The sequence below is a fragment of the Rhinopithecus roxellana genome, chromosome 2 (genome assembly GCF_007565055.1).
Source record: "Rhinopithecus roxellana isolate Shanxi Qingling chromosome 2, ASM756505v1, whole genome shotgun sequence".
NCBI lineage: Eukaryota > Metazoa > Chordata > Mammalia > Primates > Cercopithecidae > Rhinopithecus > Rhinopithecus roxellana.
Genome location: NC_044550.1, coordinates 40059884 through 40131972, shown reverse-complemented (window position 1 = coordinate 40131972; position 72089 = coordinate 40059884). Strand labels below are relative to the sequence as shown.

The 72089-nt window shown below is 36.0% G+C and overlaps 1 protein-coding gene across 1 annotated transcript; it reads left to right on the top strand.

Moving 5' to 3' along the window:
- Window positions 1-40757: 40757 nt before the first annotated feature.
- On the top strand, window positions 40758-59259 carry ALB (albumin). The gene is made up of 15 exons (XM_010358998.1): window positions 40758-40925; window positions 41627-41684; window positions 42817-42949; window positions 45207-45418; window positions 45969-46101; window positions 46924-47021; window positions 48604-48733; window positions 50028-50242; window positions 51674-51806; window positions 52898-52995; window positions 54185-54323; window positions 55102-55325; window positions 56529-56661; window positions 57275-57342; window positions 59094-59259. The coding sequence occupies exons 1-14, from the start codon at window positions 40847-40849 to the stop codon at window positions 57314-57316; spliced, it is 1827 nt and encodes a 608-aa protein (XP_010357300.1). The 5' UTR covers window positions 40758-40846; the 3' UTR covers window positions 57317-57342; window positions 59094-59259.
- The last annotated feature ends 12830 nt before the right edge of the window (window positions 59260-72089 follow it).

Genomic DNA, 72089 nt, shown 5'->3' with positions numbered 1-72089 from the left:
AAGCTAAAGCAGCAAAGGAGGAAGAGGTTCATCCCTACTCTTCTGCACACCCTCATTATTTTGGAAAAAAAAAAAAAAAAAAAAAAGAATGGCCTGACCCTCCAGATCTTTCTTTTCTGGAGTACACTGGGTGAAAAGTAGTTGCCTCAGTGACTGTTTGAGCAGCACCTTGAGTGACCACTCTCAGTTCTATTCAGGCAGGAATTCAGCAAGCTAGAAGAGAGGGTGATTTAGTGGCTTGGCATTTCCCTGTTAGAATACATCCTGTAGATCAATGGGGAAATACTATAGCTACATTTGAGTCTTTCCCTCTTAAATTACTCAAAGAATTTAAACAAGCTATTAATCAATATGGACCAGGTTCTCCTTTTGTCATGGGACTGCTAAAGAATATTGCTGCTTCCATTTGGATGATTCCTACTGACTGGGACGCTCTTACTCAAGCTTGTCTAACTCCTGCTTAGTTCTTACAATTTAAAACTTGGTGGGCAGATGAAGCTTCCATTCAGGCTTCTCACAATGCCCAGGCCTAACTTCAAATTAATGCAACTGCAGACCAGCTTTTGGGGGTCGGCAGCTGGGCTGGTTTAGATGCACAAGTGGTCACACAGGATGATGCCATAGAACAGCTTAGAGGAATGTGCATTAGAGCTTGGGAAAAAATCACTTCAGGTGGAGAACAATACCCTTTCTTTAGTGCTGTAAAATAGGGGTGAAGAGAACCATACACGGATTTTATAGCTCGGTTACAGGAGTCTCTTAAAAAGGTGATTGCAGATTCAGCTGCTTAGGATATAGTGTTGCAATTATTAGCTTTCAACAATGCTAATCCCGATTGCCAAACTGCTCTGCTACCTATTAGAAGGAAAGCACATTTAGTTGATTATATCAAGGCCTGTGATGGTATCAGAGGTAATCTGCATAAGGCTACTCTGCTAGCCCAAGCAATGGCAGGACTGAGAGTGGATAAAGGAAATGCTCCATTTCCTGGAGCTTGTTATAACTGTGGGAAGCATGGTCATACTTAAAAAGAATACAGAAAAAAACAGCGAGTCTGGCTGCCAAATAGGGCAAAAAAGAAAACTGCTGAGCCTGAAATATGTCCAAAATATAAAAAAGGAAAACACTGGGCTAATCAGTGTCACTCTAAGTTTGATGAAGATGGGAACCTGATTTCAGGAAATGCCAGGAGGGGCCCATCTCAGGCCCTGTTCCAAACCAGGGCATTTCCGGCTGAAGCCATTCCCTCACCCCTGAACAAGGACAGACGTCCCCCGCCACAGCCGGTAGTGCCACAGTAGATTTGTGCTGCACAAAAACTGTGAGCCTTCGGCATGGGGAACCCCCCGCAAAAGGTCCCAACAGGAGTCTGTGGACCCTTGCCAGCGGGGATGATAGGATTACTTCTAGGAAGGTCTAGTTTAAATTTAAAAGGGTGCAAGTACAAACAGGAGTCATTGATTCAGATTATGGGGAAATTCAAATTGTTATATTCACTTCTGTTCCCTGGAAAGGAGAGCCAGTAGAGCGTATAGCACAGCTCCTGATTGTGCCATATGTGGAAATGGGGAAAAGTGAAATTAAATGAACAGGAGGATTTGGAAGCACAAATAAACAAGGCAAAGAAGCTTATTGGGTGAATCAAATTAGTGATAAATGTCCTACCTGTGAAATAACTATTCAGGGAAAGAAATTTAAAGGTTTGGTAGATACAGGAGTGGACATTTCAATCATTTCTCTACAGTACTGGCCGTCCGTGTGGCCAATTCAACCCACTAAATTTAACATAGTTGGAGTTGGTAAAGCCCCTGGAGTATGTCAAAGTAGTTATATTTTGCATTGTGAAGGGCCTGATAGACAACCTGGGACTATTCAACCAATTGTAACTTCTGTACCTATAAATTTATGGGGAAGAGATTTATTTCAACGGGGAGCACAAGTTCTAATTCCAGAACAATTATGTAGCCCTCCAAGTCAACATATATTGCATGAAATGGGTTATGTCCCTGGTATGGGACTGGGAAAAAATTTGCAGGGTTTGAAGGAACCACTTCAAGCAGAAAGACATAGTTCCTGCCAAGATTTAGGATATCATTTTTGATGGCAGCCATTGTTAAGCTTCCAGAACATATACCTTTAAAATGGTTGACAGATAAGCCAATTTGGATAGAACAATGGTAGTTAAGTAAACAGAAACTAGAGGCTTTAGAGGAATTACTTACTGAACAATTAGAAAATGGACACATAGCTCCAACATTTTCACTTTTGGAATTCTCTAGTTTTCGTAATGAAGAAAAAATAAGGTAGATGGAGAATGTTGACAGATCTTAGAGTCATTAATTCAGTTATACAACCTATGGGAGCATTACAGCCAGGATTGCCTTCTCTTGCTGTGATTCCAAGAAATTGGCCTTTTATAGTCATAAATTTAAAAGACTGTTTCTTTACTATCCCCTTAACTGAGCAAGACTGTGAATGGTTTGCATTTACAATTCCTGCAGTAAACAACCTGCAGCCTGCTAAGCGTTTTCATTGAAAAGTGTTGCCACAAGGCATGTTAAACAGTCCAACAATTTGCCAGACTTATGTAGGGCAAGCAATTGAACCTACTTGTAAAAAAATTTCACAGTGTTACATTACTTATTATATGGATGATATAGTTTATGTTGCTCCCATTTGAAAAATATTACTCCAATGTTATGATCACTTGCAAAATTTGATTTCTCATGCTGGTTTAATAATAGTTTCAGACAAAATTCAGAATACTACTCTTTAATCCTACTTTGGGACCTTAGTAAATGACATTACCATTGTGCCACAGAAAGCAACCATACACAGGGATCAATTGAAAACATTAAATGACTTTTAAAAATTACTAGGGGACATTAATTGGATATGACCTGCTCTAGGCATTCCTACCTATGCCATGAGTAATCTATTTTCTATCCTTAGAGGAGATCCCAGTCTCATTAGCCCTTGGCAATTAACAAAAGAAGCTGAGGCAGAGTTACAGCTGATTGAAAAGCAAGTCCATAAAGCTCAAATAAACAGAATAGATACAGAGAAGACTCTAGATTTGCTAATTTTTCCAACTCAGCATTCACCTACTTGTGTTATTGTTCAAGAGCAAGATCTTGTAGAGCAGCTTTATCTTCTACATACTAATTCACAGACTCTAACTCCTTATTTGGATCAAATTGCTACTATGATAGGTAATGGGGTAATGGGATTACTCGGATTGTTAAATTACATGGATATGATCCTGAAAAAATTATTGTCCCTCTCACAAAGGCACAAATACAGCAAGCTTTTATAAATAGTCTTACTTAGCAAACCCATTTAGCTGACTTTGTGGGTATTCTGGATAACCATTTTCCTAAAACAAAACTCTTTGAATTTTTGAAATTAACTAATTAAATTCTCCCTAAAATAATTAACTTTAAACTAATTGAAGGTGCTGAAAATGTTTTCACAGATGGGTCTAGTAATGGTAAAGCTTCTTATTCTGGCTTGAAAGGTACAGTTTTTCAGAGACCCTATACTTCAGCTCAAAAAGTGGAGCTTATAGCTGTAATTGAGGCATTGACTGCTTTTAATATGCCTATTAATGTGATTCCTGATTCTTCATATGTGGTTTATTCCACACAATTAATTGAAAATGCTGTTATTATTTCATACAGATGAACAACTGGTGACTTTATTTATCCAATTGTAAACAGCAGTCAGGAGTAGAATGCACCCTTTTTACGTCACTCACATTAGGGCTCATACACCTCTTCCAGGACCTTTAACTGAAGGGAATCAAATGGCTGATCACCTAGTTGCTACTGCAATATCTAATGCTAGACACTTTCACAATTTAACCCATGTTAATGCCTCTGGTCTCAAACGTAGATACAGCATTACCTGGAAAGAAGCTAAAGCTATTATCCAGTGATACCCAGCTTGCTAAATGGTACATTCCAGATCTTTTACAGGGAGTTAATCCTCGAGGATTGGAACCTAATTCTCTTTAGCAAATGGATGTTATACATGTTCCCTCATTTGGGAGACTAACTTATGTACATGTATGTGTGGAAACCTTTTCTCACTTTGTGTGGGCTACATGCCAATCAGGAGAGTCTTCTGTGTTAAACATCACCTTTTGCAGTGTGTTGCAGTGATGGGCATTCCAGTTTCTATTAAAACAGATAATGTCCCAGGCTATACTAGCCAAGCTGTAGCTACATTTTTCTCTATATGGAATATTCAACACATTACTGGTATCCCATATAATTCTCAAGGACAAGCCATAGTGGAAAGAATGAATCTCTCCCTGAAACAGCAGTTACAAAAACAAAAAAGGGGGAGAATAGAGACAGGGTACCCCATATGCAATTGAATCTAGCATTATTAACTTTAAATTTTTTGAGCCTGCCTAAAGGCCAGATGTTATCAGCAGTTGAACAGCATCTACAGAAACCAGCTGCAAAGACAGAAGTAGAACAACTGGTTTGGTGGAGAGCTCTGATAACAAAAATCGGGAAATAGGTAAAAATAACTTCGGTTAGAGGTTATGCTTGTGTTTCTCCAGGACCAAATCAGCAGCCTATTTGGATACCATCAAGACACCTGAAACCTTATCATAAACCAGATGCTGAGTAAGAGATTCCTGAAGGATCCTGAAGACCCCCCAGTAGCAGCCATGTCGAGACTGACACTGAGGAGTACCCTAGCTGTCACGAGCAATACCCATCAAATACAGCCACCCACTTGGGGACAGATCAAGAAGCTGTCGCAGATGGCGGAAGAAAGCCTGAGGAAAGTGGGACAACCAGTCACAATGAGTAATTTAATGGTAGCTATGATAGCGGTGATCACCATTGCCATGAGTTTTCCTTCAACAAGGGCTGACACAGAGAACAATTATACTTATTGGGCATGTTTGTCAATTTTGGCTGGCAATAATGCCTGGATATACTCACTCTATGACACAGTTACACATGCTTTCTGGTCTCAGTATTTACCACAATAAATCTGCTCCTGTAATTGAGGCATACCACCCTCGAAAACCTATTTGAAAACAAAATTGAACCTGGTCAGAAAAAATGAACGTCCTTGTTTAGGAAGATTGCATTGCAGAACAGGCAGAGGTGCTGCGCAGTGATTCCTATGGAATCATTATTGATTGGTCCCCTAAGGGGATGTTTAGCTTGAATTACACCTCTCAGTCTGTGTGCCACGGCCACACTATGTTCAGCTGGTCTGCACAAAGTGGTCAGATAGTAGAAATGATAAGAAATATGGCAAGAGTTCCTATTATCTGGAACCATGGCAGTATAGTGGCACCTCAATCTCAAGTCATATGGCCCGCTGTAGGAGCTAAACATAAGGATTTGTGGAAACTATTGATAGGTCTTAATAAGTTCATTTGGGAAAGAATGAAAAAGCCTCTAGAGGGACACTCTACAAACTTGTCTTTGGATAGTGCAAAATTAAAAGAACAAATATTTAAAGCATCCCAGGCACACCTGACCTTAATGCTAGGAACTGGAGTACTTGAAGGAGTTGCAGACAGATTAGCAGCTAGTAACCCATTAAAATGGATAAGAACAGTTGGAAGCTCTGTGATTTCAGTAATTATTGTGCTTTTCATCTATGTTGTTTGTCTTTGTAAAGAGTGTAGATGCAGATCCCAACTCCTGGGAGAAGTAGCTCACCATGACAAAGCTGCCTTTGCTTTTATCACCTTGCAAAACAAAGAAGGGGGATATGTTGGAAACAGGCCCCCAAATCTGGCTGTAAACAGGCCCCAAAACTGGCCATAAACAAAATCTCTGCAGCACTGTGACATGTTCATGATGGCCATGATGCCCACACTGAAGGTGGTGGTTTTACCGGAATGAGGGCAAGGAACACCTGGCCCACCCAGGGTGGAAAACCGCTTAAAGGCATTCCTGAACCACAAACAATAGCATGAGTGATCTGCACCTTAAGGACATGCTCCTGCTGCAGATAACTAGCCAGAGCCCATCCATTTGGGCCCATCCCTTTGTTTCCTGTAAGAGATACTTTTAGTTAATCTACAATCTACAGAAACAATGCTTATCACTGGCTTGCTGTCAAAAATATGTGGGTAAATCTCTGTTTGAGGCTCTCAGCTCTGAAGGCTTTGAGACCCCTGATTTCCCACTCCACATGCTATATTTCTGTGTGTGTGTCTTTAATTCCCTAGTGCTGCTGGGTTAGAGTCTTCATGACTAAGCTGATCTCAGCACTATTACATAATAGTATTTATTATGCAGTAGTATTGAGTTTGCTACATTTTCTACTCATGACCCTACCTTGGCTTTCTGTCTGCCTAAAGGCTTTCTGTCTGTCTCACCTGTGGAAAAAATCGAGATTCTGTCAGTCATCCATAGGACGTGATATGGTCTGGTCTCCTTACCTCTGACTTTGTTTCCTACTATACTCCCCCTTGGTCACCCTGTTTCAGACATACTGACTTCCTCAATGTTGTTCCAACCCATTTGGCATGCTCCTTTCGCAGAGCCTTTGCACTCATTCCCTTTGCCTTGAATACTCTTTCCCTACTATATATGTGGCATCTACCTTGTCTCTTTCAAGTCTGCTCAAATACTGCATTCTCATTGAAATCTGTGGCTTACTTAAAATTTCAACGTCTCTGTTGCCTGTGCTCCTAATCTCCTTTAACCTGCTCTAACTTTTTTCCATAGTACTATTCACCTTCTAAAATATTGTATAATTGACTTAACTGTTTACATTAATGTTGTCTGTCTACCATGCTAGAATGTAAATTCCATGAAGGTAGGAGCTTGTGTCTTTTCTTAATAGGCAGTCAGTGCTGGTTGTGCATCCCTAATCAGAAAAGCCAAAATCTTATGTGCTCCAAAAGTTTTGAGTGCCACCAACATGATGCTACAAGTGGAAAATTCCATGCCTGACCTCATGTGATTTGTCACAGTCAAAACTTTGTGTAATCACACAATTATTTTTTAAAATTGCATAAAATTACCTTCAAGCTATGTGTATAAGGTGTATTTGAAACATAAATGAGTTTCATGTTTAGACTTGGATCCTATTCTCAAGATTTCTCGTTATACATATGCATATATTCCAAAATCTGAAAAAAATCTGAAGTTTCAAATACTTCTGGTCCCAAGTATTAATATTTCAGATAAGGGATACTCAACTGGTATTATTTGTTGAATGAATGAATAAATAAATAAAGTTGTGAAGCAACTTGAGAAAGTTATTTCATTTATGTAGTATTGAGAATTTATGGTACTCAGCTTATTAAGACTACATGTGAATACTTGCTCATTTATAGATAAGTAACATATACTTTAAAATGATAAAATATGTTTATGAAGTTTGGAATAACATTAAAGGTTACTAAAAATAAATAGGACTATTATTGTGACTTGATTATCACAGTTAGCTCTTACATTATAAGAAAGTCCTTACTGTCCATACATGATTATTACAACCAAGTTTTTGAAATCTGTTTTTTTTTTTTTTTACAAGGACTCTCTTCTTTAGTTTACCTCCTTATAGCAAGATAGAAGTGGCTTGATGTTTTCAGGGCTATTTTGCACACCATAACTTTCTCAAACTCTGTTTTGTTTGAGAACCTACATGGTTCTGTGAATTTCATTAAAGCTAAAGTGGTCATTACTTAGAAAAGGAAATTTTAAACTTATTTTGAACCTGTTCTTTGGTTATTGATCTAAGGTGTTATTTTAAAAACATTTCTAACATCAATATGTAAACATATCATATTTTACAGATTTAGACCTTAATAGAGACACAGATAAAAGCAGTTTTCTATTGGTATACATTTATTTTATAGATTCAAATTAAAATATTTAATAATGTGGTTAATCATGAAGACCAATAAAGCCATTTGATTGAAATTCATGAATGATAGCTGCAGTGCTTTTCTCAGCCTGCTTCTCAATTTATGTCTGCAAGGGCTTTGGTTGAAAGACAACAAGAAAAATAGTTGGAATGGTTCTATTAAAAATGACAATAGTTAAAAACAAAACAAAACGAAAGCAGCCTGACTTGCAATCTGAGAATAACATGATTAATAGGAATAGTGGGATAATTTTATTTCATAACTACCTCACCAACAATATCTAACAACCATTTATATTATTATTATTATTTTCGAGACAGGGTCTTGCTCTATCACCCAGGCTGGAGTGCAGTGGCACGATCACTGCTTCTGCAGCCTCAGTCTCACAGGCTCAAGTCATCCTCCCTCCTTAACCCCCCAAGTAGCTGGGACTACAGATGTGCACCACAATGCCCAGATAATTTCTAATTTTTTTGTAGAGATGGGGTCTCCCCATGTTGCCCAGGCTGGTCTCAAACTCTTGGACTCAAAATCCTCCCACCTCGGCCTCCCAAAGTGCTGGGATTACAGGCATGAGCCACCACACCCAGCCCATTTATATCATTTATCGTAAATACGTCAGACAAGGAACAACTCAAATATATAGTAAGTGATAAACCTATAATGGTTTCATGTGCTACTTGTTGGAAGTTCATTTGTCTTTGCACATATGGTTATTATCATTTGATAAAACCATGTCCTAGGCAGATATGCTTAAAACTTGATTGACATTTACTAGAGTATGGCACATGCATTTTTCTGAGTACCAATTTATATCTTCCCTTTCCCCAAATCCCTCAACTAGGACTCACAAAATTCTTAAACTTGTAACTTGAGGATATTTTTTTTCCCACCCAGTATACTACTACTGGAAAGGGTGAGGGTGAGAGGGTGGTGTGGAAATATGATTTGGATCCATAATTGAGGAGCAAATTTCCCCACCTCTAAGAGGTGAACTACTCATGTCTGGAGAAGAGGGAAGAGTAGGAATGACACAAATCACCACCTGCCCTTTCCTCACAACCAACCAAAGCAATGACTTCCATCCCCTGATGCAACACTAAGAAGCTGCATGGGACCTGAGTGAGTTTCACATTTTTTTTTTTTTTATTGCTGTCCCACAGTTAGGGCAAGTCACCAGAACTCAGTCTGTTCTCCATCATTTGTTCAGTTTGGAAGTGATATCCTCTGTACCTTGAGGCTCTGCCAAGTTCTTCATAAAATAATCTTTGGTTTGAAGTGGCCCAGGACTCCTGTAATGCACACAATCTCAAAAGGGTGAAGAATTGAGCCACTGTAAAGGGCGATGGTGACTTGAAGCCACATTTTTCCCCTGACTCAGGAGGAAATAGCTGGATGAAATCAGTTTGAAATTGTCTACCCACCTGGGACAGCAGAAGAATATAACAAACATTTTATTCAATTTTTTAATTTTTTTATTAGGAAAAGTGTACATATTTGGAGAGATTAAGGTAATGAACCCCTATGTACCTAGAACAAATATTTTAAATATAATTGTACATAGTTGGATATGCTCAGTTCAAAATTTTAGAAAAACACATGTTATAACGTTCAACTTTCCTAAGCACCGACATTTTCAAGAAATTCAAATGTATGTATAGATATTTTTCCTAGATTTATTAAAAACTGAGCTTCCCTGGCCATGTTTTCATTATCTCTGAAGTCTCCAACTTGGGTATGTATACACACACATGTTTATTATATGTGTATTATAATACATATAATTGATATGGAACATCTATATGTATGTATACATGTGTATATATATGTATGCATACATGGAGTTTAAGAGATATATACTTTTAAACAAGTAGAGCAAATCAAATATTTGTAGATATCTGAAGCACCCCAAGGTTCCACAGAACATAACTTGAACAACACTATTCTAGGTGCTGGGTGCTACAGGGATGAATAAGATATGATGTAGCCTCAGAGAACCACATGATCTCAGAGCCACTGTTCAATAAAATGTATATCAATGTAGCTCATTGGCTAGTTTCCAACTAGAATAAAAATTGTTGCTTGTGCAAGCAGTAAATTTTCTTTTGTTTTTCCTCAATTTGTTTAACATCATTTCTATCACTCTTCAGTGCTTATAGAATGAAAAATATCATGTGCAATGATTGAGATTTAATGTTGAATTTTAAAAGTGCAAAGATAGAAGTAATTTGTGAAGGATGATGCTGAAGTTTCTTATTCTATTCAGTCATTGTAACCAGTGTGATTCAAGATTGGTTGATGTATGGACCATCGCCAGCAGCAGCTTTTTTCAGAAGTAGGAGAGCAGAAATTTTCTTCCCTGTCAATTATATAAGAAGGAATCTAAAGTATGTGATTTTGGACACCATCTTTCCTAACATGAGACATACTTTCCTAGGACTCATACAATGGTAAAATAAAACTTGCCAGTTCTTAGAGTCACAAAAACTACTTTATGTCTTAAATATTTGTTCAGTTTTAATTTCAATTATATTTGAATGAATAATACATTAACATGATTTGTATTATTCAATGAAAGGTATATATTCCATAGTCATCTATCTCTCCTTCCAGGAGTTAACCAGTATTATATTTTCTTGGGCATACTTCCAGATACCTTTTTTAAAAAAATTGGGAGCCAGTCAATATTTATATGTCCTTCGCAACATGCCTTCTTTTTTCTTTTTTACCTAAGTGGTAGCGTACTATGTACTCTGTTCTGTACTTTGCTTTTTTTTTTTTTTTCTTTTTTTCCTGAACAATATATCTTAGAGACTATTTCACATGAATTTATAAGGAGTATTCTCTTTTTTTTTTTTTCCTACAGGGCATAGTATTACATTGAATTGATATATTGTGAATGACATTTAGATGATTGAAAGATCATTTTAAAATCAGGAGTAGGTAATTCTTAGTGTGGAATGTAGTAAGAATACAAAAAAATATATATATACTAAGAGATGTCTCATTATCCCGCTGATGATTTTAGGCATAGGAAAGATTGAAATCTACTCCCCTAGAACAACAGGGGGATCAAATATGTGATCACATTCATCTGGTGGGTACAAAATGGCAAATAAATACTGGTTATTTTCCATCGGTACTCCCTGCCTGCCTGGCTAGATATTTTAAAATCCCACTGAATATCAAACTTAGAATTAAATAGGTCAGTGAGAGGAACTTCTCTTCATGCAAGTGAGGAAAACACGCATATTAAAAAAGGGAAAGTTAGTAACTTTTGTAGTTTGTCCGGAAGTAAATGCCAGAGGTCTGTTTGAAATAAAGGAAATGTGGCAACTTTGTTGAGAGTACATGAAAATATTGGAACCAAGAGGGGAAAAGGCCGAAGGAAGGCGTGTCTGTTCCAGATGAGTTCTTTTTTTTTTTTTTTTTAGTGAAGGGGAGCCGCTGGCATGAGCCCTTAAACTTGGTTATATGTGACCTCTACTCCCTGTGGTTGGAATTTCATGGCCAGAGTCAACAAGCTGTGGATGAGATTGTTAAAGTTTTGTAGTAGAGCAGAGTAGACAAACATGCCTGGGTGAGTTCTCTGGGATAAGACACGTTGTGACGATTCTAGATGATTTTTCCATGTGACATTGGACTTAGTGATTAAACTGTTGCCAAAGAGACTGTTACCTCCTCATAGGTTGGGCTGCTGTGCCTGAGACCTGTCCAGAACACTATGTTCTTGTCACAAGGCAGTCCAAGAAGGACAGTATGATGACCAAAATGAGAGTGACTGTGTAGGACTTCTTTTATTTTTTGATTTGGAGCTTACCTAGAGAGAAGTGATTAGCATTTAGCTTCTCCGAACTGCCAAGTATATAAAGTTCTAAGTTTTACTGCTGTGGAGTACTTTGTCTTTTTTCCAGTATTCTTGAATTTAATTTTCTTATTCCATAGGATTCTATAGTGTACTATCCATACAGCATACTATCCTGTGTGGATATCTCAAATCTTGTGTGGTTAAACATGCAAAAATTCAACCTTCTGTATCTAATATAAAGTTCTATGAGGACCATACTTGGCTATACTCAGATATAATAGCAGATGAATTTACCAAATAGGGTTATCCTACCCCCACTTCAGACCCATAAGCTAGCATATGAGTTTAGTGCACAGGCCTCTCGTTCATTCAGTAAGATGTGATCATAACTTTTCAAGACATGATGCTATAGATCCTAAAAGAACTCTCTCATTACCATGCAATTGTTTGTTTCTGCTCCACAGGGGCCTCTGCATAATACTGCTGATGGGTACTTTGTGAGGGAGTCTTCCTAAGAGTTTCAAATGGGGAGCAGTACAAAACTGTTTTTGGTTTTCTCCTCAACCTATCTGATTTTCCATCTTACATCTTATTTCTCTGTTTGGGGATAATAGATCTCAGATTGACATTAGCAATGTATTCATCCTATTTTCATTCCTTTTGATTTTCTCTTTTGCTTCTTCTATTCTTCCTCAGGAAAGGCTCTCCCATTTTATTCCTGGAAAGAATTGAATGGCCTCATTCTCATTCAGAGTTCTATCTGATTTATAAGGTCTGTAAAATAAAAAAAAAAAAGACACTTTAGGTTGAGACCATTTAAGTTATACTTTGATATGTAGAAGAACAAGATTAAGGAGTAAAACCTTTCAGCAAAAATTTATCAAGATTATTGTGTCAGTTGAAAATAACATTTCTTTCTCTTTGCCTTTCTGCTATACCAATTTTATTCCTCCTCAAAGGATTGAATAGGGAGAAGATCATATATGAGGAATATACAAGATCAGATACAAGGAATCAAAACAGAAAAAAAATTCTAATTATTCTTGTTAATTATGTATATGTTTTAATGTTCATGTCTATTTATCTGCCTTTGCCTTCCTGCCTTCAGTAAATTGGCTTTCTTTCCTATCATTTAGTTCTTTTGTATCATACTACTCTTCACCTAGTCTTTTTTTTTTTTTTTTTTTTTTTTTTTTTTTGAGACGAAGTCTTGCTCTGTCGCCGGGGCTGGAGTGCAGTGGCCAGATCTCAGGTCACTGCAAACTCCGCCTCCCGGGTTCACGCCATTCTCCTGCCTCAGCCTCCCGAGTAGCTGGGACTATAGGCGCCCGCCACCTCGCCCGGCTAGTTTTTTGTATTTTTTAGTAGAGACGGGGTTTCACAGTGTTAGCCAGGATGGTCTCGATCTCCTGACCTCGTGATCCGCCCGTCTCGGCCTCCCAAAGTGCTGGGATTACAGGTTGAGCCACCGCGCCCGGCTCACCTAGTCTTTATGGATATTACTTCTTTTATCTTATCTAACTCATGCCATCTCTACATTCCCCATGTCATCGTATCTATTCCCTTTTCCCATTAGCATGGTTGAATCCTCACTCTTTTCATCCCAAGCCTGTTTCTTATCTATTTTATATGTCTCCTTGCTGTAAGCAAAACCTGACTCTTCTGTTCATTGCTGAGCACTTATTAAACATCAATTATGTACAATCGTCTCCTTTTGGAACCTTGTATTCCACCAATCTGCTGACTTTTCACTTCCTTAAAAGAGCCTGTCATGCAAGTTGATCGAGTGATTCAGATTACGAAAGACTCTCATTTCTAGGCTGCTTCTCTTTCTGTATTGAGCACAGGGTCCAGAACTTTATTAGAGTTTGGATTTTATTTTATATGCAATGGAGAACCACTATGAATTTTTGAGGGGAATGAGGGTGATGAATGCATATAATATTCTAGGAAGATATTTCTGGGAGTAACGTACAGAATTGCTTGTTTGAATTACATGTATCCATTAATACATTACCACAGTAAAACAGAAATGAGAAAAAGAGGAGAGAAAATAGACCAAAAGAAAAAAACTAAATGACTTTTTAAAAATATGGGTATAGTTAACTTTATTTGCCTATTGATGTTGTATATTGACTGATAGTAATCATTAAAGACAAACTGACATCAAGCTCAATAAATTTAAACTTTTGGCAATTTTCTTCATTTAAACAGTACTACTATATCAACCATATCAACACCAATTCAACCAACTAAATGATTTCTTGACTGAATCAACAGAAGACAAAGCAGCCTTTGGGTAGAAGATAAAAATAAGAGTTGTCAGCAAACAAGAAAGTGAACGGGCCGGGCGCGGTGGCACAAGCCTGTAATCCCAGCACTTTGGGAGGCCGAGATGGGCGGATCACGAGGTCAGGAGATCGAGACCATCCTGGCTAACATGGTGAAACCCCGTCTCTACTAAAAAAAATACAAAAAACTAGCGGGCGACGTGGCGGGCACCTGTAGTCCCAGCTACTTGGGAGGCTGAGGCAGGAGAATGGCCTAAGCCCGGGAGGCGGAGCTTGCAGTGAGCTGAAATCTGGCCACTGCACTCCAGCCTGGGCTATAGAGCCAGACTCCATCTCAAAAAAAAAAAAAAAAAAAAGAAAAGAAAAGAAAAAAGAAAGTTCCCTATCAAGAAGATAGGGAACTAGAATAATGGAATTTTTTTCAGATCAACATAAAAGAGGCTAATCAAATACCATCAAATGTGTCCTTTCATATGCATGGAACATGTAGCAAATTCAATCCCCTATTGGGATTGAATACAGTGACTTGAAAAGTTTCAGTTTCAGAGTAGTGATGGGGATAGTAATAATGTGGAATGAATTGAAAAAGAAATAAGTAGTTGTCAAATGGATGTCAGCATCAGATAACTGTGTGTACCATACCTGTGGATAAGACAGATTCTTTGTTTAAACCCTCATTAAAGGAAAAAAAGATAACTAAATGCTGTTAGAGTTTAACGTGCTATTTATTTTCTCTTTAGCATTTCTTTTTTAAAGTTTTTTTTTTTTTTTTTTTCTTTAGAGATGGTGTCTCACTCTGTCACCAGGCTGGAATGCAGTGGCATAATCATAACTCACTGCAGCCTCAGGTTCCTGGGCTCAAGTGATTCTCCTGCCTCAACTTCCTGAGTAGCTGGGACCACAGGTGTGTACCATCATACCCAGCTAATTTTCAAAATTATTATTTTCTGTAGAGACGGGGTCTTGCTATGATGTCTAGGCTTGTCTCAAACTGCTGAGGGCAAGTGATCCTCCCACCTTGGCCTCTCAAAATGCTAAGATTATAGGTGGGAGCCACTGCATCTGGCCTCTCTCTAGGATTTTTATTCCAAGGTAAATAGTAGTGATCATAGCTCAATAATATTATTAATATTCTGAACATTATCAATGTTTATAGGAAATTAATTCTATTTAATTAACTGATTTAAACTTTCTTTGCCTTAGTTTATTAAGGAGTTACATTTTCCTTATAAAATATGCCTTTGATATTTTAATGAAATTTAACAGAAAAACAGAATTACACCACCAGAAATTTGTTTAGGTACTTCTCTGCATTTCAATCAAGGATATCATGAAGCAAAAATGAAGTTTTATTATATTTATGATATTATAATAAGATATTTTAACATTAATTTCAAATAGGTGTGACTCAAGGTCATATAGGACCATTATTTTTAAGAATAAAATGGAAAGATACAAAATGTCTTTTATATATAAGGTAGCTGAGAAGAAAGATAGAAAATATGAGGTTTTTTAGTCCAGAGATTATTTGGTTTGGTCTGTACTATTCCATTCAATTTTTTACCAGTCAAATTTTCCATTCATGGGACAACACCTATTAAACAGCATTTGTGTATGTCCAAGGGTTTGTTTAACTTAAAGAGATACAAAATATACACGTTTTTCAAACAAAAATGGCTGGTTCAAAGTTCTATGACCAGTGACATGTAAACTGAAGCAATCAGTGCACGTCTGGATGCTCTGTTAAAATTTCAAAGGTTACCATGCGTGGGCTTTAGAATTTGTTTAGAGAAGCAGTGATAACCTTGACTCTCTTTCAGCACAAGCACAAGTTTATTAATGTAAGACTCAGTACTACTATTCACAGTTTAATCATTTATGTTTTTACCTTAAGGTTCAGGTAGTTATATATTTCCACTATAGGTTACTTGATTCTTAAAACTAGGTGACTATATTTTATGTTTGCTTTTACCCTATGCTCCATTATTTTAAATTGTTCTTTTTGGAGTTTAATTTTAATTAAGCTTATTCAACTCAATGTGAGATGGTCAAATGCAGCTAATAGAATGTTGAACAGTCTCTGTAGAAAGAGGATTGGGCTTGTGACTTGATTGCCAAACTCAAGTTTAGGGTTTTTCTTGTTTAATTTCTTAATTGTTGAAGGAGAAATAGACCTTAATTTTTTAAATAAACCAGATATTTCACTTTGAATTGAAGAAATCTCTTGTGCATTGGTTAAAGAAGTTTAATCTTTCAATGAAAACACATCAAAGATAATTGGTTGAAGTCGAATCTCATCAAAATTCATGTAACAGGTGCTTAATATGCAAGAACATTTACTCAGTGATCACCTCCTACTGCTTATTCAGATTTCCTCTTTCCCATTTTTAGTGTGATACGTTCTCAGTTTTCTTTTAAGGTTTCTAAAAGATAGATCTGCATTTCTACTTTATAATATATATAACCAAACCACAATTGTTACTATCTCTTGATTTAATCATCCTTTTACATGCCATAAAAATAATTTTTTTTTGTAGATGTTGCTCTGAAAATATTTTGTTTGACATCTATATTTAACATATATATTTACCGGTTATTTTGGCAGAAGTTGGTAAATCTTCCTACTCTTCCACAGGTTATCTATTTTAGATATTTTAAATGAAGACTAGGATAATAGACAGCTAGTAGATCCCAACTTAGAAGAATTAGGTTTTTGTACTGACTCTGCCACTCACTAGCGTTTTAATCTAGGACAAGTTTGTTCTTGTCTCTGGACTTTCCTCATTGCCTTCCAGTGCTGTTAGAAGTATTATATTTGACATTATACAAGTAATATTGTTGCATTAACATATAGCAATACTATAATCATTGTAAGGTCCTGAAATAAAATACTTGTGCCTGTTTAATTAAATTATGTGGATCCTATTTTGAGCTAAAAATACTCGTGATCTAACAAATGATTTATTTTTTGTTTGTGAGTTTAAATAGCAAGACTTAAAATGTAAAAAAAGAAATAATCAGTCACGTTTGTAACTAAAGATAATATTGAACAAAATAAAATTAAATAAAATATCAGTTTGTTTCAGATAATTCAGGTAGTGATTTGTCATGTAGAGGATCTAATAATTTGATTCTGAAGGCAGCAAGATGACCAATAAAATAATAGGGGTAACATTTCTCCTTATTAAGTATATTTATTTTGATTTAGGAAGACAAAGCAGAAGAAAATTGACTACTTGTCTAAAAATGAATTTTATATATTTTATATTATCATTATTATTATTGCTTGAGACAGGGTCTTGCTCTGTCACCCAGACTGGAGTATAGTGGCATGATCATGACTCATGGCAGCCTTGATCTCCTGGGTTCAAGTGATCCTCCTGCCTTAAACTCTTGAGTAGCTGGCACTACAGACACACACCACCATGCTCGGCTAATTTTGTAATTTTTTATTGAGACTGGCTCTTGCCATGTTACCCCAGCTGGTCGTGAACTCCTGGGTTTAAGTTATCCTCCTGCCTCAGCCTCCCAAAGTGCTGGGATTACACCACACCTGGCCATTTTTTTTTTGTATTATTAATTCAGCAAACACTTGTTGAATATCTACTCACTCATTTAAAAAATACTTATTGTATGCTCAGTATTCTACCCATTTGGGATAGAGTGACAATCAAGACAGGCAAAGTCCCAAACCACAAGAAGCCTACAGTCTAGAGTGAGAGGTGTTTTATAATTAAGGGCGGGGAGCTGGATCCATTGAAGGCCTTCAAAAGGCAGGATGAAAATTTAAATAAAATTCAGACTCTAGTAAGAAGATGGGCCAAGAAGTCTGAATTCTTCATTGGACCTCCATTTTCAAGATATAAAAGCAAATATTATAATGTTGAATGGAATTTCAGGATTACAATGTTATTTTTTTCCAAAAATAGGTTACTTTTGATGACATTATCAATTAAATTAGCAATGCCAGGAGTCTTGAGTCACATTTGTTTATAGAGCTCTGACAACAACATGTTTGTTCAGCCCTGCCCCATGCTCTTGTTTAATGTGTAGGGAAGCTGGAAGAGTTCTATGAGTCTAACATAATTAGTTGTCCATAATGAATAAACTACATGGACTTTGTGAATCTTATGCATGCAGCAGAGTAGAGTGGTTAAGAGCATGAATTTTAAAGCCAAACTGCCTGGGTTTGCTTCCTGACCCTATTCATTACTTACTAGGTGTGCACCCTTGAACAAATTAAACTACTTAGCCTGATCCTTCAGGCTCCTCATCTGCTAAATAAGCATAATAATAGTTCCTACCTCAGTTGTGACGATTAAATACATGCATATGTGTAAAGTGCTAGAAGAGGGCCTGTTCCATCCTAAGTGCTATTTAGGTGTTTCTTTCAGGGACTAAGGCTCATTTTCCTTGCCTTATGTTACCCAGTTTGGACTCTTAGGAACTGGTTAAGTTTTATAGATGGAGGGAAAAATCCGTACTTTACAATAGTTTCAGAGGAATCAAAATTGTGGAAAGCACCTTATAAATCATGTGGTCTAGTCCCTTCATTTTATACATGAGAAAATTGAGATCCAAGAAGTTGAGTTACATGTCTAACATGACTTTAAATAGTCTCCCATTAGGCAGGTAAATTCAATGTAGCTTAACAGTGTTGGTCACCGTAATTCAGCTGCGATCATGAAATATCCAGATTATTTGAGCCACCTTGGATTATAAAGACCCACTAAATTAAATTGAGATCTACGATCTTCAGTGTACTCAAGGCTACAAATGGGATAAGAAAACTCAAGTAAAATTCAAGCTTCCTGATTTTAATTTATGATCATAATGTACTGTACTGAGGGAAGCACATATAAAAGATACATGGTAACAGTTGTGTTGTATTAAGGGAGAGCATGTCTATAAAAGTATTTTTTCCTAAGGTTTTATTATCTGTTAGCTCTATGTTGGTGTCAACTGAATTTCTTTTTGATCTCAGACAATGAATTTACTCTTATGTCACTCTCTTATGTTCAATGACATATCTGTGATGACAGATAAAGATCTATCTTTAAAGATGCATGCACAAGTGTGACTGTATGTTTTGTAAGTAAAGCAGTTATGCAAGAATGTAACTTTTCTTTTCTTTTTTTTTATTTTTTGAGACAGGTTCTCACTCTGTTGCCTAGGCCGGAGTGTAGTGGTGCAATCTTGGTTCTCTGCAACCTCTGCCTCCTAGGTTCAAGTGAATCTCGTGCCTCAGCCTCCTGAGTATCTGGGATTACAGGCGTATGCTATCACACCCGGTTAATTTTTGTATTTTAATAGAGATGGGTTTCACCATGTTGGCCAGGCTGGTCTTGAACTTCTGATGTCATGTGATCTGCCTGCCTCTGCCTCCCAAAGTGCTGGAATTACAGGCATGAGCCATTATAGGTTAACAGCAAAATTAAGAGGCAGATACAGGGGTTTCCCATATTCCCTAGCCCCTACACATACATAGCCTCCTCCATTATCAACTCTCCCCACCAGAGTGATACATTTGTTACAATTGATGAACCTGCATTGACACATCCTAATCACCCAGAGTCCGTAGTTTACTTTAATTAGGGTTCCCTCTTGGTATTGTGCATTTTATGTTTTGGACAAATTTATGACATGCATCACCATTACAGTATCATGCAGAGTAGGTTCACTACCCTAAAAATCCTCTGTGCTCTGCCTCTTTATCCCTCCCTCCCTCCTAACATCTGGCAACTACTGATTTTTTTTTGCTGTCTCCATTTTCTAGAATGTCACAGAGTTGGAATTATACAGCACGTATGTAGCCTTTTCAAACTAGCTCATTACGTTTAGTACTATGCATTAAATTTCTTCCATGTCTTTTTATGATTTGATAACTTGTTTCTTTATTATTATTAATAATTTTTCATTGTTTAGATGAACTATAGTTTATCCATTCACCTACATAAGGACAATCTTGCCTCCAGGATTTGGCAATTATGAATAAAGCTGCTATAAATACACATGTGTAGATTTTGGTGTGAACATAGCTTTCAACTCCTTTGGGTAAATAACAAAAAGCATGATTGCTGGTTCATATGGCAAAAGTATGCTTAGTTTTGGAACAAACTGCCAAACTGTCTTTCGAACAGACTGTACCTGTACATTTTGCAGTCCACCAGCAAAGAATGAGAGTTCCTGTTGCTCCACATCTTTGGCAACATTTGGTGTCAGTGTTTTGGATTCTGGCCATTCCAGTAGGTGTGTAGTGGTAACTCCTTGTTATTTCAATATCTATTTCCATGATGACATATTATGCGGAGTGTCTTTTCATATTCTTGTTTGCTATCTGTGTGTCTTGTTTGGTGAAGTATCTGTTAAATCTTTGGTCCATATTTTAATCAGGTTGTTTGCTTTCTTATTGTTGAGTTTTAAGAGTGTTGTATGTTTTGGATAACAGTCCTTTATCAATTGTTTTTTGGAAATATTTTCTCTTAGCCTATGGCTTTTTCATTTCATTCTCTTGATAGTGTCTTTTGCAGAACAGAAAAATTTAATTTTAATGAAGTCCAGCTTATCATCTCTTAATTTATATTACACCTTTGTTGTCATATCTAAGAAGTTATTGCCAAAGCCAAGGTCATCTAGAATTTCTCCTATGTTATATTATAGGAGGCTTATAGTTTTGTGTTTACATTTAAGTCTGCAAAGTGTTTTGAGTTACTTTTTATGAAGGGTGTAAGGCATGTACCTAGTCATTTTTTCTATGTGAATGTCTACTTGTTCCAGCACCATTTGTTGAAAATATCTTTTACTCATTGCATTACTTTTGCTCCTTTGTCAAATATCAGCTGATCATAATTCTATTTATGTGTATTTGCATGTATGTGACTCTTTTTGGGCTTTCTATTCTGTTCCGCTGATCTATTTGCTTAGTCTTTTGTCATTACCACGTTGTCTTGATTACTGTCAATTATATTTAAGTCTTGAAGTTAGGTAGTGTCAGATCTCTGATTTTGTTCAGCCAACCCAGAGTTGGCTATTGTTGGTCTTTTGTCTGTCCATTTAAACTTTAGAATAAGTTTGTCAACATCAACAAAATAATTTGCTGGGATTTTGATTGTGATTCCTAACTTGATTCTATAAATCAAGTTTTGATTGTGATTCCTAACTTGATTCTATCAATCAAGTTAGGAAGAACTGACATCTTTACAATATTGAGTTTTCTTATCTATTAACATGGAATATCTTTTCATTTATTTAGTCATTCTTTAATTTCTTCAATCAGAGTTTTGTGGTTGTTCTCATATAAATCTTGTACGTGTTTTGTTAGATTTATATCTAAGTATTTCATTTTTTGAAGTGCTACTGTAAACAGTACTGTGTTTTTAATTTTAAATTCCACTTATTCATTGCTGATATATATGAAAACAATTGATTTTTGCATATTAACCTCGTATCCTCCAACCTTGCTATAATTGCTTTTGTTTTCCTACTTCTTTTGGATTTTCTACACAGATGATTATGTCATCTGCAAACAAAGACAGACATTTGTAACAATGTTGAAAAACATTGTTGAGGTGACATTCTTTCTTTGTTCCTGAAAACTTTCCTTAAACTTTTGTAAGTCAAATTCATTTCCATTTTGAACCTGTGTAAAGTGGAGAAATATTCACCGTCAACAGTTTGGTGTCCCCTTGCTTTCCTTGAGTTGATTCATCTAATGCCAAGACATTGGGTGAGGGCTCATTGGTCCCTTGGTTATTTGTCTGTACAGTTCTCTGCTGAGATGTGAGTCATTGCCCATCTGGTTCTCTATTCTCTGTCTATGCAGTTCACCTCTGAGGTATCCCTCCATCTTTTTGGGCAGTCGCTTTACTGCTGTTCAAACTTTCTATTCCTTCTATACCTAGCTTAAGGATGTTGAATCATTTGGTTACTTCTCCTGATTTTTGTCAATTTGCCTAAGGTTGGGACAGTTTAAGACATGACACGTGGTCATTTTCTTTGTGGGGTCTTGTCTTGCCTTTTTCCTGAGGGCTTTCCTAGAAAGGACTCTCTTTTTCTCTCAGAGGATACTATTGTTTTTCCTTGCCTTTCCTATGCTATTCCAGAAAAAAGAGTCTTTCAGACAAGCCCCTTCTCTTCAACCACCATTATTGTTTTTAAAATAATTTCAACTTTTAGTTTAGATTCATGGGGTGTATGTGCAGGTTTGTTACATGGGTACATTGCCTGAGGTGTGGGATATGAATGATCTTGTCACTTAGGTTGTGAGCATAGTACCCAGTAGTTAGTTTTCACCACTTTCCCTTCTTTTCCTCCCCTCTTTCTTTATCCCCAGTGTCTATTGCTGCCATTTTTATATTCACAAGTACCCAATGTACTTCTAAATGAGAATGTATGGTATTTGATTTTCTGTTTCTGCATTAATTCTCTTAGGATAATGGCCTCCAGCTGTGTTCATGTTGCTTCAAAGGACATGCATAATTTTATCCTTTTTTATCGCTGTGTAGTTTTCTATAGTGTGTAAGTATCACATTTTCTATTTCTTTTTCAAAAAATATTTTTTTCTTTTTATTTAACTTTTATTTTGGTATATGTACAGGTTTTTTATATAGGTAAACTTGTGTCATGGGGATTTGTCATACAGATTATTTTATCACACAGGTAGTAAGCCTAGTACACATTAGTTATTTTTCCTTATCCTCTTGTTGCTTCCAACCTCCACCCTCCAATAGCTCCCAATGTGTATTATTCTCCTCTATGTGTTCATGTGTTTTTATCATTTAGCTCCCTCTTATAAGTGAGAACATGCACTATTGATTTTTTGTTCCTGCATAAGTTTGCTAAGGATAATAGCCTCTGGCCTCCAGCTCCATCCATGTTTTTGCAAAGGATGTGATCTCATTTTTTACGGCTGCAGAGTATTTCATGGTGTTCTACATTTTCTGTATCCAACCTACCATTAATAGGCACCTAGGTTGCTTCCATGTCTTTGCTATTGTGAACAGAGCTCCAATGAACATACAAGTGCATGTGTCTTCTTGGTAGAATGATTTATTTTCCTTTGGATATATATCCAGTAATGAGATTTCTGGGTTGACTGGTGGTTCTACTGTTAGTTCTCTGAGGAATCTCCAATCGCTTTCCAAAGTGGTTGAATTAATGTACATTCGCACCAACAGTGTAGGTGTTCCATTTACTCTGCAGCCTCGCCAGCATCTGTAATTTTCTGACATTTTCTTAGTAGCCATTTTGACAGGTGTGAGATGGTGTCTTATTGTGGTTTTGAGTTACATTTTTCTGATGATTAGTGATGTTGAACAGTTTTTCATATGTTTGTTGCTGCTTGTTTGTTTTCTTTTGAGAAGTGTCTGTTCATATGTTTTGCCTGCTTTTTAAAAGGGTTATTTTTTTTTGCTGGATTTATTTATTTATTTATTTATTTATTTATTTATTTAGAGATGGAGTCTCACTCTGTTGCCCAGGCTGGAGTGCAGTGGCATGATTTTGGCTCACTGCAAACCTCCGCCTCCCGGGTTCAAGCAATTCTCCTGCCTCAGCCTCCCGAGCAGCTGGGATTACAGGCGCCCACCACCACGCCTAGCTAATTTTTGTATTTTTAGTAGAGATGGGGTTTCTCCATGTTGGTCAGGCTGATCTCGAACTCCTGACCTCAGGTGATCCTCATACCTCAGCCTCCCAAAGTGCTGTGATTACAGCCTGGCTTTTTTTGCTTGTTAAATTAAGTTCCTTCTTGATTTTGGATATTAGACTTTTGTTGGATGCATAGTTTGCAAGTATTTTGTCCCATTCTGTACATTGTGTTACTCTGTTGACAGTTTATTTTCCTGAGCAGAAGCTCTTTAGTTTAATTAGGTCCTATTTGTCAATTTTTATTTTTGTTGCAATTGCTTTTGAGGACTTTGTCACAAATTCTTTCCTAAGGCTGATGTCCTGAATGGTGTTTCCTAAGTTTTCTTCTAGGATTCTAATAGTTAGAGGTCTTACATTTCAATCTTTAATCTATCTTGAGTTAGTTTTTCAGAGATCATATTCTTACTACTTTCCTCCACATCTGTTTTTTCTCCCCATCCTGATAGATTATTTCTAGCATCTTCTCAGATCCTTTTGTCTTTCTCAAATATTTCTCCCAAACATTCTGCTTATGTCAAGAATGCTTTCAGTTTCTCTAGGAGCTTAGGTTTTAAAAACTAACATTAAAAAAAAAAAAACCCTTTGTTCATGCTTTTCATGCTTTACCTCCCTTCTCCAAAGCGTGTAGCACACACTGTCAACAGGTTGATGACAAAAATTAACATTTTCTGAAGAAAAAAAGAGAATGTATTAGATCAAGAAATGTTACCCCATCACATAGTTATTAATATTTATTTTACTTTGTGAGGTTGGGTTGACTTCAGTTTGTGTGTTTTTGTAACTATCCAGATGACAGTGATGGCAGTGTCAACCCCAAAGATTTTGGGAATCCTATAAAATAAGGCAATCCTGAGGGTTTTTATTGACATTTTTTTCATTAATATGTCTTAGTTGTCCATATTTTTCAGGTACATGTAATATTTTAATATGTGTGTACAATGTATAATCATCATATCAGGATAATTGGGATATCTAACACCTCAAACATTTATCTTTTCTTTGTGTTGGCAATATTACAATTTTTCTCTTCTAGGTGTTTTGAAATATAAATTATTCACTTTAACTTCTTACTGTAGTATCAAATACTAGAACTTGTTCTTCTACTTAATCGTATTTTTTTATTCATCAAAGGCATTTTTATGTTATATTAAAATAGAAGTTAAGGATCTTTAGAGAAATGCTCTCTACTATGATGCCATTTTTTGAATGGTAAATGAGGATTATTTAACAACGAGCCCTAATTCATTTTGAAAAACAATTAGTGCTAAATATCAGAAAAACTTATGAATTATACATAGTAAATATTATCTTCTGCATTTGTGGTGTAAACTGAGACACTGAAAAGTAACTCATCCCAAGTTTAGTGGCTGACCCAGTGGCTGACCTGTTTTAACATTTATATGCAGGTTTCTGTTATGAACCTAGCACTATTCTAAGCACTGTCCCTGAAATCGTTTTCGAGTTTGTGTGTAATATGACACTGATTGCAATTTTTAAGGGACTTTTTCACATTGGAAGAGGTAAAGTAATTTTCCCAAGTACTGTAGAAAACTAACATTATAACCCCTAGTTTTATTTCACCATATTGTTTCTTACAAATGTCTCTCCACTGATATGTTATAAATGGGCTCAGCAGAATATATAGGATATAACAATAAAATATATTTTTAGTATTTCCCAAAATTAGATCACTGTCATATTTAAGTGAATGATTCTTATATTAATCATTGCAGCTTTTAGAGCTGTAAACTGTCGCTTGCATTACAGAATGATGAGACTCATTTGTTGATTCTCTGCCCATGAAATCTCCAGTTGATACACAAATGACAGACTCAGCATTTCTCCTTCTCCCAGAGATAGGCTAGTTCTTGAAGGTCATTTTTTTTTGTGTGTGTAGACTTTCTGTAATTCATTTGCTCAGAGTATACTTTTCAATGGACATAGTTCACTCCTTGTTGATTAGAGTTGTAGAGTATTTGCTGTCTGCCTGAGTTTTGCAAATTATCAGTGGTAAAGGATTAAAGTGTAAACATAAGGTCATTGGCCTTTGAAGTGGTGGATGGGCTGATATTACAGTTTAAAAATATTTAAATGAATTTATTCTTTAATATATTGAAGGATTTCTATAAGGCATATTTTTTAGGCAAAAGAAATGAACTATGATCAGAGGTGATTCTAAAGTGTAAGGTGTTGGATCTTCTATATATTAAATTTTGAAAGTACTATGAATGAATGGAAATATATCTTGCTTGTTATTCTATTAAGCTCTCACAGTCTCCTATCTTGTATTAGAGATTTTTGTGGTGTGTCTTTGCTTTTAATCTGCAAATCTGTGTAAGGAATTAATGTGCATATTAATAGTTTTGTGTTTCACAAAGGCTTAAAATTGTTTTTTTCTTTTTTAAAATTATACTTTAAGTTCTGGAGTACATGTGCAGAACATGAGATTTGTTACACAGGTTTACATGTGCTGTGGTGGTTTGCTGAACCCATCAACCCATCACCTACCTTATGTATTTCGCCTAATGCTTTCCTCCCCCTAGCCACAAACTCCTCGACAGGTCCCGGTGTGTGATGTTCCCTTCCCTGTGTCCATGTGTTCTCATTGTTCAACTCCCACTTATGAGTGAGAACATGCAGTGCCTGGTTTTCTATTCTTGTGGTAGTTTGCTGACAATGATGGTTTCCAGCTTCATCCATGTCCTTGCAAAGGACGTGAAGTCATCCTTTTTTATGGCTGTATAGTATTTAATGGTCTATATATGCCACATTTTCTTTATCCAGTCTATTATTGATGGACATTTGGGTTGACTCCAAGCCTTTGCTATAGTGAATAGTGCCACAATAAACATACATGCACATGTGTCTTTGTAGTAGAATGATTTATAATCCTTTGGGTATATACCCAGTAATGGGATTGCTGGGTCAAATGGTATTTCTAGTTCGAGATCCTTGAGGAATTGCCACACTGTCTTCCACAATCGTTGAACTAATTTACACTCCCACCAACAGTGTAAAAGCATTCCTATTTCTCCACATCCTCTCCAGCATCTGGAGAGTCAGTTAAAAAGTCAGTTTCCTGACTTTTTAATGATGGCTATTCTAACTGACATGAGATGGTATCTCATTGTGGTTTTGATTTGCGTTTATCTAATGACCACTGATAATGAGCTTTTCAATATGTTTGTTGGCTGCATAATGTCTTCTTTTGAGAAGTGTCTGTTCATATTCTTTCCCACTTTTTGATGGGGTTGTTTATTTTTTCTTGTAAATTTGTTTAAGTTCTTTATAGATTCTGGATATTGCCCTTCATTAGATAGATAGATTGCAAAAATTTTCTCCCACCCATTCTGTAGGTTGCCTGTTCATTCTGATGATAGTTTGTTTTGCTGTGCAGAAGCTCTTTAGTTTAATTAGATCCCATTTGTCAATTTTGGCTTCTGTTGTCATTGCTTTTGGTGTTTTAAACAGGAAGTCTTTGCCCATGCCTATGTCACGAATGGTATTGCCTAGGCTTTCTTCTAGAAATTTTATGGTTTTAGGTCTTATGTTTAAGTCTTTAATCCATCTTGAGTTAATTTTTGTATAAGATGTAAGGAGTGTCTGCATATGCCTAGCCAGTAAAACTGTTTTAAAAACAATGTAAAATCTCAGGATTTGACAAACTCTTTGTCCAAATCAAACACAACTGGAAATCTATCTTGTTCTCTGCGCAGATTATTTAAATCTTAGTGTCAAGATACATAGGCACCAATATATATATCACCAAGATAGGTATTATGTCTCTAAATCAGAGTGTGATGTGATTATCCAATAATGGTTCTTGGGGATAACCAAGTGATATTAGAAAAAAAATATTAATTTGGAACTCAGTAGGACTGCAAATAAGTGAAAATGGAAGCCTGGAAACTGAAAACAAATTCAAATTAAGTTTTCCTATCAAGGTCAACTTAGCTTTTATTTTGTTTCATATATGTATAACCAATTAATAATAACGTAGTGAGTTTGCCCCATATGTTTCACCATATATTTAGCTCTCTTAAGTACTGTTGGTGACAAAGAAATAAAATAACTGGGAATTTATAGCCTCTGCTGTCTTTAAAGTGCTTATAAGTTAGTTATAGAATGATAATAACAGTCCTAACTCTGCTACTAACCAGCAACCTTACATTGCATAAGTGTCTGAGTCTACTTTTCTAGACTTGTACATCACGGATGCTCTTGATTTTCCTCTTACTTTTCACCTTCTCCATTTTACTGGCTTCCTCTGGCCCCTCCTCCACCCTCAGACCCCTAAATGTAGTATGGAAATTTCTGCCCTCAACATTCATCTTTTTCCTGTCTACATTTTCCTCCTGGGTGATCAGATGATCTCTTTGAACACTATCTATGTATATTATTTTCAAATTTTTATCCGTTGCCAGAAGTCCTCCCTTGAATTCTAGATTCATATATTATGCAATATCACATTTCTACCAGGATGTCTAACAAGTATTTCAAACTTAACAAGGCCAAACAGAACTAGTAACTACCTTCCTTAAGCCTAGTATATATCCTCCCATTTCCCCCTTTCCATGTACCCCCCATTCCCCGGCCTTTTCTGTTTCTGTAAATAGTGACAACATTTTCTCAGTTGTTTAGGTCAAACCTGAGTCATTATTGAATCTTTTTTCTTTCTTACACCTCACACCTAATTTTTCAGTGATTACTGACAGTGCTGCTCACAAAATATATTCACAATGAAAACATTTTCAGAATAGTCAGACCACTGCTGACCACTTTGTTTGCTATTACCATTATTCAGATCTCAATGAGAATGTTACTTCCTCAGACAGCCCTTCTCTGACACCTTCAGGAAATTTGTAGCCCTTCACTATCACACTCACTCTCAGTACCTGCTTTTATTATCATCTTCAACTTATCAGTACATGGAAGGTTTATTTATTACTTGTTAATTTGCTATCTTCTGCACTGGAATGTAAACTCCTTCAGGTCAAAGAATATGTACAGTCTATTCAATGTTGAATCCCCAGCACTTAGAATAGAGACTGGCACATGGTAAGTAATCAAAAAAATTTGCTGATGGTTTGGTTAACTGGCCTTTGTATTTTAATCTGTAAAACAAAGGGAATGAAACCAATGATCTCTAAAGACTTTTCTAGGCCTAAGATTCTTTTCTATTCTCTTAATACTGGATTGGTTTGAATAATGAGGATAGCAAAATGTCCAAGTTGTACCCATTTTCTAAGACTTAGTTAAGTCACATCTCTAACCACTTGAACCCATAGAACTTTCTTCCTTCCTGTGTGAACAACCGTAGAGTCTCTATGTTAGTTTGTGGCTAGTCAAATACCTTTGCCTTATTAGTTAAGTGCCCTTGCATGCATATTTATAATTGCAATTTCACTTGAACACTTTTGAAGTAAGACCCTATGCTGGTCCCCCATGCTTTTTCTTATGGCATTAATGATAACACTAGTTAAAATTCGTTGAGTGTCAATACGAGGAAGGCAATGTTTATACTGATAAGCATTAACTAATTTAATTCTTACAGCTACCCCATAAATTAAGATTATTATTTATTCTCAAGAGAGAAAATCAAGGCACAGCGTGTTGAAGTACCTTGCCCACACAGCTAGTAAGAAGTGGAGCTGGTATTCAAACTTGAGAAGTCTAATTCCAAACTAATGCTCTTAATCAATGCACAATAATATTTCATGTGGTACCTAGCTCAGACACTAGAAATATGTGGGAAGTAGAACAGACACTAGATATTCATTTGAGTGTGCTCAGTGAATAAATAAGAAATAAACAAAAATGTGCAGCAGTAGTTCTATGAAGTGACTGTATATCTCACCCAGAAAATCTCTAAGTAGTTATTACTGGAAGGACTCTCATTCTCATGAATACCTTGTTTTATTCTGATTGCTGCCTTCACATGACTTGCATTTGTATTTATCATTCCACTTCACTCTGCTTCTGCTTAATCCAGCAGTTTTGCATCTGAGCAACCATCTGTCTTTAAACAAATTCCATAAGTGTAATCATCAGTACAGCTAAACCAAAAACAAATTCAAACCTAATCTTCCCAGAAGATCAGAACTTGGTGTAGGTTAAAAAGACTTTAAGAGTTTTCAAGAGTATTCTTTTTACATGTTTTCTAGCAGTGACAAAGTAATAAGTAAAAAGAATATGAGTTAAAATATAAAATAAAGCTTTGTGTGGCTATTTAAAAGATTGTAGAATAGGCCAGGTGTGGTGGCTCATGCCTGTAATCCCAATACTTTGGGAGGCTGAGGCGTGTGAACCACCTGAGGTCAGGAGTTCAAGACCAGCCTGGCCAACATGGTGAAACCCCCATCTCTACTAAAAACCCAAAAATTAGCGGGGCCTGTAATCCCAGCTGCTCAGGAGGCTGTGGCAGGAGAATCGCTTGAACCCGGGAGGCAGAGGTTGCAGGGAGCTGAGATTGTGCCATTGCACTCCAGACTGGGTGACAAGAGCAAGACTCAGTCTCAAGAAAAAAGAAATGGTAGGATAAAGCAATATGAAACAGTAGATTTCATCTTGGATTTATTGTGAGACCCTGAAATTAGAAATAGTCATGGATGTTTCTCATTCCCAACATGGTTGCCAGCATCTGTTTTCTTCTTCGGCATGTACTGCCCCATGGACTAATATCTGTTTTACTGCTGTGGGTTACAGGAAAGGTACAAAGCAAGGCCTTTATGACACTTAGAAAGCCTATTTAAGATAAACAAATAATAAAGCACAAGACGAAAAGGGTACACCCTCATCTCAGTTCGCAATTCAATCTCCCTCATCCCCCAAATTTTCTATTGCCAATAACAATGAATGTAGCTTTGTCAACATAATAATAGTTTTGAGGGACTATCAGAGAATAGTTGTCCTAATTTTTTGAAAGGCATCGTAGCATATATGTATCTTGAACGCCTCTTTGCTGTTTTGTTCACTAGCTATTGACCTTGGGCAACTTACTTAATCTTAGCTACTTTATGTTAACCTCAGTTTCCTCAATGGTAAAATGCAATAATGATAATGCTATTCTAGTAAGATTTCCAGAAGAGCAAATATGCCACTGCTGGTAAAGCACTGCTGAGAACAGGGACTGGCATGTTTGAAGGCATTTTATAAGTGCTTGTTAAACAAACAGAGCGTCCCCTGCTGTCCTCTTTCCCCTCACACACTCAGTGGTTCAGTGGAGTTAATATAGTTCTAATCCAAAATAAATACACTTGAGATTTTAGTGTTTTCAGCTTTATAATGAATAAATGCAAAATTTCTATTATTGTTATTTTCAATTACTATTGGCAATAAACTCTTGGAATTTTATTATACTTTCATGGATATTAAGGAGTTGATAGACATCAGACTGGAAATGGCTTATTTGTTCATTTATTCATTCATTCATTCATTCAATCAACAAATATTTATAGAGCACTTGCTACATGCTAGGAATGTATGTGATTACTTATGTGAATCTTAAATTTGCTAGAGATGGAGATATAGCAATCTTTCTTTGTTTCTTCATAATACAATCACTTGGAAAGTTTTTACTCACTGAATTTAATTCATAGGTTTAATTACTATCTACTGTCTAGTACTGAACTGAGATTTTGTGAAGAATACAGTGAACAGGGCAAATGTTTACTCTTATAAAATGATTACAATTTAATAAAATCTTATAAATTAAGAGATATAACTAAGAATGAAAACAAAGTAATAGAGATCATCAGAAGACAGTGAGAAGAATGTAAGCCTGGGAAAAGAGAAGGTTTGGTGGTGTGCTCTGGAGATGGGAAGATTTAGATAGATACAAAGCAGGGGAAATCATCATGGTGGGATAAAGTCCGATAAGCAGAGATTTGCATCTGAAAATGAACATGAACCCCTGGGTAAAAGGAAGATGACCTAATAGCACCTTGCACATCTTCTCATCTACTATGGCATTTAATACCTTGTAGGCTTGTAAAATATGTTACAGGGAATATTACTGAGTCAATGGAAAAATTTATTCATGAAAGAGAATAACAGATTATATTATGGAGATCATTTCTTCACATATTTGTTCATTTGTCTCCTCATCTATTTTTTTTTTTTTTTTTTTTGAGACGGAGTTTCGCTCTGTCGCCCAGGCTGGAGTGCGGTGGCCGGATCTCAGCTCACTGCAAGCTCCGCCTCCCGGGTTCACGCCATTCTCCTGCCTCAGCCTCCTGAGTAGCTGGGACTACAGGCGCCCGCCACCTCGCCCGGCTAGTTTTTTTGTAGTTTTTAGTAGAGACGGGGTTTCACCGTGTTAGCCAGGATGGTCTCGATCTCCTGACCTCGCGATCCGCCCGTCTCGGCCTCCCAAAGTGCTAGGATTACAGGCTTGAGCCACCGCGCCCGGCCGTCTCCTCATCTATTTAACAGACATTGAACACACACATGCCAGTCATCTGCTAGCCACTGGGGATATTGCTGTGATAGAGAAAGAGAGAGCTTCTGCTTTCAGGGACATTATAAACTAGTGGAATCAGATTACAGAGTATGTTGCATTTTTTTTTTTTTTTTTTTTTTTTTTTAATTTGGAGACAGGGCCTTGCTTTGTTGCCCAGGCTGGAGTGCAGTGGCATGATTATAGCTCACCACAGACTTGAACTCCTGGCTCAAGCAATCTCCCACCTCAGTCTTCTGAGCAGCTGAGACTACAGGTGTGCACCACCACACCTGAGCAATTTAATTTGTGTGTGTGTGTACAGATAGGATCTCACTTTGTTGTCCAGGCTAGTATCAATCTCCTGGGCTCAAGCAGTCCTCCCAGTTTGGCCTTCCACAGTGTTGGGATTACAGGTCTGAGCCACCTTGTCCAGCTAGATTACAGAACATTTTGAATACCAAAGCAAGAAGCTTGGCATTTATTTAAAATGTTATGGGGAACAAATAAAACATTGCAAAGAGAGGAAAGTTTTAGTATTCATCAGAGTAGATAGGGAGTAGAAATATGATCATTAATTCAGAGTTTATTGTAATAACTCAGGTGTGATTTGGTGAGAGCCCGAACCAAACTGGTATCGGTGCCCTGGTGAATAAGAATAAATGTGAAAATGGATCAAAACAATTTAACTAACAGATAGATCAAAACTGTTTAGGGATATATTGGATACTTTAAGTTAAGGAGAAGAAACTATTAAAGGTACTCCAAAGCTATCAAATGGTGTGACGTGAAAACTTACGGTATCATAAGCCAAATGGGTAAATTTTTGAAAAACATTAGATGGGGGTTGTGGAGGGAAAATGGCCAATTGACTAAGAGCACACTGACATACCGAGGTGATGTCAAGTGGGTTTCATGAGGAGGAATGGATTTCCAAGTTTTTTTGACAGTGACCTGAGTAAAACGCAGATTTTACATGATGACCTGATATACACCTGTATAAGAAAACTTTCACAAGTTGGTACTTATCCCACTATAGGCAATTTATCCTGATCAATTCTATTCTATTAATTTTATTTTACTAAACAATACTGGTCATGACATCCTAAATTTATTTCATGATCCTGTTTGAAAGTTGCTCTAAAGATAGTTGAAAATTAGGAACTTTCTATAGTAGGTGTGTTGTAGAAATTTTGGCAATGAGGCCCTTATAGAAGAAAGGTCAAGGCTAATCCAGATTTTGGAGTTGTGCCATATGGCATTAGGAAATAAGCTTGAGTTCACAGGGTATAGAGGTTTTTCCTAGATGATCATGACTACAAACAGAACAGTTTCTAATGCATGGATAAATTAGTTATATATACCCCAGGATGTAGATGACAAAGAATATTAGGAATAGCATGAAATATTATCACTGACTATTTTTTTTTTACTATAAAATGTATGTTTTAGTTTAAAAATAAAGGTACCTGTGTTAATATTTAACTACACTGGATTTTTCCTAGTGAGTAAAGCAATGTCCCCAATATCCTCCCCCCGCCCCATGCTTGTAGGTACATTTCATATTTGATGTTTTCTAAGATTATGAACAGTTTTAAGGTACAGTGAGATTGAACAAAATAATAACCCTTGAATGGACAGACTTGTGACTGTTATTTTAATTTGGCCGATCAAGAAGTAACTGCACCAATGTAGTAAGTGGCCATGAGCAAGTTTCTCTACAACAAAAAACATTGCTTCACAGAGTGGTTGAGTCACTGGAAAGATTTTCATATCTAAACTCCTTTAGCATCCCCTTTATCTACTCACCTAAACCAAATACAAAATAATATCAATGGGAATTAGTACTGGGTTGGGACTTGGATTTGAGTGGTGAGGCCAAAGAAGAGCCAGCCATAACAGCACATTGTAAGTATTGAGTAACATTCTGGGCAACGAATGTGGTGTGGCTGCTGGGCCAATAGGGTATATCTTTGGGCTATTTAAATAGACCCTGTTTTGGCTAGTGACTAGAATATTTTTAACCTCTTTGGTTGGTCAGGATTGATGTAAGGCAGCTTCTGCTAGCCTGTTTACCTTCATGGTATCCCTTTACACTAATTTCTGGATTGCATTCTAATGAGAAAAGACAAATGTAGAGGATGGATGGTATCAAGTTGCTCATGGCCATTTACCATATGGGCACAGTTGACTCTTGATCTGACAAATTAAATTGACAGTCAATGAAAGTTTCGAATGGCTTCTGTATCCAAGGCATGAGCTGGATCTAGTGTTAGATATAGTGAGGATAAGCCATAGTTAGTGCTTTCAAGAAACTTATTATGTTGGGGATGTAGGATATAAATTATAGCATTTATTTTGTATGCAAACATTAATCTAAAAACCTCAGTGATCCAAACAGAAAAGGAAAAAAGCTTTTTGAACAGCCAAACAGAGATTCCAAAGTTCAAGCACCAAAGTTCGGACTCTAACAGTTATTTACAAGGGTCAGTTAACCTTTTGTTCTAGTGGGATAGGACTCCCATGGTGAGATTCAAAGAACTGTGGAACCACTGTTTCAGGTTCTTTTTCCACTTTGTCACCCGTTTGAAATTCCATCCATTAGGAATTAACTGGCATGACGGCAGTCCCTTCTACAATAAAATGCCTCCATTCTAGAAAGGTTAGGTACAGGGGAGGAAATGGAGTGTTGATGAGATTAGGAGCATGGGGTTGAGATGAGAAGTTTTGTGAGATTTTGTGAAATTAGCTTAGTAAGATTTTTAATCTTTAAGACCTACCCGAGTTTGCCAACAGGTTAAGAAAGGGAAGTTTTGGTATGGGATTTATGTTAGAAAGGAGGCACATGGAACTTAGAGGCTGGGTAGTAGTTGGAAAGGTGGGACCCCTAAGAGATAGATGTTTGAGGTATACAGAAGGCAGTGGAATGAGGGAGAGAAATGATCATTTTCATGCTTAGTTTTGCCTGGAAACCCAGATAATTGTGAACTCTGCTTTTTTTTTTTTTTTTTTTTTTTTTTTTTTTTTTTTTTTTTCCTGCCTGCCAACCTGCGTTTCTTTTCTTTCTTAAAGTTCTGTAGGAAGTTTCATTGTCTTTGAAGCTGGGATCTAATTCTTTGCTTTGATCTTTTATCAAACATTTAGAAATTACACATCATCATATCCTCCTTACTTGCTTCAGTCCTCTGCCGACTCATTCCATTTCTCCAGGAAAAAGTGTCTTCACAAGCAAAAATAAACACAGTGAATACAAATTTGAAATTTGAAGTCTGTTGGATTATATAGATAGCTAAGGAAGTTAGAGCCCACACAGCTTATTTACACATGAGGTTGTCCTTGGATTTAGAGCTTCTCCTCCACTGCTTCTTTATTATCCCAGGAGTACCTTGTATTCTACATGCATAGTAATTTATAATGTTTCACTATAATTATCTTATTTTCCTGTCTCCCCTGTTACATTGTGAGCTCCTTGAAATCAGCTCCTTAAAATAAGTATGAAACATTGTCTTATGGATTGTGCCCTGTCAACAAGAATGCTGTTGTTAAATAATTAGCATGTTTGTTGATGCTGGCCAATATTTGCTTTTAGATGTCATCACTCCTGATGTGCATTTTTTGTCAATTTTCCATGTAACTGCAGATATAACTTTGGACTCATCAACACAGCCATTTGCTTTCAAGACATTAAATGCTTTAAACACAGCCATTTGTTCTAATACATCAATAACTGAAAAAATAAACAGTATAAATTTAAAAATTAAAATTGAATCAAATTAATACTTAACTGTATTTTATCTAGTAACTTAATTTATTGCTGTTAAATACACAGGATATGTCACTACTGTAAATCAGAAGCATTTTGGAAAAAGAGTGCCATTGTCAACATCATATGTTACTAAAATTAGTTCTTTATTTTATTTAAATGCAATTTTTTGTTGCAATATATTTGTTAAGTGAATGATTTTAGGAAACCAAATTTGAAAAGTATTATTCTAACAAAACATTTTTATTTTTTTCAATATCTACATAATGAAAAACAAATACTGAACAATTCAATGCTTATATACCCCAAAATATTTTACAATTATTTTGAAAGCATTTACATCATGTAGTTTATTATAATTAGGCTAGAGATGAATTTCTCTCTAGAGAAAAAGTGAACATCTGCCAATTATTTATGTGATATATTTCTTAAAACTTGCACTTTTTTTGGATCAAGTCATTCATTTATCGATGTCGGCGCACACATAGCTACTTGGAAAACTCATGAGAATTTCAAGGCTTAAATTCCAAGCTTCAGCTGGGTTATGGGTTGAGAAAGTTTTAGCTAAGAACTGGCACTAAAAGATTACAAAACCTCTCACAAAGTCTGAAGCTATAGAAGACATCAAGGAGAAAAAATGCCTTTTAATAAAAACATTCTAAACTCTATCCACTAAAATTTCAACATGAGACTTTTAGCTATACAATCTTAGTTGTTTTACAGAAGATTTATAAAGTTCAATTTTGTAACTTTAAATTAAACTTCTTTTAAGTAACAAGTTTCTTGAATTTCATGTTTAAAATATAGAATATGAATAGATTCAAAGTGCACTCATTTCTGTTTGATTTCCATCTGTGGCTATCCTTATGAGACAGGATTATATTAATTTCAATTTATATGTTTATAGATTCTATTAGTTGTTAATTTATTAAGAATGGATAAACATGGATTGCAGACATTAGCTATATTTTTCTTGCGTTTGAAAAACTTGATAAAAAGATAAGAGAAAATCTCATTAATATAGTTTAAATAAGTTTAAATGAACCTTTTATTCTTTAAAAATATTAAGCTGAACTAGCTAGAGCATAATACTTGAGGGGTAATTGTGAGGCTTAGGAATGAACAGGCTCTCAAACTTGAATCCTAATTGCCTAACTTGATATATTCTTTCCTACCACTCAGGTCCTTTTCTCATGTGATAAGGCTGTCACATTGAAAACATGGAATTGCAGAATGTTCAAAGTGGAAGGATCCTTAAAGATGATTTAGTCCAACTTGACCCATATGGCATAGAGATATATGCAGATGTGCATGTCCAATTCTGCAGCTAGAAACGAACACTGAGCTGAATTAAACCACACAGAGAAGAACTGAGGAATGTAAAGTAAAAGGTTAGGAAATTCTAATGTATATAAATTCAAGAGGCCCAGTGTAACATGAGGAAAGTCAAGGAGAGGGATTCTTTCATCATGTGAGATTTGGGGGCAGAGGGACTTAAAAGGTTGGACAAGCCAAAGATGGTGACCTGGGGTGGTTTTTATGATGTTAACCTTTTTTTCTCCTCATTCCCTATGAAATCTTCAGCCAATTCCATATTTCTCACTAATTCAAGTGAATATCTGGGGGGGATGGGTTATGGAGGGAAATGAGGGAGCAATTGCTTGGATTACATTCCAATTTTTTATTTGCATTAGAATAGCTACATAAGTGTATACACTTTTATTAGCATTATAAATACCTATATAAGTTTATACACTTTTGTTCTAACTTTTTTGGGGGAAAATGTATCTCCATAAGCGAATAAGAAGTTAAATTACTGGTTATGTTTCAATTGGTTAGTTTGATGCTTAACAGTCTTTCACTTTTCCACTCCTCCGTATTTTGTAGAAAGCAATGCAAGCTCTTCATGATAGGAAAGATGTGCACATGTTTATTTTATAGTAGAAAAATGGTAAGATTTTCCTGTCCCCAATTTTCTCTCCAAATGAATCCAAATTTCCTGTATTTTGGAATGACTTTGGGTAAAGTGGTTGTTTATATAAAGTCTCTGATAAAATATTGAGGATATTATTAGATATTGTTACATTTCCATGAATATGTTTCCCTTTATCTTTAAGAGAAGGAGACTCAGAAGTATAACCTATCAGAGTGGGAGACGGCATAAAAGCTGGACTAAACGAATTGCTAGATGGAGGGCAAACCTGGTGTGAATGACTCAGTGAGAAGCTTCGGGAGTCCTGAGGGTAGCAGAAGGGTGAAGATTTAAAGTGACAGAGTGGCCAGAAAATGGGAGACTGGTTCAGAGATATTTCATCTACCTAAAACCTGTGCCTTTTCCATCCTATCAAAGTGAATGCAAAACAAAGAACAAAAGGGTTAAAGGCTTAGGTTTAAATCCCAGGTATATGTACATTTCAATTGAGGTATTTTTTTTTTTCTTTTCTGAATGATCAGTGCACTATTTTTCTTTCTAAAGAAAATACTTTTCTTAACTACTCTTTATTTTTAAACTTCTCCCACAAAGATGAGAAAACATTTAAAAATCGTTGGGGCTATTTTTCTGTTTACCGAGTAAAGAGAATCTCTAAACCATATTTATAACTCTTACTCTAAATATTTGCATTTACCCTCATGCCAGAGCCCATTGATGACTGACTAAACAGAGTTTCAAAGTTTGAAGAACAGGAAATTTAGAAATAACTAACAATTATGTAGGTTTATTTCTCTCAGTATAGAATGTTCATACAGAATTAATGCCAGAGGTTTTTCAGAGAAAAATGCAGAATTTTTACTTTGCAAATCCAGAAGGTGCAACTGTTCAAGTATTTCTTAGTAAGAAACATTGATGTTAAGTATGCAGATATGCAGATATCATTGAGAATTAAATATTTTAATTTCTATACTATCTATTAATCTTTTAGTAGGATGCACATATGCCTTATTCGTACTGTAAGAAAAGATTCTTTTAGTTTTCATCAATTTTGTTTTAAAGCTGGGGCTCTTCATTAGATATAGGAAAATCAATTCAAAGCTTCTATTCAGTCATGATGAATTTGAGATTTTTTTAGGTTTCTTTGTATGTAACAATATATTACAATATAATATTGCAGTGAAAACTAGATGGACTAATATTATTCTTTTCATTTGTTAAATGAAAAAGTATGCACAGAGTATATGCGTGAGTGACAAAGGCCTGAATTTGTCAATTAGTAGCAATTATATTCAACAGTAAGGATTTTATGTTTGGGTAGGCCTTTCCCAGTGACTTCTACAAGGAAAAACCTAGGACTGGTTACTGACTTCTAATAAATAATGCCTACAATTTCTAGGAAGTTAAAGTTGACATAATTTATCCAAGAAATAATTATTTTCTTAATTTAGAAAGGCAGAATAGTTTCTTTTTTCTTTTCAGATGTAGGTTTTTCTGGCTTTAGAAAAAAATGCTTGTTTTTCTTCAATGGAAATAATTCCACAGGCACACTTGTTTTATGTCTGTTCATCTGTAGTCAGAAAGACAAGTCTGGTATTTCCTTTCAGGAGTCCCTTGAGTCATTAAAAAAAAATCTTCCTATCTATCTATGTATCTATCTATCATCCATCTAGCTTTGATTTTTTCCTCTTCCGTGCTTTATTATTTAATTAGTACCTATTTCTGAAGAAGAAATAAAATGACATAAGATTATAGAAAATAATTTCTTTCATTGTAAGACTGAATAGAAACAATTTTCTTTCATTATAAGACTGAGTAGAATAAATAATGCTTTGTTAGTCTCTGTGCCTCTATGTGCCATGGAGAAATTTGACTGCTGGTTTTGACTGACTTGGTTATTTAAGTAAAATAACTGGCTTAGTACTAATTATTATTATGTAGTGTCAGAGAAGGTTGTTTTTCCTACTTGTTGAGCTCAGTAGTTCTTCATATTTTGAACGAAAGGGCAGAGGTAGGATAGCTTTTCCAAGGTAGAGATAAGAACCTTGGGTAGGGAAAGAAGATTTATGAAACATTGAAAAAATTATTCTTCCCTTGCTTTGTTTTTAGACATAATATTAAATTTATTTTGAAATGTAAAACAACATAAAAGAACATGTGATTTTCTACTTATTGAAAGAGAGAATTAAATATGAAACAGGGACAGAAAGAATCCTATGCCTGGTGAAGGTCAAGGATTCCCATAACCTACAGGGAATTTGGGGTCAGCCTGTCCCATTGTATATTATGGCAAAGATAATCGTCATCTCATTTGGGTCCATTTTCCTCTCCATCTCTCCTTAACTGAAAATCCCATGTGATATACCCACACTGAATCTAAATAGCCTATCTCAGGGCCTGAATCACATGTGGGCCACAGCAGGAATGGGAACATGGAATTTCTAAGTCCTATCTTACTTGTTATTGTTGCTATGTCTTTTTCTTAGTTTGTATCTGAGGCAACATCAGCTTTTTCAGACAGTATGGCTTCAGAATTGTAAAAAAGACACAGAAGCCCTAAAATATGTATGTATGTATAGGTATGTGTGCATGCATGAGCACTCATGTGTAAATTTTTCATTATAGATAAAAGCACACTTGGAATTAGCAATAGATGCAATTTGGGACTTAACTCTTTCAGTATGTCTTATTTCTAAGCAAAGTATTTAGTTTGGTTACGAATTACTAAACACTGAGAACTAAATTGCAAACACCGAGAACTAAAACGTTCAAATGGGAAATTACAGGTAAAGCCCATGGTAATGATGAAAAGATACAAATCATTTAAACTCTTATGTAAAATTTGATAAGATGTTTTACACAACTTTAATACATTGACAAGGTCTTGTGGAGAAAACAGTTCCAGATGGTAAATATACACAAGGGATTTAGTCAAACAATTTTTTGGCAAGAATATTATGAATTTTGTAATCTGTTGGGAGCCAATGAAATACAAAGATGAGTCTAGTTAATAATCTACAATTATTGGTTGAAGAAGTATATTAGTGCTAATTTCCCTCCGTTTGTCCTAGCTTTTCTCTTCTGTCAATCCCACAAGCCTTTGGCACAATGAAGTGGGTAACCTTTATTTCCCTTCTCTTTCTCTTTAGCTCGGCTTATTCCAGGGGTGTATTTCGTCGAGATGCACGTAAGAAATCCATTTTTCTATTGTTCAACTTTTATTCTATTTTCCTAGTAAAATAAAGTTTTAGTAAACTCTGCATCTTTAAATAATTATTTTGTCATTTATTTCTAAAATGGGATGGTATTTTGTATTTGTGAAATCTTACAAGGTTATCTTATTAATAAAATTAAACATCCTAGTTAAAATAAAAGGTCAGAATTGTTTAGTGGCTGTAATTTTCTTTTGCACACTAAGGAAAGTGCAAAGTAACTTAGAGTGACTTAAACTTCGCAGAACAGAGTTGAAGATTGAATGCGTAACTATCCCAAAGACCTATCCATTGCACTATGCTTTATTTAAAAATCACAAAACCTGTGCTGTTGATCTCATAAATAGAACTTGTATTTATATTTACTTTCATTTTAATCTGTCTTCTCAGTTGCTGTTCATATACACTAAAAGAGTATTAGATATTACCTAAGTTTGAATATAAAGCTATAAATATCTAATAATTTTAAAGATAGTATTCTTGGTCATTGAATTATTCTTCTGTTTAAAGGCAGAAGAAATAATTCACCATTATCCTGACTTTTTCTGTAGGAATCAGAGCCCAATATTTTGAAACAAATGCATAATCTAAGTCAAATGGAAAGAAATATAAAAAGTAACATTATTACTTCTTGTTTTCTTCAGTATTTAACAATTTTTTTTCTCCCCTTGCCCAGACAAGAGTGAGGTTGCCCATCGGTTTAAAGATTTGGGAGAAGAACATTTCAGAGGCTTGTAAGTTAAAATACCGATGAATCAAATTTAATGTTTCTAACAGTGTTGTTTATTATTCTAAAATGCTTCTATTTCCTTGTCATCAGGGTTCAGATTCTAAAACAGTGCTGTCTAGTAGAGTTTTCTGCATTGAGGAAGATATTCTATATCTGGACAATCCAATAAGGTAGTCACTGGTCACACGGCTATTGAGTACTTCAAATATGACAAGTGCAACTGAGAAACAAAAACTTAAATTGTATTTAATTGTAGTTAATTTGAATGTATATAGTGACATGTGGCTAATGGCTACTGTATTGGACAGTACAGCTCTGGAACTTGCTTGGTGGAAAGGACTTTAATATAGGTTTCCTTTGGTGGCTTACCCACTAAATCTTCTTTACATAGCAAACACTCCTGTGCTGAGTTGGGAATATTTAAATACTTTTTAATCTAGTAAAAAATGAGAAAATAGTTTGTTTTTAAAAAGTCTACCTAATCCTACAGGCTAATTAAAGAGATGTGTGGGGATCAGGTGCGGTGGTTCACACCTGTAATCCCAGCACTTTGGAAGGCTGATGCAGGAGGATTGTTTGAGCCCAGGAGTTCAAGACCAGCCCGGGCAAGTCTCTGAAAAAAAAAAAATTAGCCAGGCATGGTGGCACATGCCTGTAATCCTAGCTACCTAGGAGGCTGAGGTAGAAGGATCGCTTGGACCTGAGGGGTCAAGGCTACAGTGAGCCACGATTGTGCCACTGCACTCCAGCCTGGGTGACAGAGTGAGACCTTGTCTCAAAAAAGGAAAAGTGTGGGATTTGTTTTAGTTTTAAGTAATTCTAAGGATTTTAAAATGCCTAGTCTTGACAATTAGATCTATTTGGCATACAATTTGCTTGCTTGATCTGTGTGTGTGCATCTACTGACACACGCATGCATATAAACATCAGGGAACTACTATCCTCTTTGCCTAGGAAGCCACACATGCCTATCTAGGCCTCAGATCATACCTGATGTGAATAGGTTTTCTGGGTAATGGTGAAGAAGATGTATAAAATATAGAATGTATACCCATACATGATTTGTTCTCTAGCATAGCAATCTGTTACATATTAAAGTTTTATTATACTACATTTTTCTACATCCTTTGTTTCAGGGTGCTGGTTGCTTTTTCTCAGTATCTTCAGCAGTGTCCATTTGAAGAGCATGTAAAATTAGTGAATGAAGTAACTGAATTTGCAAAAACATGTGTTGCTGATGAGTCAGCTGAAAATTGTGACAAATCACTTGTAAGTACATTCTAATTTTGGAGATTCTTCCTGCTGTTTGAAGTAATCCCAAGCATTTCAAAGGAATTTTTTTTTTTTTTTTTAGTTTTCTCAATGATTATTAAATGTCCCGATTTGTAAGAAACACTCAAAAGTTGCTCATAGACTGAAAAGCCGTTGTTTCTTTTGGGATAGAGATGCTTTAGCTCTGCCCACAGTTTTAAAATCATTTCTTTATTGAGACCAAACACAACAGTCATGGTGTATTTAAATGGCAATTTGTCATTTGTAAACACCTCTTTTTTTTTTTTTAATTATTTATTTATTTATTTATTTATTTATTTATTTATTTTTATTATACTTTAAGTTCTAGGGTACATGTGCATAACGTGCAGGTTTGTTACATATGTGTACTTATGCCATGTTGGTGTGCTGCACCCATCAACTCGTCAGCACCCATCAATTCATCATTTATATCATGTATAACTCCCCAATGCAGTCCCTCCCTCCTCCCCCCTCCCCATAATAGGCCCCAGTGCGTGATGTTCCCCTTCCCGAGTCCAAGCGATCTCATTGTTCAGTTCCCACCTATGAGTGAGAACATGCGGTGTTTGGTTTTCTGTTCTTGTGATAGTTTGCTAAGAATGACGGTTTCCAGCTGCATCCATGTCCCTACAAAGGACGCAAACTCATCCTTTTTTATGGTTGCATAAACACCTCTTTTTAAAATTTGAGGTTTGGTTTCCTTTTGTAGAGGCTAATAGGGATATGATAGCATGTATTATTTATTTATTTATCTTATTTTATTATGGTAAGAACCCTTAATGTGAGATCTACCCCCTTATATTTTTAAGTGTACCATCCGTTATTGTTAACTATGGGTACACTGTTGTACAGCTTCCTCATCTTACTTTATTAAAACTTTGTGTCCATTGATTAGTAACCCCTCATTTCCTCCTCCCCCAGCCACTGGAAACCATCATTATATTCTTTGATTCTATAGATTTGACTATTTTAGCTACCTCATATAAGTGATATCATGTACTGTTTATCTTTTTGTGACTGACTTATTTCCCTTAGCATAATGCATTCAAAGTCCAACCATGTTGTTGCCTATTGCAGAATTTCCTTCTTTTCAAGACTGAATAATATTCCAGTGCATTTGTGTACCACATTTTCTTTATCTAGTAATGTGTAGATGGACATTTATGTTGGTTTTCTACATCTTGACTATTATGAATAGTGTGGCAATGAACACAGGAGAGCTACTATCTGTTAGAGATGATAGCATAGTTTTTATCATCAGAAAACACCAACTGATTTCTATGCTAATTTTGTTACCTGGGTGGAATCATAATACAGCTATATATTCCTCATTTTAGATATCTCTGTATTTTTACATATAATAAAAAAGCAGAATACTTAGTCATGTTGAAGAACTTTAAATTTTTAGTATTTCCAGATCAATCTTCAAAACAAGAACAGGTTTATCTTTCTCTTACCACTCAGTCTATATATACTTATTGTGGGCAAGGTGAGTTTTTATCACTGGAGCCTTTCCCCTTCTTATTATGTACCTCTCCCTCATAGCAGAGTCAGGACTTTAACTTTACACAATACTATGGCGCTACATAAGAATTCTTAAAAATACATAAAAAAATTGATAAATTCTGTCTAGAGTAGTATATTTTCCCTGGGGTTACAGTTACTTTCATAATAAAAATTAGAGATAAGGAAAGGACTCATTTATTGGAAAGTGATTTTAGATAGCATTTCTAGAAGAAAAATGTCTACATCTTAATAGTCACTTAATATATGATAGATTGTGTTACTCCTCAGTTTTCAACAGCATATACTAAAAAATGGCCCTCTAGAAAGGGGGCAGATGAGATGAGAAACTATCTGAATGTTTTTCTGCCCTAGGTGAATTCACATGCTGCTTAGAAGCTTATTTTCCCTTGATTTCTGTTACAATGATTGCTCTTACCCTTTAGCTTTAGGTTTTGAAATAGGAGTCATATAACTTTCCTTAAAGCTATTGACTGTCTTTTTGCCCTGTTTTATTCACCATAGTTATAGTGTGACAGTTAATTCTTATGAAAATTATATAGAGATGGTTAAATCATCGGAAACTCTAAACCTGGTTTGGGAGGAGAAGTGGATTTTTAAATAATTTCATCACCAAGCTTAGCCAGTATATTAAATTCTTCCTACTGTTCTTTGGCTATAAAGAAAAAAGATATTGCCCAGCAACTGAAACCTGCTTTCTTCCATTTAGCATACTCTGTTTGGAGACAAATTATGCACAGTCGCAACTCTTCGTGAAACCTATGGTGAAATGGCTGACTGCTGTGCAAAACAAGAACCTGAGAGAAATGAATGCTTCCTGCAACACAAAGATGACAATCCAAACCTCCCCCCATTGGTGAGACCAGAGGCTGATGTGATGTGCACTGCCTTTCATGACAATGAAGCGACATTTTTGAAAAAGTAAGTAATCGGATGTTTATACTTCAAAATTAAAAAGCATGGAGCAACTCCATAGGCCAACACTCTATAAAAATTACCATAACAAAAATATTTTCAACATTAAGACTTGGAAGTTTTGTTATGATGATTTTTTAGAGAAGTAGTATTTGATACCCCAAAATTCTACACAGCAAAAAATATGATCAAATATATTTTGAAGTTTATCAAAACAGGATACAATCTTTCTGAAAAATTTAAGATAGACATATTTAATGTATTATGAAGATATGTATATATAGTTGTCATAATTGATTTCGTTTTAGTCAGCAACATTATATTGCCAAAATTTAACCATTTAGGCGCACACACACACACACGCACACATAAACTTAACCCTTTTTTCCACAGACTTAAAGAATGTCAAAGACAAGACCATCATGTGCAAATTGAGCTTAACTGGTTAATTAGATATATTTGGATTTTGGAGGTTCTGTGGAGAATGTCAATCACAATTATTTCTGTAATACTGTCTGCAATATAAAAGTGACTGTTTTTCTTTTTCAAAATTTAGATACTTATATGAAGTTGCCAGAAGACATCCTTACTTTTATGCCCCAGAACTCCTTTTCTTTGCTGCAAGGTATAAAGCTGCTTTAACAGAATGTTGCCAAGCTGCTGATAAAGCTGCCTGCCTCTTTCCAAAGGTATTGTGCGAAAGAAGAGAAAAAAGGAGTTCATAATCCAACCTGATTTTGTCCATTTTGTGGCTAGATTTTGGGAAACTGAGTGTCTGATATAAACTTCCCGACATGGCCAAAAAAGCCTTCCTCTTATCTCTCTTGAAAATCTTTCATCTTTGAAGGCCTACACTCTCATTTCGTCTTTTAAGATTTGCCAATGATGATCTGACAGAAGTAGTCACTGTGCATATGTTTAAACATTTCACCACTTTTTATGGCAGTGATCACTATAGTGAAATACTGAAACTTATTTGTCAAATTGCACAGCAAGGGGCCACAGTTCTTGTTTGTCTTTTCATGATCATTTTTATTAGGGAGGGAATTCAAAGTAGAGAATTTTAGTGCATCTAGAGCCCTGAGTTCATGCATTCATTCCATAAATATATATAATGGAATGCTTTATTTTCTTTTCTGAGGAGTTTACTGATGTTGGTGGAGGAGAGACTGAAATGAATTATACACAAAATTTAAAAATTAGCAAAATTGCAGTCCCTGGGATATTAGTGTACTCTTTCTCTGACTTTTCTCCCACTTTTAAGACTCTTTTCCCCGGCAATGTTTCCAGTTGGTTTCTAACTGCGTAGGGAATTCCGCTGTGACCAGAATGATCCAATGATCTTTCCTTTTCTTACAGAGCAAAATCGTTATTCACCGAAAGGAGTACTTGGGAATTTAGGAATAAATTATGTCTTCAAAATTTAATTTGACAGTTTCATCTGAGCTTATGGAGGGGTGTTTTATGTAGAATTTTTCTTCTAATTTTCACCAAATTATTCCTTTTTGTAGCTTGATGAACTTCGGGAAGAAGGGAAGGCTTCGTCTGCCAAACAGAGACTCAAGTGTGCCAGTCTCCAAAAATTCGGAGACAGAGCTTTCAAAGCATGGTAAATATTTTTGAACATAGTTAGCATCTTTATAATGATGTAAATGATAATGCTTCAGTGACAAAATTGTACATTTTTATGCATTTTGCAAAGTGCTGTCAAATACATTTCTTTGGTTGTCTAAAAGGTAAAACTCTAATAGAGGTAAAAATCAAATATCGATGACAATTTGACATTATTTTTAATCTTTTCTAAATAGTCAAATAATTTAGAGGATACTGTCCTTTTTGTCCTAAAAAAAGGGGACAGATATTTAAATTCTATTTATTTATGAAAACTTGGACTCTTATTCTAATGGTTCATTATTTTTATAGAGCTGTAGGCATGGTTCTTTATTTCATTTTTTAAAGTTATTTTTAATTTTTGTGGATACATAGTAGGTATACATATTTATGGGGTATATGAGATATTTTGATACAAGTATACAACATATATAATCCCTTTATTTAATTTTATCTTCCCCCCAATGATCTAAAACTATTTGCTTGTCCTTTTATGTCTTATAGTTAAATTCAGTCACCAACTAAGCTGAAGTTACTTCTTATTTTTGCATAACTCCAGCTCTGATCTTCATCTCATGTTTTTGCCTGAGCCTCTGTTTTCATATCACTTAGTTGGTTCTGGGAGCATACTTTAATAGCCATGTCAAGAAAAATACTAGCTGCCCCCTCACCCTCACTCCTTACCTGTTAGTCAACAGCAAATCAACACAACAGGAGATAAAATGAAAATAACAGACGTTATGCATGCTGTCTAGAAACTGTCAATTGAACTGTATTTGCTCTTCATTCCTACCATCTACACCACCAAAATCAAACAAATTTATAAACAAAACAACCCCAACATAAAATTATACACAGATAAACAGGCTATGATTGATTTTTGGGAAAGAAGTCTTCTTTACCCGATTTTGGCAACTGTGAAATGACTAGAGAATGAAGAAAATTAGACGTTTACATCTTGTCATAGAGTTTGAAGATAGTGCTGGATCTTTCTTTTTATAAGTATGATCAATAAAAACTCCCTCATTCTGTAGAAGTTATAGGATTTCTTTTCTAAGAGACCTTTAGAAGTCAGAAAGAATGTATTTCAATTGAGAAAAAAGATAATTGTAGTTTGTGTAGTACTTCCTAGATTATAAAATGCTTTTGTATGTATTATCTAATTTAATCCTCAAAAGAATTCTTCAATTTAGCATGTTGTCATGGCACTGCAGAGGCTAAAGCTCAGAGAGGCTGAGCCCTCTGCTAACAAGTCCTGCTGCTAACAAGTGATAAAGCCAGAGCTGGAAGTCACATCTGGACACCAAACCTGATGCTTCTCAGCCTGTTACCCCTTTTAGAGTTCCTTTTTTATTTCTGCTTTTATGACTTACTAGATTTCTACCCACCACACACACTCTTAAATGGATGATTCTGCCCTAAGTAAAAATGATTACCGTTTGGTTCAGAACTAGAACTAATGAATTTTAAAAATTATTTCTGTATGTTCATTTTGAATTTTCGTTTGAGAAATAGTATTTGCAATATTCATATAAAATATTGCATGATAATACCATTTTGATTGGCGATTTTCTTTTTAGGGCAGTAGCTCGCCTGAGCCAGAGATTTCCCAAAGCTGAGTTTGCAGAAGTTTCCAAGTTAGTGACAGATCTTACCAAAGTCCACAAGGAATGCTGCCATGGAGATCTGCTTGAATGTGCTGATGACAGGGTAAAGAGTCATCGATATGCTCTTTGGTGGCTTGCAAGCTCAAGTTGGTAGAATGGATGTGTTTGGTATCATTAGTGACAGCTGACAGTGGGTTGAGATTGTCTTCTGTGCTTTTGTCTGCCCTATCTTCAATCTTTCCCTGCCTATGGTGGTGATACCTTTCTGTTTTTAACCTGGCTATCAATTACCTGATAAACCCATTCACTGATTTGTAACTCCTTTCACTCATGCTCTAATTGTAAATAAAGGCTTAAACTGAAGTAGAACAGTTACAAGGTTCTACTTGGTAGAACATCTGCAAGGTAGATGTCTAAGAAGATTTTTTTTTTTCTTTTCTTGAGACAGAGTTTCACTCTTGTTGCCCAGGCTGGAGTGCAATGGTGTGATCGTGGCTCAGCACAACCTCTGCCTCCCGGGTTCAAGTGATTCTCATGCCTCAGCCTCCCAAGTAACTGGGATTACATGCATGCGCCACCATGCCTGGCTAATTTTATATTTTAGTAGAAGCAGGGTTTCACCATGTTGTCCAGGCTGATCTCGAACTCCTGACCTCAGGTGATCCACCGCCTCGGCCTCCCAAAGTGCTGGGATTACAGGCATGAGCCATCGTACTCGGCCTAAGAAGATTTTTTGAGGGAGGTAGGTGGACTTGGAGAAGGTCACTACTTGAAGAGATTTTTGGAAACGGCGTATTTTTCTTCTCTATATTCCTTCCCTTAATTAACTGTCTTTGTTAGACATGCAAATATTTGGAATGATATCTCTTTTTTCCAAACTTATAATATTTTCTTTCTCCCTTTCTTCAAGATTAAACTTGTGGGCAAATACTAGAATCCTAATCTCTCGTGGCACTTTCTGAAAAATTTAAGGCAGCTATTTTATGTATGTAAGCAGGGACTATGACTATGATCTTGACTCATTTTTAAAAAATCTTCCATATTTTATTTGGTTATTTGGTTTCAAAAGGCCTGCACTTAATTTTGGGGGGATTATTTGGAAAAACAGCATTGAGTTTTAATGAAAAAAACTTAAAAGCCCTAACAGTCGAAACATAAAATTAATAAATAACTGAGCTGAACACCTGCTACTGATCAGTCTATTTTAATCAAGTGAGAATGTTTTTGTAGTCCTATCTACATCTCCAGGTTTAGGAGCAAACAGAGTATGTTCATAGAAGGCACATGTGTATGGTCTTAGAATACAATGAATATGTTCTGCCAATTTAATAAAGGTCTGAGGAGAAAGTATAGCAATGTCAATTCGTGTTGAACAATTTCCACCAACTTACTTATAGGCGAACCTTGCCAAGTATCTGTGTGAAAATCAAGATTCAGTCTCCAGTAAACTGAAGGAATGCTGTGAAAAACCTCTGTTGGAAAAATCTCACTGCCTTGCCGAAGTGGAAAATGATGAGATGCCTGCTGACTTGCCTTCATTAGCTGCTGATTTTGTTGAGAGTAAGGATGTTTGCAAAAACTATGCTGAGGCAAAGGATGTCTTCCTGGGCATGTAAGTAGATAAGAAATTATTCTTTTATAGCTTTGGTATGACCTCACAACTTAGGAAGTAGTCTAGGCTTTTCTGTGGAATTGCTACAATTTCCCTGCTGCCCAAAATGTTTCTTCATCCTTCCCTTTCCCAGCCTTTAACAATTTTTGAAATAGTTAATTAGTCAAATACATTATTGTAAAATAATATATGCTCATGGCAAAAGCTCAACATTCCTTACTCCTTAGGGATATTTCTGAAAATACCTCTAGAAACATTTTGGGTATATATAAATTATGTATGCTTCATTCATTCATTCCAGGTGTATTTCTTGAACATCTATAATATGTGTGTGACTACGTATTGCCTGTCTATCTAACTAATCTAATCTAATCCAGTCTATCTATCTAATCTATACAATGGTAGCAAAGAAGTATAAAAAGAAATATAGAGTCTGACACCAGGTGCTTTATATTTGGTGAAAAGACCAGAAGTTCACTATAATGGCAATATGGTATACAACTCAATTACAAAATAAACGTTTATATATTGTCACAAAGTGTGGTGATAAAGTTTGCATTTTTGTTGTTGGATTATGATAACATCCTATGCACTAAATAATATTTCATAAAATTATGTACCTTACAAGATTTTACTCATACAGAGAAGAAACAGAGTATTTTAAGAACATATCTCTACCCATCTATCAAAATCCTTTTGAGATGTAGTTTAAATCAAACAAAATATTAATAAAAATAACAGGTATCATTCATCAAAGACTTCATACGTGCCAAGCAGTGTGTGCTTTGTGTAGATTATGTCATGTAGTTCTCATAATCCACCTTCTGGGACAGATAACATTTTTTTTTTTTTTTTTTTTTGAGACAGAGTTTTCCTCTTGTTGCCCAGGCTGGAGTGCAATGGTGCCATCTTGGCTCACCGCAACCTCCACCTCCCAGGCTCAAGTGATTCTCCTGCCTTAGCCTCCCGAGTAGCTAGGATTACAGGCGCACACCACCATGCCTAGCTAATTTTGTATTTTTAGTAGAGACAGGGTTTCACCATGCTGGTCAGGCTGGTCTAAAACTCCTGACATCAGGTGATTTGCCTGCCTCAGCCTCCTGAAGTGCTGGGACTACAAGTGTGAACCACGGCGCCCAGCCGACAAATACTATTGTTATCTTGTTATCTCCATTCTACCAAGAAGGAGACGAAGGCTCTGATCATTTAAATAAGTTGCCTAAGGTGATGCAGTAATATAAATGGCAAAGCTAGGAATTGAGCCCTGGTAACTTTAACTCTGGACCACAAGTCCTTAGCTACTAAGCTTTACTGCATGGGGTTTAGTCAAATTAAGACTTTTGGAATATGAGTTACTTTTGAGGTTAGCTTTGTGATTTTTTTTGGTGCTCATTTGTCCAACAAAGTCTATTTTATTTTCATCTTAATTAGGTTTTTGTATGAATATTCAAGAAGGCATCCTGATTACTCTGTCGTGCTGCTGCTGAGACTTGCCAAGGCATACGAAGCCACTCTAGAGAAGTGCTGTGCCACTGCAGATCCTCATGAATGCTATGCCAAAGTGGTAGGTTTATTGTTGGGAAAAAAGTTGCTCTTTGACTGATGATTCCAATAATGAGAAAGAAAAATAATGCAAGAATGTAAAATGATATACAGTGCAATTTAGATCTTTTCTTGAGATGGTTTCAATTCTGCAATCTTAAACATGATAGAAAAAGTAGCCTTAGAATGATTAACAGAATTTAGACTAGTCTAGAATAGAAAGATCTGAGTAGAGCAATCTCTGTGAAATTTTGATCTTTTTTTCTCTTTTTCACAATCCTGAGAACAAAATAACTTAAAGTAAATTTAACTGTTAATTGGAAGATATTTAACTTAGATGTAAAGTGAGTTAACCCGATCCCAGGACTAATCAAGTACTATAATTAGTATTTTCAGGCAAATTATAGAACCTGTCCCTTCAGAAGATTTTCAAATCTTTTTGAGAATGTTTAGGAGTAGTTCTACAGGAAATTAAGTTAGGAGAGGAAATCTGTTCTGGAGGACTTTTAGGGTTCCCACTAGCATATGTACCGGTTTCCAAACTATTCAGAATCAGAGGAAACTCATTTTTTCCTCTATCAAGAAGCTACTATATGCCAGGCACCATGCATGACCAATAACCAAAGTAAAATCTCTCATTTTGGAGAGCCCAGAATCTAACTAGAAAGGCGAATTAATAATAATGATATGTATAATCATAGCCATAACTTATTAAACTTTTATTACACGCAAGGCACTATTTAATTTTATCAGCTTAACTGGTTTACAGAGCAGGTCTATGAGATGAGTACCATCTTTGCCCTCTTTTAGGGATAAGGATTCTGAAATGTGGAGATGCTAAGTAAAATTGCACAACTGAAGAATGAGTTAGATAACTTGGCTCAAATACTGGTCATTGAACTCCAGAGCCTGAATATTCTTAGCCACTTACATGATGCAAGCTCACCAAATAAATCGTTTGAATGTAATGTGACAGAGTGGCATTGATATTCATCTGTTTGTGTGGCTTTGAGTAGAAAGGAGAAAGGATATCATTCTGACCGGAAGGGTGAAAAACAACCTGCATCTGATCCTCAGGCATAATACTATCAACACAATTCTTCTATGTTTCAGCTTGATGAATTTCAACCTCTTGTGGAAGAGCCTCAGAATTTAGTCAAACAAAATTGTGAACTTTTTGAGCAACTTGGAGAATACAAATTCCAGAATGCGTAAGTAATTTTTATTGACTGATTTTTGATCAATTTGTAATTATTTAAGACTTAATATATGAGCCACCTAGCATAAAACTTCTAAGAATGAAAATACTTTACATATTTCTGATCACTCTGTCTCAGGAAAGATAGGAGAGGAGAGATAAAATAGTTGATGGGGTAGAGAGGCCTATATTTGAATGTAGTCTAAAAATTGTTCTCTTAAGACTGGAAGTATGTAGACTGGGAGGGTAAATACGAAATCTTGGTATATCGAACTGAGGATGTCCCTTGAAGGTTAAGAACTAGTTAATGGGCAACTAGAACATGGCAATATTTTGTAGAGCAGGAAGTAGTAGGCCTTGAATAGCAGTCGCTCAAAAAGTAATATGTAAGCTGAACACAAAATGTAATGAATGAATTTAGATTCATATTTGAATATTAAATTCAGGTTGTTTGGGAGATGCACCTAGTCTTTGATGGTTAAACCTTGTGTTTCTGTGGAATTTCCCTCCATGGAAGAGACAGAGACAGAATGGCTTGTGGACTAATGTCCCAATTCAATAGAACCTTATCTATGAAGGTTCAAAACAAGAAGAGATATATTGTACAGTAGATATTTATTGTGTGGCTCATACACATAGTGCTCTTCTGATTATTGGTTTTAGGGATAATAACAGTGAACAAGACATAGTTTCTTTCCTCAAGTAGATTACAGTCATACATTGACTTTTAATGGTGACTGGCATTCTTAATACATGATTATTATATATTAGGTACCATGTCAGATTAATTATAATACTTTACTACTTTTAATTTAACCCTTGAACTATCCTTATTGAGTCAGATATATTTCCTTCCATTTTCTACTTGTATCTTTCAAGTTTAGCACATGCTGATATATATGAAGCTCTCTCCAGGTTTTATTGACAGAAGAAATTATTAAATTTATTAATGTCACTGAAGTAGGTAACTCACTTTCCCAAGATTATACAAGTAGTACAGGTGGAACTCAAAGCCAGGTTTGACTAGTTGTTCAGGAGTCAGTTTTCTCCCCTCCACTAACCCACTACTCTGCAGATGGAGATAATATAATGAATGGAATATAGGAACATCTTAGTTGATTCCGGCCAAGTGTTCTCTGTTTTATCTACTATGCTAGACAGTTTCTTGCCTTGCTGAAAACACATGGACTTCTTTTTTTCAGGCTATTAGTTCGTTACACCCAGAAAGTACCCCAAGTGTCAACTCCAACTCTTGTAGAGGTCGCAAGAAACCTAGGAAAAGTGGGCAGCAAATGTTGTAAACTTCCTGAAGCAAAAAGAATGCCCTGTGCAGAAGACTATGTGAGTCTTTTAAAAATATAATAAATTAATAATGAAAAAATTTTACCTTTAGATATTGATAATGCTAGCTTTCAAAAGCAGAAGGGAGTAATGTGTGTGTGCATATTTGTGTGCGTGTGTGTGCATGTATGCATGTGTATTTGTGATATTGGCAGCCAGGGTCCCAAAGATTATATATATATAGATATATATTTTAGATTATATATATTTTATATATAATAATATACAAAGTATATATGTATATAGATTTATTACATATAATAATATATAATGTATATATTATTATATATTACCAAGACATTATATATATTAATTAGTTATTAATAATATATAATATTGCATACTATTATATATTATTTTTAATATAATTAATAATATATTAATATATTATTATTATATAGTAAGTATATAATTAATTATATATTAATTAATATGTTAAGGCAATACATTGTTATATAAACTAATTAATAATATTATGTATTAATAATATATAAATAATATATATTATATAATAAATATGTATATTTGTTATATATATACATATATATATATTTTTTGAGACGGAGTCTGGCTCTGTTGCCCAGGCTGGAGTTCAGTGGTGCCATCTCCGCTCACTGCAACTTCTGCCTCCTGGGTTCAAGCAATTCTCCTGCCTCACTCTCCCGAGTAGCTGGGACTACAGGCACGTGTCACCATACCCAGCTAATTTTTTTTATTTTTAGTAGAAAATTTTCAGCTTCGCCTCTTTTGAATTTCTGCTCTCCTGCCTGTTCTTTAGCTGTCCGTGGTCCTGAACCGGTTATGTGTGTTGCATGAGAAAACGCCAGTAAGTGAGAAAGTCACCAAATGCTGCACGGAATCCTTGGTGAACAGGCGACCATGCTTTTCTGCTCTGGAACTCGATGAAGCATATGTTCCCAAAGCGTTTAATGCTGAAACATTCACCTTCCATGCAGATATGTGCACACTTTCTGAGAAGGAGAAACAAGTCAAGAAACAAACGTGAGGAGTATTTCATTACTGCACGTGTTTATAGTCTTCATAGCAAGAACTGTCAGTTCAAATTAGCAACATTTTCCTGAAGTAGTGATTATATTTCTTAGAGGAAAGTATTGGAGTGTTGCCCTTATTATGCTGATAAAAGTACCCAGAATGAAATGAATAACTTTTTAAAGACAAAATCCTCTGTTATAATATTGCTAAAATTATTCAGAGTAATATTGTGGATTAAAGCCACAGTAGAATAACATCTTAGGCCATGTTCAGTAGAAAAAGATAAACAATTAACTGATAAATTTGTGCACATGGCAAATTAGTTAGTAGGAACCATGGGATAATTTATTTCTAGATGTAAATAATTATTTTAAGTTTGCGCTATGGTGGGCCCACATATGAAATAAACCCCCAAGTTGTGACTTTTGAGAATGAGACTTGGATTAAAAAGCATCTAGAAATTCAAGCCCTGAAGCTCAACTCCCTATTGCTATCACAGGGGTTATAATTGCATGAAATTTAGCTATGGAAAGTTACTGTTATCTCTTGTGGGCTATAATCATGGTCTAGGCTTAAGAGTAATACTGCAAAACCTGTCATGCCCACACAAATCTCTCCCTGGCATTGTTGTCTTTGCAGATGTCAATGAAAGAGAACCGGCAGCTCCCATGAGTTTGGATAGCCTTATTTTCTATAGCCTCCCCACTATTAGCTTTGAATGGAGCGAAGTTTAAGGACTAACTATAAAGATTCTCATCTTTATAGATGAGAAAAATTTTAAATGAAGTCCAAGATAATTATGTTTTTAAGGATCATTTTTAGCTCTTAAGTAGCTATAAAACTCAATATGACATAATGTGGCACTTCCAAAATGTGAATAATATATAATTGCAATGACATACTCTTTCCAGAGATTTACTGAAAAGAGATTTGTTGACACTACATAATGTGATGAGTGGTTTATACAAATTATTTCAGTTGATCTTCCCACCAACTCCATGAAGGTGGATTTTATTATCCTCATCATGCAGATGAGAATATTGAGACTTACAGTGGTATGCCTGAGCCCCAAACTACTCAGAGTTGCCTGGCTCCAAAATTTATAATCTTAAATGATGGGACTACCATCCTTACTATCTCAATTTTTCTTATATGTGAGTAATGTTTTTCTGTTTTTTTTTTTTCTTTTTCTTTTTTTCCATTCAAACTCAGTGCACTTGTTGAGCTCGTGAAACACAAGCCTAAGGCAACAAAAGAGCAACTGAAAGCTGTTATGGAGGATTTCGCAGCTTTTGTAGAGAAGTGCTGCAAGGCTGACGATAAGGAGGCCTGCTTTGCCGAGGAGGTACTACAGTTTTCTTCATTTTAATATGTCCAGTATTCATTTTTGCATGTTTGGTTAAGCTACGGCTTAGGGATTTATATATCAAAGGAGACTTTGTACATGTGAGACAGGGATCTTATTTTACAAACAATTGTCTTACAAAATGAATAAAATAGCACTTTGTTTTTATCTCCTGCTCTATTGTGCCATACTATTAAATGTTTATAATGCCTGTTCTGTTCCAAATTTGTGATGCTTATGAATATTAATAGGAATATTTGTAAGGCCTAAAATATTTTGATTATGAAATCAAAACATTAATTTATTTAAACATTTTCATGAAAAGTGGTGGTTTGTGGTTGAGTTGATTTTATAGGCTAGTGGGAGAATTTACATTCAAATGTCTAAATCACTTAAAATTGCCCCTTATGGCCTGACAGTATCTTTTTTTAATTCCTTTGGGGACAACTATGTTCGTGAGCTTCCGTCCAGAGATTATAGTAGTAAATTGGAATTAAAGGATATGATGCACATGAAATCACTTTGCAATCATCAATGGGTTCATAAATGTTAATTTTGTATCCTAATAGTAATGCTAATATTTTCCTAACATCTGTCATGTCTTTGTATTCAGGGTCCAAAATTTGTTGCTGCAAGTCAAGCTGCCTTAGCCTAAAAACATCACAATTAAGAGCATCTCGGGTAACTATATTTTGAATTTTTTTAAAAAGTAACTATAATAGTTATTATTAAAATAGCAAAGATTGACTGACCATTTCCAAGAGTCATACAGACCAGCACCAACCACTATTCTAAACTATTTATATATGTACATATTAGCTTTTAAAATTCTCAAAATAGTTACTGAGTTGGGAATCACTATTATTTCTATTTTGTAGATGAGAAAATGAAGATAAACATCAAAGCATAGGTTAAATAATTTTCCAAAGGGTCAAAATTCAAAATTCAAACCAAAGTTTCAGTGTTGCCCATCGTCCTATTTTGACTTATATGATGTGGTACACAGAGCCATCCAAGTAAGTGATGGCTCAGCAGGAGAATACTCTAGGAATTAGACTGAACCATATGAAAGAGCGCTTTATAGGGCAAAAACACTTGAATATCAATGATTTCACATGGTTCAACCTAATAGTTCAACTCATCCTTTCCTTTGGAGAATATGATGGGTCTACGTTCTGTGAACTTTATAGTGAACAATCTGCTATTACATTTCCAATTTGTCAACATGCTGAACTTTAATAGGACTTATCTTCTTATGACAAAAGGGCCCTACTTTAAAATGTAGATCTTTGAACATAAACCTGTTTTACCCACTTTGTTTATAATATTTTGGGAGAATTGAAAAACAGAATAACAACAAAACATGTTTTTGTTAAAAATAAGTTATTCAACTACTTTAAAAAAAATAGAGATCGGGGGGTGGGGTGGTATCTCTCTATGTTGCCCAGGCTGGTCTCAAACTCCTGGGCTCAAGCAATCCTCCCACCTCAGCCCCACCCAAAAAGTTCTGGGATTACAGGTGTGAGCCACCACGCTTGGCTTCAACTACTTTTTAAATATGAATTATTTTCATATTTTCCAATTTGACTGTGATGTCTATTCCACTACTATGATTTAACTTCCTCTTTGCCCATGTGATAATACCTGCATATTATGCATTCAGGCAAGAAAGAAACTTTGAATCTCCACAAATTAGGTCATGTGAAAATGTGACTTGTTTTGGTGCTCAGTGGAAAGATTTTCTTCATAAGGTTCTAACTTTGAGAAGATACGTTTTTGGCCAGGCGCGGTGGGTCACGCCTGTAATCCCAGCCTTGGGGAGGCCGAGGCAGGTGGATCATGAGGTGAAGAGATCTAGACTATCCTGGCCAACATGGTGAAACCCTGTCTCTACTAAAAATACAAAAATTAGCCGGCCGTGGTGGCACACACCTGTAGGCCCAGCTACTTAGGAGGCTGAAGGAGGAGAATCGCTTGAACCCAGGAGGCAGAGGTTGCATTGAGCCGAGATTGCACCACTGCACTCCAGCCTGAAGACAAAGTGAGACTCTGTCTCAAAAAAAAAAAAAAAAAAAAAAAAAATAGAGAAGATATGATTTTGCTTGTAATAACTTAGATGAGAAGTAGGAGTTGAGTAAATAACTCCAAGGAGTGATGATGAAAAGCCTCTGACTTTGAAGCTTGAGGAGTCTGATGGCACCAATAGTGTTCCCTTTCACCAATGATGAAAAAAGAACTTAACAACATTTATTGGTGTGTCCCCTTGCCTACCCCCACAGAAAGAAAATTCAGCAGCCATAAGTCTAAGGCAGGCTTAACTTGTTTTCACTTATTGCAGAAAGATGATCTAAGTAATTTGGCATTTATTTTAATAGATTTGAAAAACACATGCCATTTTACAAATAAGATATATTTGTCCTTTTGTTTTCCAGCCTACCATGAGAACAAGAGAAATAAAATGAAGATCAAAAGCTTATTCATCTGTTTTTCTTTTTCATTGGTATAAAGCCAACACCCTGTCTAAAAAACCATAAATTTCTTTAATCATTTTGCCTCTTTTCTCTGTGCTTCAATTAATAAAAAATGGAAAGAATCTAATAGAGTGGTCCAGCACTGTTATTTTTCAAAGGTGTGTTGCTATCCTGAAAATTCTGTATGTTCTGTGGAAGTTCCAGTGCTCTCTCTTACTCCACTTCAGCAGAGGATTTCTAGTTTCTTGTGGGCTAATTAAATAAAACTTTAATACTCTTCTAAGTTATGGATTATGAACATTCAAAATAATATTTTGACATTATGATAATTCTGAATAAAAGAGCAAAAAGTATAAGTAAGGAATATAAAACATGCCTTTTACCTTAGAAAAAACAATTCTAAAATTCATATGGAATCAAAAAAGAGTCTGTAGAGCCAAGGTAAGACCAAGCAAAAAGAACAAATTACCTGATTTCAAACTACACTATAAGGCCACAGTCACCAAGACAGCAAGGTACTGGTATAAAAATAGGCACATAGACCAATGGAACAGAATAGAGAACCCAGAAATAAATCCACATACTTACAGCCAACTGATCTTAGACAAAGCAAACAAAAACATAAAGTGGGGAAAGGACAACCTTTTCAACAAATGGTGCTAGGATGATTGGCAAGCACATGTAGGAGACTGAAGCTAGATCCTCATCTCTCACCTTATACAAAAATCAACTCAAGATGGACAGGGAACTTACTAAGACCTAAAACTATAAAAATTCTAGAAGATAACATTGGAAAAACCCTTCTAGATATGGGCTTAGGCAAGGATTTCATGGCCAAGAACCCAAAGCAAATGCAATAAAAACAAAGATAAATTGCCTGGACTTCATTAAATTAAAGAGCTTTTGCATGGCAAAAGAAACAGCTGAGTAAACAGACAACCCACAGAGTGAGAAAAAAAATCTTCACAATCTATACTTCTGACAAAGGACTAATATCCAGACTCTACAATGAATTCAAATAAATCAACAAGAAAAAAAAAATCCCATCAAAAAGTGGGCTAAGGACATGAATAGACAATTCTCAAAAGAAGATAGACAAATTGAAAACAAACATGAAAAAATGGTCATCATCACTAATAATCAGAGAAATGCAAATCAAAACCACAATGTGATACCACCTTACCTCTGCAAGAATGGCCATAATAAAAAAATAAATAAAAAAAGTAGATGTTGGCATGGATGCAATGAACAGGGAACACTTCTAGTCTGATGGTGGGAATGTAAACTGATACAATTACTATGGAAAACAGAGTGAAGATTCCTCAAAGAACTGAAATAAAACTACCATTTGATTCAATAATCCCACTACTGGGTATCTACCCAGAGGAAATTAAGTCATTATACAAAAAAGATACTTGCACACGGATGTTTATAGCAGCACAATTTGTAATTGCAAAAATGTGGAACCAACCCGAATGCCCATCAATCAACGAGTGGATAAAGAAACTGTGATATATATATATATATATATATATACATACACATATATATATCACAGTTATATATATATCACATGTATATGTGATATATATATCTATCTATATAGTGTTATCTATCTATCTATCTATCTATATATATCCATACCACAATGGAATACTACTCAGCCATAAAAAGGAATGAATTAATGACATTTGCAGCGACCTGGATGAGACTGGAGACTATTATTCTAAGTGAAGTAACTCATGAATGGAAAACCAAACATTATATGTTCTCACTCATAAGTGGGAGCTAAGCTATGAGATGCAAAGGCATACGAATGACACAATGGACTCTGGGGACTCAGGGGGAAGGGGTGGAAAGGGGATGAGAGATAAAAGACTACAAACATGGTACAGTGTATACTGCTCGGGTGATGGGTGCACCAAAATGTCACAAATCACCACTAAAGAACTTACTCATGTAACTAAATACCACCTCTTCCCCAATAACCTATGTAAATTTAAAAAATTAAAAAAAAATAGCTAGTAATATTGCAAAACACCCATATGGTGCAATGTTATACCATCACTCAATAGCATTTGCAGGGCCATTTGTCCTGTAGGTGTTAAATTTATTAAATACTTATTATATGCCAAAAAAGTAAAACATGGCTTTTCTTTACTATTCAGACACTATAAGAAATTTTGAGGAACAAAGGAGATAGAGATGATGATAAGTGAGGTTGACAGAATTGGGGGAAAAATGATCTTAGAAGAAATTTAAGACAGTTTAGAATAGCAACACCCAAAGAGTGTAAGAAGTTTGGAGAAGCCTTATTGGAAGAGGGAATTAGAAAACCTGGAGAAACATACAGTAAGGAGTGATGAAGATCTACTGAAATGATGAGCTGGAGGAGTTGGAGGGTGAACGTTTCTTGTAAAACACTAAAATATCATTCTGGGCCTCTTTTTCCTGTTCCCAGAGGTAACTCATATCATACCTTTGTCTATAAATTTACAAGTCTATCAAACCTTTGTCTATGAATTTACAGGCCTATTAGATCTTTGTCTATTAATCCACATACTTAGTCATTTTAGCCTTATTAATTTGTGTTTTTAAAGTTTATATCAGATTGGTTTCATACTGTGCATGCTATTCCACAACTTGTTCTTAGTAACACTGCTTAATAGTTTCATTTTAAGTGTGGTGCTTACAAAAGGTTCTAGTACCAAATTGCAAAGAGTTTCTTTCTATTCCTGGAATGTTCTGTTCTGCACTCCCCACCATTCCACTCTCCTGTCCCTAAGCAGCCCCCACTTTGGTCCATGTTGAATGTATCAAACATTTGTTTTTCACATTTGTTGCAATCATCAAAAAAGTCAGAGAGTGCTCAGAAAAAGAGAAACGGAGATAGTCGGCCCTGGCTGGTCAAAGGCCCCAGAGACAGACCTAGAAAATGTTCAATAAAGCACTGTCACTGAACTGGACCCACACAGGATGGGGTCTGGGTACCCTGTATCTATAGCAATGCCACCCTGGCCAGTCTCAGGCACCAAAGAGGAACTTAAAACTTTTGGAAAAAGATTCCCTCAAATATGGTAACCCTGAGCTCCAGCTTCCCCGCTTCCTATGGAGTTGACCAGAATCCCGGAGGAACTCGACAGTTAAGCCTATAGAACCAGATCCACTGCTCTAGTTTCAGAGAGTGGTCTGGCAAGCACATCACTCTGGCTAGCTGGCTTTTTTGTTTGTTTGTTTCCTGCGTGGTGTGGAAGATTGGTACACCAGAATGTACCAATGGTGCAGGCACATCGATGTGTTGTGCATGCATGTATGTGTGTGTGTAAAATGTTGTTTTCATATAATATGGGAAGGTACATGATATGATATCAACATGATTTATCATGGGGATATTAAGATTGATCACTTGGTTAAGGTGGTGTTTGCCAGGTTTCTCTACTGTAAAGTTATCCCTTTTCCCTGTTCATACTCTATTTTTTGCAAGTGAGTCATGAAATCTAGCCCACGCTGAAAGACAGGGAGAAGGGTAAGTTCCTGAAAGGGAGAGTAGCTACATGTCTTATTTATATTTTTGTAAGAAAGATTTGTTATTTAATTGTTCATTTATGCCAGTATAAATTCATAAATATATATATATATTATATACTTTGGGTTATAATTCCATGCCACATTATTTAGTTGCTCAAATTATCCCAGCTTTGGCCTTTGGAACTCCTTTTTGGTTGGCTCCCCTATCCCTTTGACATATCTCTATACTTTGTTTTCTTTCTGGCACTGCAAGCTGCCTCAGGCTCATCTTATATTTCACTTTCCCAGCCCTAGAAATGGCCATTTCTTAAGGAAGTCCTGGTTCTCTTCATTAGAGAATGGTTTTACAAAGATCTGAGTGCTGGGTATTCTCATTGCTCATGGGATATCACTGCTTCTAGACCATTTCAGGGAACGGAGCTAAGAAAGGCAGGTATGAATACTAATATTCATATCTTCATTTGAATACACACACATACATAACTGTAATTATTTCTGTGTCTATGTAGCTACCTTTCTGGTTAATGATAAGTGCATACTGATGTCTCTGACTCTAATCCAGAACCACAGGACTTATTCTAGGCTTCCCCCTTTCCTCTATGACAGCAAAAAACTTCTCTTCCACTGTCTAGCCTCCACCTACCCATTTGTTCAACCTCAGGATGCATGTAAAGGAGTTTCAGAGTTATAAACCCATTCCTCCATGAAAGCAAATTTACTAACTAGAGTGCAGTATTTATGTACGGTTCCTTTTGTCTTTAGCCATACGGTTTCCAGTCAAAACATGATTCTCCAAAGTTATGTAGGTCAGCTCCATTTTTGCCCTACCACATTCTGTGAAGTTATGACAGGTGACTTTGGGTGGCTCATTCACACTGAACACAAGAGAAGTTTAGGGCTCTGGCCTTTGACTTGCCTTTGGGCTTGAGCTGTATGTGTGGGCCACCCAGCAGCTCTTTCCACCTAAGTAGCCTTTGCCTACAATTCGTAAAGGTAGCAGCAGGGGTGACGGGTATCCTTTACCCAGTGCGTCTCTGCCACAGGTACCCAGGGTGGTCACTCCATTTCTCTACAGACTCCACATCAATTGTCATGCAGTCTTTGAGGGTGACCATACCTATCTCTTCCAAGGACTTTGAAGATCATGGGTCTGCAATGCCAGTGGATCCTTCCAGTGGATGTCCTCCCTTCCCTCTATCTATGTGCTTACATTATGCTTCCCTGGCTTGGTTTTAAAGTCCTGCCAAACATTTCTTGGAGGAATATGAACACTCTTTTTGTTTCACTTTAGGCCCCTCACTTATTCTTTCTGTTGGTGGTTGTGTGTGGAAGGCAGGAGTGTTAAGTAACATTAAAATAGGTCACATTGTAGAAATGCTGTGATCACATCCTAAGAGTTTAGGAGAAAACGTGGTCAAAAGATGTTTTGTTCTGTTTATGTTAAGAAAGTCTGAGTAGTAAATTTAACATGACAGAGATTTGCATTTGTGCTTGTTATCAGTAAAACACAAGAGTCACTGGAAGCCAGAATTGAGGGTGATGTGATGGATGATGCAGCATCATAAGTAATGATGTAACCAGTTTTAAATTAAATAAATGGTAATAGAGAACTGTAAAGGCAAGAAGATTCATTTGTTTCAGTAAGAACAACCTCCAAAGAGACATTGTGTCTTGAGTAATAACAGCATTGCTACTTTTTTCCTGAGATGGGAGATAGAGAGTTAGCCAGGAATGAGATGCATTTAACAATAAAGAAAATAGTACCAACAGGGTATGGTACCTGGACCTGCACAGGAACAGATGGTGCGTGAACATTAAGAAGAATCTTCATGTGCACCAATTGAACAGTAAGCAACTATGTCAGTCTGGCTTCTACACTCATTATTCTAAATCTTAATAGATTAAATTAATATACTTCACATGAGTGCATGCTGGTGTTGCATAAGTCAGAGGGCACTATTAACGTAAAATAAAATGTGAAAGGTGCCTTCTGGAATTTAGCAACATGGGCTATTTTTATTACTATTATTAGCATTTTAGGGATTTGGTTTATGAAAGGGCAGCTGAGATTGTGATAAGACAGCTACTTTGTGACAGATGTGCGGGATACATGGAAACTACACGTGGAAGCCCATCATTCCTACCATTCCCTTCTGACCTAACAAGTCTCTTTGCTCTTCTTAATTACTTTACAAAGTCCAGACCTGACTACCCTTCCAATCTCTTTTTTCTTCCTGCCTTCAATGCCCTAATCAGTTTGGACTTCATACTATTCATTAGCACACCATGCTTTTCATGACTCCCTACATGGGTTCCTATTATCTGGAATGTCTTTCGTTCTCTTTTTTATCTGTTTATCCAGCTGAAAGGTTACCTTCTTTGAGGAAACTTTTCTGAATAGAGTTGGTCATTTCTTTCCTGATGGTCCTTCACTCTTTGAACCTGACTTACTATAGCACTCACATTCTTTTATAAAATTCATACTAATATCCACATTTATATTTTATTATAATTATTGTAGATTTTATAGCTACTTTAAATATAAACAATCTGAGTCCTAGGGCTTGAATTTGAACACACAAGGTTCTGACCCCTGAAAGCTGACACATTTAATGGTATCTGTTCATTACATATCTCTCCCTTCAACTAGATAATGTTTCTCATCAGAAGGAATTAGAAGTCCATGTATCTCCCCTGGTACTTAGTGTAACCTGGTACATAGTGAGTATGTAATTAAATTAGATGAATAAATTAATTTATACCATGGGCTTTAAATATTCTAAACTACAAATCACAGAATCCTGACTTACAATAATTTCCTGGACTTCCAAAATAGCATATATAGTATATCAAATTTTATAAATATTTGAATCATGAACATTTGCACTTTAAGAAAATAACCATGATGCATTTTATTTTTAAATTTTATTTAAAATGTGAATAATAAAAATTTCCCCAAATTATGAAGCATCAAGAACTGCACGTCCAAAAGTGGCAGACTTAGCAGTGTCTCATATGGTGGTGTCGCTTTTGTATCACTTTAATTGGTTTAGAATTATCCAAATTATCTCTCTCCTGTGAGTAACTGATGAATAAATACATGAATACATGGGTGACACCAAAGAAGAACTTTGACATTTTGAGATTTATCATTTGGGAAAGGTAGAATCTTCTGACCAGTGAAATATTTTATGTTAATAAAATGTTATGTGTGATGGTTGATATACAGGGAGAGTAATAGTCATTTGCCAATTTTACTTAATTCATGTGTATGCTGTGTAATGTCTTCAACACTAGAGTGTGAAGCAGTCACTTGGACAATATCTGAAAAATACTGCATGCAAATGAACAAATTACTTTTCCATATTGACTATCTCCACTCAGGTCTCACTCAGTTCTTTTTGTTGCAAAAATCTTTATTCATTTGGTCAATTGATATATGTGCTCTGGAGAATGAGTTCTTAAAACCCCAGCTAAGAGTCTCAAGGGAAGAATTGAAGTAAGGAGCTATTTGAAATCAGAATTGAAATTAGAGGTGTTGTAAATACCAAACAGAGGGAGTCCATCCTGTTTGTGTGGGGAGAGGTCCTCATCTACCTTAGGTGGAGTAATTTGGTTGGTGACTTGAAGAGCCATCCAGTTAAGTATTAGGAGTCACAAATATCTTCAAGTGATGGAAGAGGACACCTGCAAGGCACACACATGCTCCCAAGCTTCCAGTGAGGTTAGCCCATGTCTTTGGGCTTGGCACTGGGACATTAGAGCGGAGGCTACAAAGGAGCAGAGCACAGAGTTTAGCTCCAATGGCTGCCATGAAAAATATGTGCCCAAATAAGGATGCTTTGCACTATAGGAAAGATGATCTCTTGGTTTTAAAAACTGTAATAGAAAAAAAAAATGTAGAACACCACAAATAACACCCAAATACTAGCTCTACTTATTCTTTCCATTGCCTGAAGGATTGGCTCTTCTATACTCAGGACAGTCTTGGATGATACAGCTGGCCTACCTAACTTTGTGATGGGGCAGACAACGGATGCCTTATTTGGACAATACTGACTCAATGTAAAGATGACCAGGAGGCACTGAGAATGGCAGTGGAGGATTTCTTCTGACCTAGCTTCTGACTTTTTTTAATGACAGAAATTGTGAGGCCACAGTAAAATCCACTCACAAATTTCTTACATCCCATAGAATACAAGAGAGCACATATGTTCTTATTCTTTTTTAGGAACATCAAAAATAAGAGCATTTCTCTAAATAAAACAGAGCTTGTTTAGAATAGATAGTCTATCTTCTGGGAAGTGGCATAACTTTCTTAAGAATAATAAATAATAATTCTAGTTTTTATTCTATGGATTTTCTATCATAAGAATATATATTGACAGTTCTCTCTCTCTCTCTCTCTCTCTCTCTCTCTCTGTGTGTGTGTGTGTGTGTGTGTGTGTGTATGTGTGTGTGTGTGTCTGTCTTAGTCTTCTCAAGCTGTCAAAACAAAATACCATAGTCTGGGTGACTTAAACAACATCATTTATTTTATTTTATTTATTTATTTATTTATTTATTTATTTATTTATTTATTTATTTATTATACTTTAAGTTCTAGGGTACATGTGCATAACGTGCAGGTTTGTTACATATGTATACTTGTGCCATGTTGGTGTGCTGCACCCATCAACTCGTCAGCACCCATCAATTCATCATTTATATCATGTATAACTCCCCAATGCAATCCCTCCCCCCTCCCCCTCCCCATGATAGGCCCCGGTGTGTGATGTTCCCTTTCCCGAGTCCAAGTGATCTCATTGTTCAGTTCCCACCTATGAGTGAGAACATGCAGTGTTTGGTTTTCTGTTCTTGCGATAGTTTGCTGAGAATGATGGTTTCCAGCTGCATCCATGTCCCTACAAAGGACACAAACTCATCCTTTTTTATGGCTGCATAGTATTCCATGGTGTATATGTGCCACATTTTCTTAATCCAGTCTGTCACTGATGGACATTTGGGTTGATTCCAAGTCTTTGCTATTGTGAATAGTGCCACAATAAACATACGTGTGCTTGTGTCTTTATAGCAGTATGATTTATAATCCTTTGGGTATATAGCCAGTAAGGGGATGGCTGGGTCATATGGTACTTCTAGTTCTAGATCCTTGAGGAATCGGCATACTGTTTTCCATAATGGTTGAACTAGTTTACAACCCCACCAACAGTGTAAAAGTGTTCCTATTTCTCCACATCCTCTCCAGCACCTGTTGTTTCCTGACTTTTTAATAATTGCCATTCTAACTGGTGTGAGATGGTATCTCATTGTGGTTTTGATTCACATTTCTCTGATGGCCAGTGATGATGAGCATTTTTTCATTTGTCTGTTGGCTGTATGAATGTCTTCTTTTGAGAAATGTCTGTTCATATCCTTTGCCCACTTTTTGATGGGGTTGTTTGTTTTTTTCTTGTAAATTTGTTTGAGTTCTTTGTAGATTCTGGATATTAGCCCTTTGTCAGATGAGTAGATTGCAAAAATGTTCTCCCATTCTGTAGGTTGCCTGTTCACTCTGATGGTAGTTTCTTTTGCTGTGCAGAAGCTCTTTAGTTTAATCAGATCCCATTTGTCAATTTTGGCTTTTGTTGCCGTTGCTTTTGGTGTTTTAGACATGAAGTCCTTGCCCATGCCTATGTCCTGAATGGTATTCCCTAGGTTTTCTTCTAGGGTTTTTATGGTATTAGGTCTAACATTTAAGTCTCTAATCCATCTTGAATTAATTTTCGTATAAGGAGTAAGGAAAGGATCCAGTTTCAGCTTTCTACTTATGGCTAGCCAATTTTCCCAGAACTATTTATTAAATAGGGAATCCTTTCCCCATTTCTTGTTTTTCTCAGGTTTATCAAAGATCAGATGGCTGTAGATGTGTGGTATTATTTCTGAGGACTCTGTTCTGTTCCATTGGTCTATATCTCTGTTTTGGTACCAGTACCATGCTGTTTTGGTTACTGTAGCCTTGCAGTATAGTTTGAAGTCAGGTAGCATGATGCCTCCAGCTTTGTTCTTTTGACTTAGGATTGTCTTGGAAATGCGGGCTCTTTTTTGGTTTCATATGAACTTTAAAGCAGTTTTTTCCAATTCTGTGAAGAAACTCATTGGTAGCTTGATGGGGATGGCATTGAATCTATAAATTACCTTGGGCAGTATGGCCATTTTCATGATATTAATTCTTCCTATCCACGAGCATGGTATGTTCTTCCATTTGTTTGTGTCCTCTTTGATTTCACTGAGCAGTGGTTTGTAGTTCTCCTTGAGGAGGTCCTTGACATCCCTTGTAAGTTGGATTCCTAGGTATTTTATTCTCTTTGAAGCAATTGTGAATGGAAGTTCATTCATGATTTGGCTCTCTGTTTGTCTGTTACTGTTGTATAAGAATGCTTGTGATTTTTGCACATTAATTTTGTATCCTGAGACTTTGCTGAAGTTGCTTATCAGCTTAAGGAGATTTTGGGCTGAGACAATGGGGTTTTCTAAATGTACAATCATGTCATCTGCAAACAGGGACAATTTGACTTCTTCTTTTCCTAACTGAATACCCTTGATTTCTTTCTCTTGCGTGATTGCCCTAGCCAGAACTTCCAACACTATGTTGAATAGGAGTGGTGAGAGAGGGCATCCCTGTCTTGTGCCAGTTTTCAAATGGAATTTTTCCAGTTTTTGCCCATTCAGTATGATATTAGCTGTGGGTTTGTCATAAATAGCTCTTATTATTTTGAGATACGTTCCATCAATACCGAATTTATTGAGAGTTTTTAGCATGAAGGGCTGTTGAATTTTGTCAAAGGCCTTTTCTGCATCTATTGAGATAATCATGTGGTTTTTGTCTTTGGTTCTGTTTATATGCTGGATTACATTTATTGATTGGTGTATGTTGAACCAGCCTTGCATCCTAGGGATGAAGCCCACTTGATCATGATGGATAATCTTTTTGATGTGCTGCTGAATCCGGTTTGCCAGTATTTTATTGAGGATTTTTGCATCGATGTTCATCAGGGATATTGGTCTAAAATTCTCTTTTTTTGTTGGATCTCTGCCAGGCGTTGGTATCAGGATGATGTTGGCCTGATAAAATGAGTTAGGGAGGATTCCCTCTTTTTCTATTTATTGGAATAGTTTCAGAAGGAATGGTACCAGCTCCTCCATGTACCTCTGGTAGAATTCAGCTGTGAATCCATCTGGTCCTGGACTTTTTCTGGTGGGTAGGCTATTAATTATTGCCTGAATTTCAGAGCCTGCTATTGGTCTATTCAGGGATTCAGCTTCTTCCTGGTTTAGTCTTGGGAGAGTGTAAGTGTCCAGGAAATTATCCATTTCTTCTAGATTTTCTAGTTGATTTGCGTAGAGGTGTTTATAGTACTCTCTGACGATAGTTTGTATTTCTGTGGGGTCAGTGGTGATATCCCCTTTATCATTTTTTATTGCGTCTATTTGATTCTTCTCTCTTTTCTTCTTTATTAGTCTTGCTAGCGGTCTATCAACTTTGTTGATCTTTTCAAAAAACCAACTCCTGGATTCATTGATTTTTTGGAGGGTTTTTTGTGTTTCTATCTCCTTCAGTTCTGCTCTGATCTTAGTTATTTCTTGCCTTCTGCTAGCTTTTAAATGTGTTTGCTCTTGCTTCTCTAGTTCTTTTAACTGTGAGGTTAGAGTGTCAATTTTAGATCTTTCCAGCTTTCTCTTGTGAGCATTTAGTGCTCTAAATTTCCCTCTACACACTGCTTTAAATGTGTCCCAGAGATTCTGGTATGTTGTATCTTTGTTCTCATTGGTTTCAAAGAACATCTTTATTTCTGCCTTCATTTTGTTATGTACCCAGTAGTCATTCCGGAGCAGGTTATTCAATTTCCATGTAGTTGAGCGGTTTTGATTGAGTTTCTTAGTCCTGAGTTCTAGTTTGATTGCACTGTGGTCTGAGAGACAGTTTGTTATAATTTCCATTCTTGTACATTTGCTGAGGAGTGCTTTACTTCCAATTATGTGGTCAATTTTGGAATAAGTGTGATGTGGTGCTGAGAAGAATGTATATTCTGTTGATTTGGGGTTGACAGTTCTGTAGATGTCTATTAGGTCTGCTTGCTGCAGAGATGAGTTCAATTCCTGGATATCCTTGTTAACTTTCTGTCTCGTTGATCTGTCTAATGTTGACAGTGGGGTGTTGAAGTCTCCCAGTATTATTGTATGGGAGTCTAAGTCTCTTTGTAAGTCTCTAAGGACTTCCTTTATGAATCTGGGTGTTCCTGTATTGGGTGCATATATATTTAGGATAGCTAGCTCTTCCTGTTGAATTGATCCCTTCACCATTATGCAATGGCCTTCTTTGTCTCTTCTGATCTTTGATGGTTTAAAGTCTGTTTTATCAGAGATTAGTATTGCAACCCCTGCTTTTCTTTGTTCTCCATTTGCATGGTAGATCTTCCTCCATCCCTTTATTTTGAGCCTATGTATGTCTCTGCCTGTGAGATGGGTCTCCTGAATACAGCAGACTGATGGGTCTTGACTCTTTATCCAGTTTGCCAGTCTGTGTCTTTTAATTGGAGCATTTAGTCCATTGACATTTAAGGTTAATATTGTTATGTGTGAAGCTGATCCTGCCATTATGATATTAACTGGTTATTTTGCTCGTTAGTTGATGCAGTTTCTTCCTAGCCTTGATGGTCTTTACATGTTGGCATGTTTTTGCAATGGCTGGTACTGGTTGTTCCTTTCCCTGTTTAGGGCTTCCTTCAGGGTCTCTTGTAAGGCAGGCCTGGTGGTGACAAAATCTCTAAGCTACTTATCTGTAAAGGATTTTATTTCTCCTTCACTTATGAAACTTAGTTTGACTGGATATGGAATTCTGGGTTTAAAATTCTTTTCTTTAAGAATGTTGAATATTGGCCCCCACTCTCTTCTGGCTTGTAGAGTTTCTGCTGAGAGATCTGCTGTTAGTCTGATGGGCTTCCCTTTGTGGGTAACTCAACCTTTCTCTCTGGCTGCCCTTAAGATTTTTTCCTTCATTTCAACTTTGGTGAATCTGGCAATTATGTGTCTTGGAGTTGCTCTTCTCGAGGAGTATCTTTGTGGCTTTCTCTGTATTTCCTGAATTTGAATGTTGGCCTGCCCTACTAGGTTGGGGAAGTTCTCCTGGATGATATCCTGAAGAGTGTTTTCCAACTTGGTTCCATTTTCTCCTTCACTTTCAGGCACCCCAATCAGACGTAGATTTGGTCTTTTTACATAATCCCACACTTCTTGCAGGCTTTGTTCATTTCTTTTTCTTCTTTTTTCTTTAGACTTCTCTTCTCGCTTCATTTGATTCATTTGATCCTCAATCACTGATACTCTTTCTTCCAGTTGATCGAGTCAGTTAGTGAAGCTTGTGCATTTGTCATGTATTTCTCATGTCAT

Bases quoted from the DNA above. Each gene is read 5' to 3' on its own strand.
- ALB (XM_010358998.1), top strand. From the start codon at position 40,847: ATGAAGTGGGTAACCTTTATTTCCCTTCTCTTTCTCTTTAGCTCGGCT. The intron at 42,950-45,206 runs GTAAGTACATTC...TCTTCCATTTAG, and splicing joins AAAATTGTGACAAATCACTT to CATACTCTGTTTGGAGACAA. The intron at 46,102-46,923 runs GTATTGTGCGAA...TCCTTTTTGTAG, and splicing joins CTGCCTGCCTCTTTCCAAAG to CTTGATGAACTTCGGGAAGA.